The 72,089-nt window shown below is 39.2% G+C and overlaps 2 protein-coding genes and 1 long non-coding RNA gene across 4 annotated transcripts; all 3 read left to right on the forward strand.

The window, feature by feature from the left end:
* Positions 1-23,178: 23,178 nt before the first annotated feature.
* LOC120436754 (nuclear factor 7, brain-like) lies at positions 23,179-25,835 on the forward strand. Of its 2 annotated transcripts, XM_039607628.1 has the most exons (2): positions 23,179-23,695; positions 23,873-25,835. In XM_039607628.1, the coding sequence occupies exons 1-2, from the start codon at positions 23,553-23,555 to the stop codon at positions 24,972-24,974; spliced, it is 1,245 nt and encodes a 414-aa protein (XP_039463562.1). In that variant the 5' UTR covers positions 23,179-23,552; the 3' UTR covers positions 24,975-25,835. The 2 variants fall into 2 exon arrangements, with proteins under 2 accessions (XP_039463562.1, XP_039463561.1); XM_039607627.1 differs by having other exon boundaries at positions 23,179-25,835.
* A 6,888-nt stretch (positions 25,836-32,723) lies between these two features.
* On the forward strand, positions 32,724-34,888 carry LOC116323431 (nuclear factor 7, brain-like). Its single transcript, XM_039607625.1, has one exon. The coding sequence runs from the start codon at positions 32,858-32,860 to the stop codon at positions 34,280-34,282; it is 1,425 nt and encodes a 474-aa protein (XP_039463559.1). The 5' UTR covers positions 32,724-32,857; the 3' UTR covers positions 34,283-34,888.
* A 19,109-nt stretch (positions 34,889-53,997) lies between these two features.
* On the forward strand, positions 53,998-60,672 carry LOC120436755. The gene is made up of 4 exons (XR_005610584.1): positions 53,998-54,678; positions 54,961-55,049; positions 58,473-58,682; positions 60,498-60,672. It is a non-coding gene; the product is annotated as an uncharacterized LOC120436755 (long non-coding RNA).
* Positions 60,673-72,089: the final 11,417 nt, after the last annotated feature.

Raw genomic sequence — 72,089 nt, forward strand, 5'->3', positions numbered from 1 at the left:
CATTGAGCTCTCCATCCTGACGCTCTGCAGGATGTAGTGATCTATTGATCATTAATAATCTGGGCAATGTTTGCATGTGGTTTTTAATGGCTTTGTATATCAAAGCCATTAAAACCACACATGCAAACATTGCCCAGATTATTTTCATGGCTGAAAAATGTCAAATGCTTTGCCAAAAATAGCAACAAGGTGATGATAAGATCTCTCCAACAGCTTTGTGACACAGCACATTCTTTGGCCTCAGGAACGAGCGTGCACTGAGCGCATGCTGTAAAAAACACTTTAAGAATAAAACCGGTGGTACAGCTTTAATTTTTATGTCAGCAAGAAGCAGAAGCAACGGCCAGTTTGTTGTCCAAAACAAACATTACCATTTCAGTTGCATCACCAGTAAGTGTGAACTGCTGCATCTGCCATGTGAAGAAACAGGATATGACTGGATACTGATATGTAAATCACAGAATAAATGCTCACTCTCATAGTTTTGCTTTCAGGAAATATGCAACATGGTGGTAAAGGCTGCGAGATGTGGTTAAAAGCACAAAGTGCATGCAACAACTCGTGTTTAACACGAACCACAAACAAATGAGGTCAAAAAGTGTTTGCATGTGAGCACCACAGAGCGTGTTGGAAACGAGCTGCAGAGAGATCTTCAGCTTTTAAAATCTCGCTCTAATTTTAGCTGAGAGCAAACTTCACTTTGTGCATACAATATCCTGCATTTTCAGCACCGATGCGTTTTAATATCGCACCACAATGAATTTTTTTTTTAACTTCAGATATTGAACTTAAAGTTTTTGTTTCCATGTGCACAAAGATTTTTGCATTCCTACAATATTTTCTTTGAAGTGAGCTCAGAAGACCCAAGGACTCTTTTTCATGAACAAAAACCCTCCAAGCTCTCTCCACATGTACTCTTTAAACAAGCCCTTTTCTGTATCGGCTTCTCCCATGAGGGAATGCAGCCTCTCCACAACCCAAACTTGACTGAAAGATGAGCCTCAGATTCGCATCCACCACAGATGTTCGGTATTTTGAAAGAAAACAGTTAAGTTCAATCGATACTTGTGAACAAGATTCAGTCAGTCCTCAAGCTCGAGATGAGACAGATGAGAGGATGCTCTGTGACATCCTTGAGGGATAAAATCTGGAGCTGATCCACTGGCAGTCGACCAGATTGGCTAAGTTTAAGGACTGAACAGCTGTTTGCAGCTTCTTTTTCACAGCAAGGCTCCTCTTTACCTGCATTTAATCAATACTGCAGGCCTGTGTGACTGCACTACTGAGGTTAATGAGCAAACTGCTTCTTCCAGCCCTATTTTTTAAACATTTTTCTTCTAATGCATGTATCTGAATTTTATTTTGATTAGATTTTATTTCATTAGAAGTTAACACTGAAGAAATGCAGGAAAGGTCCAAAGTCAGACTCATTGCTGGTAATGATCAGCATCCAAAACTACTCAAAACTATTTTTCACATTCGCATTTTTCTGATTTTCATATCATAAGCACAGAAAAACAAGTTCTTACATATAATTAAATGTCTGAACATTTTATTTACACATGTATTTACCAATTAAAAATATTCCAATTTGTTAGTTTGCAGAGATTTTATGACTTTCTTTGCAAACTGCTGTGCTTATCCCCAGAAGTTTGTGCATCTTTATCACAGATTGCAGTGAAATGATGGATGTAGCCACATTAAGTCGTCCATTACTTTGTTTGCCATCATTTTGAAACCCCTCGGCTTTTTGGCAAGCACCATCTTTGTCTTCAAAGTGATTATAATTAGTCAAGAGGATCATGCTAATCAGCTAATTTAGCTCTAGCTACTTAGCAGGACTTGCCAAACCAAGGGGTGACATCACTGCGGCTGTGAGCTCTTACACGCAGTGCATGCATGCTTACTGACACTGGCAATAGCTACGATGTTATTTTAGGCTGGATAAATATCCAGCATTTAAACAATTGAATGCTCAGCAAATGAGGACATCTTAAAATCTGAGTTTTACTTTAAATCAAGTAATAATTGACAAAATAAAGCCTGAAAGTAATACTAAGGTAAACTAAGCAGTTGGGACAGCACAGGACAACATTTCCTTAACTTTCTAAATCACAAGGCTTCATATATCTTTTTAGCCTTTAAAGTCTATCCTCCTCTTATGAATCTCATATGAGACACACTTTTAGCCACTATATGTAAAACAAATTCATCATTTCTGACTTCAGTGCCTTCAATTCATTAAAAAAAATCTTCTTACAAAATAATTATATTTACTGTAATTTACAGACATAGGATTTAAAGCTCTTTAGAGCTCTTGAAAACAACCACAGCTCCTCTTAGAGAATACATGAAGAAACTCTGTGATGTGTTCTGCTCTTATTAATGTTGTTCAATGTTAATTCTCTTTGTCTGACTCGCTCCCTCTGTCCCAGCAGAGAGCATTGGGTGTGTTGTGTCTGGAGCCCTGAGCTTGGAGATGCTCCACAATGACGCTCCTCTGAGCCTTTGGTGGCTGAGTGAGAAAGGTGGAAAAAGGAAAGGAAAAAAGGAGAGGAAGGGGGAAATGGGGACAGAAGAGAGGAAATGAAAAGACTGGAAAGGATTTTAGTAGAAGAGAAGGAAGGAAATTACATATGAGGATAGGTAAAATTATAAAGATGAGCATAAATAGTAAAGGAAAAGAAATGAAATATACACAGAGGAGGAAACTAAAGCAGAAGATAAGGCAAGAAAGGGAAATCAAGGACATAAGACAAGTGAAGAAGCAATTAAGAGAGGAAATAAAGAGTGGACAGAAAAATAAAATGCAACAAAAAGAGGATAGAAGTGAAAATGAAGAATGGCGTGGAGATGAGGCTTTTACTTTGACCTGACATCATCTGTGAATTTATATGAGTCACACTGGAACAGATACAGCACCTTAGCCTTGGCTTTGAGTGCGTGACCCACAAATCAACTGTCAACTTGTTGCTCCACGCAGAACAAATTGTTCAACTTATTTATTGAGCTAAACCCAGGTGAAGGCTGCAGCTGGACAGGCCTCAGTCATTTGGAAACTTTGCTCCACGGTCACAGATAAGGCAGGTTTCACAGAGGTGAGATAGTCCAGCTAGTTTGGGACTTCTGTGGATTTGTGTTTCCTGTCATTAGAGGATGAACCCCAGACATTTTGAGTGTTTTCCTTGATATGTGCATCTGATAATTCAGCACTAATGAAATAAAGACAAAGTGTTAAGTATTTCCATAAGACTTAGAGTGAAATTGACATTTGATATTGTTACAAGGCCGTGATCTTCACCGAGGCTTTAAAATATGCAAATTCAGAGGAGTACAGTGATGCTGTATGTGGCTCCCTATGGGCACATGCCAAGAATCATTGGTTTATGCACGTCAAAGCATGGTAAACACTCATTAGCAACTTTGACTTTTAAACAAGTCTGAAGTGTTCATAATAGTTCCCAACTCTTACTAAATGTTATTTAGGAACCACCAATTAGTAAAGGTTCAGTTGCGCGTCAGATAATGGTTTTCAAATGCGGTTAGGTATGTGAAGAACAACGTTAGTGTGCTGACTCCCTCATGTTGCTTGATGCTGCATCTCCTACAGCACCTTGGCTCCTACCTCAGCCAGCGATTCCCACGCTCTTCCCGCCATCTCCGGAGCCGCCGGAGAGGCTGTTGCCTACACCCAAGGTCTCCTTCGGTGAGTTGGACAAATGTGCAGGTTTTTTAACTCAGTGTCTGCTTATTATTATTTTTTTTTACCTGTGCTTCAGATGCTTCTAAGATCATTTTTATGCTGGCACTACTGTGCACCTGACACACCCCTTGTTTTAGGGCAGCTTGAGTAAACACAATCCACACATTGACTGGACCCAGAATACCATTGCAGGATGGAGCCTCTCCTCCCATCAGGACTGCCTATGACCAGCTTCGCCAACGGGGCCAGTCCTTCACCAGATCACCCATCTGTCCTCCATATCATCCATCTATCTATCATGACCTAGCCAACATTTTCCATAAGAGTCTTGATCCTTCTCCCTCCTCACTGTGCATAGACTGTGAAGTTTGTCCAAGCCAGAACGGGAGGTCATGGAGAAGTACATCACAGACTCCTTGGCTATTGGTATCTTTTGCCCATTCTCATCTCTGCTTTGTGCAGTGCAATCCTGAGGACACTCCTTCAGTCAGTGCTTGTCTGTTAAACCAGTCACTCTAGGTGTTCACCTCTGTCCAGGAATCTGCCCTGTTTTCCTCAAGGGGGATTTATGCATATGAATTGGAGAGGGAAGTCTCTTTAACTGCAGAGTCTAAAGACAGAGTGAAATCTATTGGACCACTGGCCTGGATACTAAACATAGAGACTGTGGATATTTTCGTTTTCCCTTTTTGAAATAGACTGTAAATAGTTTTTTCATATCACTGTAAATTCATTGAACTGCATTCTGTGTCTGTGTTTGAGTCCTTCCGGCTCTTGGAGTATGATAGTACCATACTGTACCTCTGTCTCACCTCATCTAAAATAAAAACCAATGCCTAAAATGAGATTAGAAGGTTTATAAAGCTTTGGGGGAAATTATTGTTAAATGAGTGAAGGCTTTAAAATAGAATAGAACAGAACAATCTGTCATCTTTTTAGCATTTAGTAAACACTAAAATATGTACACAAATGGGAGATGTTTCAACCCCTCAAACATCTACTTTCCTGTTTGCTGGAGTTTTGGGGTTCTTTGGATTCCTCCCACACTACAAAGTCGTGTTTTTTAGGTTAACTAGTGATTCTAAAATAGCGCTGGTTAGCATCGCTCAGGGTCTCATGACCCTGGATAAGTGGTTAATTAATGAATGGATAGATACCCACATTGTCTTTGTAGAATGTAACAGATAATTTCTCTGCACCCACTTTGAGGTCAGCTTCCAGTGAATCTATTTGAACTCACGGATCTTCAGTTGCTTTGAGCTATTTTCACACATTATTACAGTTGACCTTTCTCAAATGTGGCAATCAGCTGGATTTTCACATGCTTCAGACACATTCTCACTACTGGAAATTCTGTTTGGTTTAGGCGTGGGAGCTGCTTGGGAAGGACGTGCAGGATGCATGACACCCACTGACTGTCTGTGGATTCATTGAACCTGCAATATTCCCACATCACATAAACTTTGTACTTGAGAGTAAAAACTTGGCGGATTAAAGATCATTTAGTATATAATCCAACTGCACTGCACATTTGTGTTGTTCCATGTAATGAAAACTTCAGTGCTGAAGTGCACACATGGGCTAACAGCTTTAAAGTCTCCTAAGTCTCGCTTGTGTTTGTAAGTATATACTTGCAGACATGCATTTGCCCCATAAGTGTTTTTATTCAGTCTGAGCCCAAAGAGGATTTGGTACGAGCAAGTATATCCCCCTATGTCAATTAGCTAACATGTTGATGTCAGCATGGTCAGTATAATCCCCCTCTTAATGTACTGTAATGACACCCCTCCTCCTTTCCCAGCTCCCCTTTAGTGAGATACTCAGCACACACACAACAATTTCTAAGGGACAACAACATGACAGGATGCTGCATTAGCTCAGCGGTCATAACAACATTAACAGGGGCTCAATGAAACCCTCCAGGGCTTTGACAGAGACAACTTTCTGACCCTGCAAACAGCTCTGACATGCAAGCATTAAATTTAAAGTTCATCTTGATCTCTCTCATACCGCATTCATACAATGCTTCCTCTTAGTGTTGCATTTTAATTTGATTTAACTTTATGAGCAGGATCAGATGCTGGGATCCATAAACTTTTAGTTTTTCTTTTTTCTTCAGGAAAAATATCACCATTTAGGAAAATCTAAAGTTGCATGAAATCTAATAAAAGAGCAAAGGGAGGCTTTCTAAAACGATCTAATAGAATCAAATTCTACAGTCAGGCTTGTGTCTTGGAAATTGAACAAAGCTGATGCGAGCTGAAGGCTACCGTGCAAATATTCAACAGGTATAATGTTTGCCATTGTAATGCACACCATGTTTGCTGAAATATATGAAAGTGATGACTGATGTGGCTTATGTTCATCATCCTTTGAAGCAAATAAAATATACCCCTATCAGGTTTCAGTTTCTCTAACATCTGCATCAAATAAGCAATCGCGTGCCACTTTATTAGGTAAAGCCTGCTAGTACCAGGTTGGACACATTTTTTCTTCACAAGTAACTTAATTCTTAGTGGCAATAAGACTTAACAAAATGCTGGAAAAAAAAATCCTGTTTAAATGATGCTTAACTGGAACAAAGGGACTCAAAGTGAGCCAAGAAAATATTCCCTACACCATGACATGAGCACCTAAAGCCATGACCCGTCAACATAAGGCCAGCTATTTGCATCTGGCATCAAGAAGGCATTTTTGCCCAGAGAACTCCCGCTCACTGGATATTTTCTCTTTTTTGGATAATTCTTCATAAAGTCTAGATTGTTGTGTGGGGAAATTCCAGGAGATCAGCAGTTTCTTATATACTCAGTCCAGCCTGTCTGTACCAACAACCATGCCAGGCATATTAGTATCATTAACTAGTCATTAAGGCATGTGTAGGTCTGATTATAATGGCACCTATGTACTAAATTAAGTTAATGACTTGCAAGATGTATTATTATGGTATTTAAGACCGTTTGAACCCTTTGGTTTCAGATACAAAGTGGGCCCACTTGCAGGTTTCCAGTAAAAAAGGAAAAAAGAATTTGTGTTTGAGAATGTCGAGCAGGACGAAATGAAGCAGGATTCAAATTTGCTGTGCTGATAATCTGTATCTCATTGAGGTTCATCAGGGAGAACAGACGATTTAGATGCCCTCTAAAAATGATTCTCTCTACACAAGTCCATCAGATCTTCAAGAAATGGGAAGGAATTGTCCAAGGAATTAACTGGTCACCTTCTATGGCATGATGGCGACAAATAGACTTTTTGGTGATTATGCTGTCCCTTAAATTTGTATTTTTTTTATGTATGTATGCATTTATTTATTTATTTAATGACACAAAATGTATCATTGTTCAGTGAAATGAGGAGTTTAGAGATGGGTTTGACGTTTGAGCTATCCTTTCTGGACACAGTGCCAGCTACTGCTAAGACTAATGCCTTTTTTAAACATGTTTAAATTTAAATATCTATACTAAAAAAGGGGACATTTTTTGGTTCATTGTCAAAGAGAATCATGGTAAAGCAGTGCGTCTCAATTGTGGTCAAGTTATCAGGCAGTTGCAACTCATAATACCCTGTTGGTCATTTGAATTGAGTGGGTTAGAGCAGGGATTGGGATCAGCTATTGAGAGCATTGAGTGATGATATGTGTAAGCAACCTGCAATGTGAAAGCAATGTGTAACCATGCACTAATATTAATCTGCAGGAAATGAGCATGAGGGCTTTTCATGGGAGGAAAGAATGTGATTGGACAGTTAGGGTCATAGTGTCACTCCACTGGTGAGGGCAGTGAACTTAACGAGAGTGACAGCGAGTAAGAGCCGACCCCAGAATCAGGTCAGAGGAAGCGTCAGGAGATCAGGGGTCACTTAAGCAATAGTGTGCGCATGTAAATGGTGATGTGTGTACACGTGTGTGTAGATGTTGGAAGCTTGGACAGCATGTGATGAAGGGTGCCAGAATGTAATAGTGCTCCAAAACTCAAATGACAGAAATGGGATATCCACGTCTGATTCATTAGTTCAATGCAGAGTAGATCATCTCAGACACATACAGACACAGAAACACACACAGTCACACATACAGTGTAACCCATACCAGACAGAAACACACACACTTATTTGTTATTTGTTACTTGGGGGTGGCTGTGGTTCAGGAGGTCAAATCATCAACTGATTGTAAGGTTGGTGGTTTGATTCATGGCTGCTCCAGTCTGCATTCCAAAGATCCTGAACCTCAAGTTGCTCCCGCTGTGTTCACTGGAGTTTGAAAGTGTGTGTGATACAATTACTATGAGTATATACAGAAACCTGTGATATTTTGGTACCCTATAGTACATTGTTGCTCAGTGAACGAACCAGTAGAAAGGTTTTATGTGTTTATCACTTATCTTGGAGTGTGACAGGTCATTAGCAGGTGTCACCATGGCGATATACCCTAGTAACATGTGAACCACTATCAATCATCCAGTGCAGACTTCAGTTCTGCTTCTGTTTATTCCAAACTACCAGTCGTCTTGAACTTAAAACACAGTGAAAGACTTTGCTTGCTTCTTGTGTTTACTGATAAACATTCATCAGGTTTGTAGGATTACTGTATTTCATTTCATTTTGACCTTCACAGCTAAACCAACAATAATGATGTCCAGCAACACAACCACAATGAAACGTTATCCCCTCACGTCAACATTAATTGGCCTCCTTCTCGCTCTACAGGACTCAGCAAGCGTCTGGGCCAAGATGGCGGCTAATGATGCCTAGCTTGCCAAGGGACTCAGACAAGGCTGCCATTTCAGCCAGGGTAACGGTCCAGTCAGAGTTGCACACGCATCCAAGACAGCTGGTCGCACAAACCCAGCTGTCCAGAGGATCTGATAGTCCAGACATCCCGCTGGACAATCAGCAATGACAGTCAAAGCTGGTCCTGAAGTACATGTGTGGCTATGTTTTTGTTTATGAGCCACATACAGCTCTATTTGATCTCATGTGACTCAGATCAGTAAAACTAGTATGTCTCTAAATGTTTCCATTCCTTTTCAGTCTAAAGAAGAAAAAGCACACTCTGAAAATGTTCACATTTAATGACGATGACGTAGAATACAGATAAAGATCAGCCTGCAATAGTTTTAACAACAACAAGTGCAGTAAGCAACAATATGTCTCTTCTTCCACATTCACTCTCCTGTCAAGAAAAGAAATGCTACAGCCATAAATCAAAGAAGGAAAGCAAGAAATAGACATGGCTCATTAGCTTAACCACCTAAGTTCTATTCTATTGCAGGAATAATGTCTTTGCCAGTTAGGAGGCAATAATGATTAACACATTTAATAATAAATAACTAGTGGTGCAAAACACAGCATAAAACCTTCCTTCTGTACAAGATATCTTTATCTATAGCGACGGTTTCAGAAGTTATTAGGAAGTCCTGCTATGCTTACTTTTTGCCAAGCACTTTTTTCTGGCTTTATATAAAAAGAAGCTTGAAGGACGTACAGTAAATGGACTTGTTCTTATATAGCTCTTATACAACATGCCTCATTCACCTATATTCATACAAGCTCTATTTATTTAATATTCACTCTGATTAAAGCACTGGAGAGCAATGTGGTATTCAGTACCTTGCACAAGGATACTTTGGGATACAGACAGGAATCAAACCCTCAACCTTTCTATTACTAGATGCCTTGCTCCTCTTTAGCTTTATCTACCCTGGTTTTTCATGGGAGAATCTAAGCAGATATTCTGTCACAGCCCATTACTGTAAATAATTTGGTTAATACTTACAACTTGCATAGATGTTTGTTTACTATGGTATTTGCATCTGTGTACATCTTTGCTGCAGTCATGTTTGCCTCTTAAATGTATGATTCTCCAAAGAGGAAAGAGAGAGTGTGGATTTGTGAAATCTGAGCTATCAGCTCATACAGTGAAGGGGTCGTGTGTATGCATGACAAAAAAAGGTGGGCAGTTGGTGACTTTGAGGTAGGCTATAGGTTGCCTAGTGTACGATGTAATGCAAGCATATTCTGTGTTTTGTTTTTTACATTTGCTGAACTCAAATATTTTTTTTCTTTACTTTTTACTGCATGAACAAGACACATGTTTGGGCGGGCTCAGACCACCCCTGCTCACAGCTATCTCCGGCCCGGGTCTCCAGTGAGCTCCATGGTGAGGGCAGCATATGAATATTAACATCAAGCCCTGAGGAGGCTTTCCACACGTGTGCAAGTAGGAGAATGCAAGTTGTGCAAAACGGTGCCCAATACACAGCACGTATTAGTTGACAGTTGGTACTGTAAGTGATTAATAAAGCAAAAACTTCAAGCAAACAACAGGATGAATTAAGTGTCTCACCTGGCCTCAATGACAATCGTGTGTGTGTGTGTGTGTGTAAGATAGGTTGCTTTGTTTCATACACATGAGAGTCCTCCAAGGGTTGAAGTATCTTTTCCACCTCATGTCTCCATGGTGAAACACATTAGCTTCCTTCCCTGAGAGATCATTGAGGAGCTGTATGTGTGTGTGTGTGTGTGTGTGTGTGTGTGTGTGTGTGTGAGAGAGAGAGAGAGAGAGACAGGTGGTTCCAGGTGTCTTTTGCAGATCGCAGTGGTCGGGTAGCGACGCCCGTCTCATCCCTGCTGTCTGAACGCGCACTTGTTTGTTATTACACATCTGTCTGCTGAGCTGCACGCCTGCTGCAACTGAATAATGATCATAAACATACACACCCACACAAACAGACACACACACACAAATTATCTTTAATTGGGAGAACAAACTCTGCTCATTTGTTCAGATGAAAGTATGCATTTTGTTATTAGATGTTGTTATTAGATACTCCTCGGGGTGGTCTGTTTGATAAGCTTAGTATGTTTATGTGATCCTTCTCCTGGCTTATTTGTGGGCCAGCGTGTGTGTGTGTGTGTGTGTGCATGTGTGTGTGTGTGTGTGTGCGTGTGTGTGTGAAGGCATTGTTTGCATGAGTGTGTTTATGTCTGCACTAACTAAACTAAACCTGTGAGAGTTTCACTTGTGGCCTTGATTTACGTCTCCCAGCGCTACTCTGAGAAAAAGAAAAAACTGTTGAATAATTCAGCTGTGTTTAAAAAGAATAAACCGCGATCCTCCATGAATATGACCTGCTACTCCCTAAAGATGCCTCGTCTTTCTCGTTCTCTAGTTTTGTTTTCATCTTCTCTTTTCCTTGACTTCAGCCCACTCCACTGTCAGTGATTGAAAGCTCTTCTCTTGGCTCTTTTCTCAGTCACCACCGATGTTTTCACTTTAAAAAAAAGGAACAAAATCACGTCATTTGCTGGTTTCAACCTTTTTCTTACATGATTTCTCAACATTATAATAAATATACTATCCTGTAGTCACTGATTATTTTTTTTAGTCAGCAATACATCTATAATTTTAAATACCTTGTGTTTGTACTCACCCATATCCACCACCATGTGACTTATTAGCAACTGAAGTCTGATGATGAAGCCTAAACGGGAGTATTTTGCCAAGTTCTAAGGTATGATCCACTTTAATGTCCTTTTTGATTCTAATAGAGACCTGATTTAAAAACCCAACATCATGTTGTGTCAAATAAAAATTAAAAATAGAGACTGAGACCATAACCATGTTAGGAAAGTGTTTAATGATGTCATAATTTAAGTGAGAAGGAGATTTTGGGTTTTTTTTTCCTAATAGGCTTCTGTGTAAGCAGACTTTGTTTTAATATCAGAGGAGTCGCCCCCTGCTGGGCATTGGAAAGACTGCAGTTGCTAAACACTTGTTGGTTTCCCTCTTCAGACCAAGAGCCATTGTTTCTAATATTGTGGCAGTATTTTAGTCATCTTTCCTGATTGGTCAAAGTTAATATCCTGTTTCTATACTGGCTTCACTCGTCTGTTTTGTTTTTCTTTTTTCTGTATCAAAAACATGTCTTATCTACAGCATATTTTACTTTTCTATGTAAAAGTGATTCATAGCAGAGAACATTTTCACTTTTGATTTCAGGCAACAGTGAAAGGTATTTTCACATAGGACTGCCACAAACGATTATTTTGATAGTCGACTAGTCACCGATTATTTTTGCGATTAGTCGACTAATCAGATCATGCATCCATGATCTGATTAGTCGACGTACAGCTTATTGCACCAGCCTGCGTCTGCTCTTATATAACTTACATTAGCTTCCAGCTTTAAGTGTTTAAGGTGCTAACTAAAAATAAAGACAAGATGATAGTTTATTAAATTTTAATGACATTTGCAGATTGTTTCGGTGGAGTTTAATAAACTCAGCCGTCTGCTCCTTGCTATCTAAAATATAACGGGACACCGGAGTATATTCTCGAGCATCTCACACTTCTGATAATCAGCTGTCTGCTTGACGTTTATTCAGCTGTGTAAAAACTTTAACTTTATTTCTCAGCCAAACCGATTTACTCAGGAACAAATAAAATACTAAAGAAAGCCAAACGATAACATTTTTAAATTATCTAAGTAACTTATATTACATGTTTAACCTGAGTAGCGAAAGACAGCGGTGGGTTTGAAAACGATTTACCGGGAGTCCGGTGTTCTCACCGGCTCTACTGAGCCTTGAACCCCGGCTCGCTATCGAGCTGGTGGGTAACAGACGTCTCCGAAAACGTCGGAGCGCTTTTGAAAGTATGTGGTGTCTTGATAAACTGAGCAGATATTTGAGGTTTACACAGCTACATTCTCGCCTGAAAATATGTTAAACTTTATTTTGTGACCCAAAAAGAATAATAAGAGTAATATTAAAACTAACTAGCTGCCGCCATTGTTGACAACTGTGCTGGGCCGCGCTATGAATTATGGGACACAGCTTCTTCTTCTTCGGGGTTTAACGGCAGCTGGCATCCTTGTACATGCAGTGCTGCCATCTTCTGTTTCAGTCCGTTATTACACTCTTAAATCCTACTACTTATTCCTGCGTCTTTTGGGATCTTACAAAGCTTCAAACGACGCGTTGACTATTAAATTAGTCGTCGACGATTTTAATAGTCGACGTAATCGTGACTAGTCGACTAATCGTGGCAGCCCTATTTTCACATAATTCAATTCAAAGGTAAAAGTGAAATGAGTCTTAATGTGAGTATTGCTTTCAGATAATATGGTCACTGTTGGTCTTTACCCCTGATTAATGAGAGCTTTTAGCTTATTTCTACCTCAGAGAGTTTACAACCCTCAGACTGAGCCTTCTCTCTATGTCTACTCATTAAAGTGACATTAAGAGAGGAATACGTTGAACTTAAAATTGCGAGACTGCTTCATCTTAGAAATCATACTTACTCCAAAGAGAAATATCAGCTAAAGGCTATAAACTATCATGTCACGTCCAAGGTGCAGATAGGATGGTGAGTGGTTAAGTGGAAACTAATTTTCTCTCAATAGTTATTATCATTATTATTGTTTTTAATGAGCACAGGCACAAACTTCTCTGCTCAGAGCTGATGACAGAGGAGTCGCTTCCTGCAGGTCAGCCAGTGTGACAGAAATGTGACCTCCAACTCACAACACAGCCATCAACAACACCACTCAACACATACGTCAATAGTAAAATGCATTAACTCCTCTTTAAACGTTTGACCCCTGCTGATGAGCTCTGTGAAGGTCTTTACATCAAACATTAATGCTGATGGTAAGATGATTTATACTTTAATATCATAATGCAGCAGAGCCTTAATATAACAGAGTGGAATGAAATGTAATGCAAAGCTGAACAAGACTGAGCAGTAGGATATTTTGCAGCAGCAGAGAAATAAAAGGCTTCCCCCTGCTGGCAGTTCACTTCAATCACAAGTAAATGGAAAAAGTCTGCAGTTCAACTCAGAAATAATGTGTGATCTTTAAGTCAAACTTTGCAGCCTAACTTTGCTGAATAGTGACAATTATAGGACAATGATAGTGTCCTGAGGCAACTGTTGTTGTGATTTGGCATTATATAAATAAAAGTGAATTAAACTGAATAGAAATAATAGAATTTAAAGAACAGTTTTTAAAGTGTCACTTAGTCGAGACAAACTTCTGTATTACAGATGAAGCTACTGAGAAATATATAAGTAATTAAAATAATCAATATCTGCAAAATTAAAGAGATATACAGCTGAAAAAAATCTATAATTGTTTTCCAATAATATGAAGTAAAAAGTGGTATTCATATCAGATTTATGTTAGTACTTGTGCATCACAGTGTTTCATAAAAAACATGTTTTCCACACTCATCATCCACTGCAGTAACAAATCTCTCAACTCTTGTTGTTAATTGTTACTTTTCATTGGTAATCATATGATTTGATTTACTACTCCTACATTATATCTTTTCTTGCTCTAAAATACAAGTGCAAATGATTTTGTACCTCCCCAAAAGACAAAGAGCACGAAGACGATATCATGGATTTTTGGATTAAAGAGTTTTAAATTGTGTGTTTTTCCAGGTGTGGGCAGAAGAATCAGTGTTCAAGGTTTTCAGTTAACTCTAGATGGTAATGAGACCTGGTGGGATCACAGTGGTGGTAATAAATCATGAACACTGGAGCTGAAAGACGAGCCTTCCTTGGTTTTCACTTCCATTTCACTGCAGAAACAGGCAGTACTCATTTTGATATCATCGTCCCCTCTCACTCTACATGAACAAACACTTGTAGTAACTATCACTGTCGTGGTCCCAGGGTTTGGTACTTTTGCGCTTTGGGGTTTTGTGGATTGATTTAGAGCTTTTTTTATCATTTTTTTTTTTTTTATTATTGTCATGCTTTTAGATTTGCAGTTCACAGTCTTCAGCAGTGTTTCCTTTTCTGTAAAGTTGCTTCGTGTTGTGTCTTCCAACTCTGCTTTTTGTTACTTCCTGTTTTAATTTGACACAGTTTTTTTTGGTCTGGTGTCTAGATCTACTTCCCTCTCCTATCATTAGGTTAATTGTCTTCAGTCGTGTTTTCACCTGTTCCACATTTCCCTCATTATCTGGTGTTTATACTGTCTGAGTCATCCTCTGTTCATTGTTACATCATTGCTGTAGGCTGTGTGCACCCTTGTTCAGTGTTCTAGTTTTGGCTGTCTTGCGCAGACTCTCCCTTTTTTCTTTGTATTATTTAAAGGTATTCAGTGATACCTATCAAAATAACACGAAGCTTTCCGAGTTTAAGAACTGAATTTGGGTCCATAACCTGTCTGCCACACAGCCAAACCATCCAAATCACAATTACAAAAGGCATACGAGGTGCTTTTTTTCCCCCAGCGTCAGATTTACTGCAAATTGCTGTAAATTACAGATTTTAGCCACTGCACAGAGATCTAACATTTTCAGAGTTTTTCTGATGACTCTGTGCTGGTTGGATGCATCATTGTGGGTGATGAGACAGAGTACCTGGCTGTGGTGGACTCCTTTGTCGTGTTGTGTGAGCAGAATCATCTGCAGCTCAACGTGACCAAGACCAAGAAAATTATTGTTGACTTTAATAGGACCAGAAAACCTGACTCCTGTTTCAATCCAGGGTCGACGACGACTATAAATAACTCGGCGTACAGACTGACCGTAAACTGGATTGGGTTAAAGACACCACTGCACTCGACAGGAAAGGCCAGAGTTGTCTCCATTTTCTGATGCGGCTAGGTCTTTTTGTCACAGTCTGGTTGTGGCAGACTGTATGGAGTGACGAGGTGGGCCCAAACGCAGACATGCAAAGAGATAAAGCTTGACGTAACAGCCGGTGAGCTGTTTATTTAAGGCTGGTAAAAAACTACAAAGGGCAAAACTGAAACCAAAACCATGTGAACTAAAGTACAACATGAACACAGAAACTCCTGGGCATGAACACCTGAGACATGGAAAATGGTAGTGATGGCCCGCTTGAAGCTGACGCTCCGGAGCGTGCGTCGAAAAAAACAACACACTGGTTCAGAAGCACTGTGTCGAGGCTTGCTTGGTTTGGCAAAAGTCACGTGACCAGTGACGTCCGAAGGAGGCAGGACCTCACAGCAGAAGCATACTCCATAATGTGCATTATTATATGTATGTTATATGTAACGTGGTATTTTTCAGTTATTGTATTTACCAACATCAAGAAGTCACAAGCAAAGAAAGACCAAACCATGGTGCATGTTCAAACAAGGAAAGTTTACTGGGCAAAATTATTTATTAAAAAAATAAACTACATTTTTTTAACACCAAAAAATACGCGTTCAAAGCAACACAACAGCAGCCCATTATCAGACAGAATTCCACTCTGTAGAGTGAGCTATCATTGTGCAGCAGTTGGTTTTATTTTGTGGATTCAAGCTGCTCTTCATATTTTTGGCCACAGATGTCACCAGAGAGGACTGTGTTGAAAAGCTTCGAGTAATGAACCGTTTTTCAATACAAGCTTCAATGCTTCAGAAAGCTTCATTTGGTCATCACTAGAAAATGGACAACGACAGACAACCTGACATCAGATGATTGGAAACAGACTAAATGCATACAGGAGGTGATCTGGGGAAGTGGAAACACGTGGGGAAACAGCTGACACAAATGCACATAACGACATCACAGGGGAAGAGTAAAACTAAACACACTGACCATAGAACACAAGACCTCTTCAAATTAAAACAGGAAACATAATGACATGACAACATACGCTTGAAAACATAAGACAGACATGAAACTAGGGCTGCCACAAACGATTATTTTGATAGTCGACTAGTCACCGATTATTTTTGCGATTAGTCGACTAATCAGATTATGCATCCATTGGACGTAAAACGTACAGCTTATTGCACCAGCAGCATCTGCTCTTATATAACTATCATTAGCTTATAGCTTGAAGTGTTTAAGGTCTGTGCTAACTAAAAATAAAGACAAGATAATAGTATGTTTAGGTGAAGTTTAATAAACTCCTTGCTATCTAAAATATAACAGGACACCGGAGTATATTCTCGAGCATCTCACATTTCTGATAATCAGTTTTCTGCTTGACGTTTATTCAGCTGTGTAAAAACTATAATTTTAATCTCAACCAAACCGATTTACTCAGGAACAAATAAAATACTAAAAAAGCCAAACAATAACATTTTTAAGTTCTCTAAGTGACTTATATATCATGTTTAACCTGAGTAGCGAAAAACGGCGGTGGGTTTGAAAACGATTTGCCGGGAGTCCGGCAGGGCTGGACTGGGACAAAAAATCGGCCCAGGCATTTTGATTAGAGACCGGCCCACCAGGATAGAGATTGAAAATGTGACGTCATTCAGGGGTAAAACCGCAAAGGATTCTGGGAACTTGAGGCAAGAGGTACTAGCGCACGCAGGCTTTCAATTGAACTCAGTTACACAGCGATAAAAAGAGACCCAAAAAATGGCAAGAAGCTGTTGTATTATTAACTGCAATAGCCGGTCGCATGACAGCCACGGGAAGCCGACGGGTAAAGAGATCGTTTTTTTTTATCGGATTATGTCGTTGAAGAGAAATTTTTTAAGCCATGTTTCCGAAGTAAGAGCCGACGGATGGTCTGGATATACCAAATATAGCGTCTCAGAACACTCCAGCTCACATGTTAGTCTGCTCCAAGCATTCCCACAAAGGTCAGTGTTTTGTGGTAGTTAATACGTCATTTTTCATAACATAATTGGTGATATAGGTTACAAGCAAGTCTGGCGCTGAACAGAAATTGTCGCGCTATGCTCCTTTATTTACTGTGCATAAATAGTGAATTGTCCTGACACAATATTGCGTTTCGCTTCTGTTATTACCATGGTACATTGACCAAAACATATACTTTTATTCACAGGATAAAACAGTTGTTTTGTATCACTAATTTTCCAGTGCGATTACAACATACAATATTATTGTCACTGCTACATTTCTGTAATCGTACCAGAAATTATTCCACTACTAATTAATTACCGTTGAGCTCAAAGGTTATATTAATAAACGGTTAACGAATGTGAATTTATGACGACAATTTGTGAGACTGGTAAACTTACCTTTGTTTGTACCATGGTCTTTCGTTCTACACGGTGCATTTCAAGGTCCTGTACCCATCCGTCGGTAAACTGTACCTGGGCTTGTTGCAGTGACCTGAAGTTACTAAAAACTTCATGAGTGTATGCACTCACTCCAAGAACCATATAATTATAAATATGAGCGTGGTGAAAGTTGGGCAGCACGCTAAGGTCTTTTGTCCACTCTGTGTGCTCCTGTCTGACCCTTTCACTCCTTTGATTTTTTTCCTCGTATCTTTTCTTTGCCTTTTCGTCGAGTCTGTCTTTGTACAGACCGGCATTGTTCTCCTTAGTTTTGTACATTCCTTTTTTGTGCGGCAAAGAAAAACCAAGAAGGTATTGGAACTGGAGAATGAACGTTTTGCGGTGCTGCAAATGCTTGCATTTGATGCTTGGATTGTTTTGCCACGAGTTCCCGGCATGCAATGCGCGAAAGTCACGTGATCTGTCAATCGCTATAGGAAAAACCATAAAGCCTTTGCATGAAAACCACTGCTTTGATGTACACTGCCTTGTTGGTATATATGTATCAATCTACTAAACTTAAACCTACACCATCCTCCCTATTCTGGATTTTAAACAGTACATAGCGGAAACAAAAAGACTGTTGGTCGAGTTAACCTCCTGAACTACCTACAACACATGGTAGAAACCTTAAATTAAGACCAAGAACACTAGAGGTGAGACATGATCATTAATTAATATAAAAATTAATAAATGACAGATTTAGTGATATTTTCATAAACACCTCCTTTCCTTTTATTGTTCTCCATTTTCTTTAGTTCGTCTATAAGATTGCTAAACAAGGGGGAGGGTGCATCCGGCCTCCTCGGCTGTAATTGGTCCAGCCCAGAGTCGATCATGACCAATTGGCCAATCCAACACCTTTCATTATATATACCCTCCCCCCCCAAAAAATAAAATAAAAATAAAAAAATTCCATCGGCCCATAAAAACAAAAAATCGCCAGCGGCCCACCGGGCAAATGCCCGGTATGCCCGATGGCCAGTCCAGCTATGGAGTCCGGTGTTCTCACGCCTTGAACCCCGGCTAGCTATCGAGCTGGTGGGTAACAGACGTCTCCGAAAACGTCGGGGCGCTTTTGAAAATATGTGGTGTCTTGATAAACTGAGCATATATTTGAGGTTTACACAGCTACATTCTTGCCTGAAAATATGTTAAACGTTTATTTTGCGACCCAGAAAGAATAATAACAGTAATATTAAAACTAACTAGCTGCCGCCATTGTTGAAAACTCAGCTGGGCTGCGCTATGAATTCTGGGACAGAGCTTCTTCTTCTTCTTCGGGGTTTAACGGCAGCTGGCATTCTTGTACATGCAGTGCTGCCATCTTCTGTTTCAGTCCGTTATTACACTCTTAAATCCTACTACTTATTCCTGCGTCTTTTGTGATCTTACAAAGCTTCAAACGACTCGTCGACTATTAAATCAGTTGTCGACGATTTTGATAGTCGACGTAATCGTGACTAGTCGACTAATCGTGGCAGCCCTACATGAAACACATAAAAAGCAAGGGAGACTTAAACAGAGGAGAAGACACGAGGGAAGTCTAAGAAACAATGAACTATAGCAACAACCCTGGCATGACAGGAAAGAACTTAGATAACTTAAAGAACTTAAATTTAAGCCATAAACATCAAACTATACTAACACTCAAAACGCTGGGCCAAATGACCCAGAATCGTGACACTTTTACAGTAAAGCTGATGCTATACAGTGGAACCCCGGCTTATGAAGACCCTATTTAACGAAAAATTCAAGTTGCGAAGACACTTAACAGCAATATTTCTGCCCGTGGTACGGCAAAATGCCCACGTAACGAAATAGATCAAACAGAAAATTTTACAAAATTAAATTAATTCCATAATGTTATGTACATGTACACATACGTATGTATGCATGCATATGCATGCTTTCTTCAACCTCCGCCACCTCCTCCTTGCAAAATCCAGAATTTATTTGAAGCAACTACATTTTAAAATCTTTTTAAAGCAACATTCAGGTTTAACCTTAGTGCTGATGAACTGTGTTTTTAGAGAAAACGTGTGGAGTTTGTTTTAAATGAATCACAGGTTCTCACAGTGATTTGCTCCTCAGGTGTATAACAGAAATTGTAACCCAGACTTTATGTTTGTGCAGTCTAGGTTGTTAGACTGAAATTAAAAATAAAATAAAGCTGAAGATAGTTTGTATGAACTAAATGGAAACAAAATTGGAGACAAAATTATGCGAGTATCAGAAATAATATTTGCTTTTTTAAAAAGCTCCTAGTTGCTCAGCAGAACGGCAAAATGCCTTTAAAAAAATTCATATTATAACATTTATACCAAAAAGAATCTAAACAAATGGTGTCTAAGCTAAAACCAAAACAACACTGACAAGTCGCCAAATACAAACATATAAAAATTAGTTGACATTTGAACAGTCTGTCCAAGACACTGAGATTTCCTGGCTCATCACCATCCAAGAGTGGAAAAGGAATTTCAGCCTTTTTGAAAAAAGAAATCGTGTTGCAATCATAAAGAGTTGTGATATTCATGTGAGATGGAGTCAATAAGAATTCATGTTGAAGTAGAACAACATATAAAATGAATGAGGCATGAAGAAAAGTATATTCATACATGATGGAGTAAATGATAGATCCTAAAGTATAAAATAGAAAAGAAGAAAATGAACTTATAGGTGGAATTAGTTGTCATTCCTCTAGTTTCCTGAGATGGGTAGAGACCATCATCAGATCCGGGACTGGGAATACACAATTGGAAATTACTGCAAGTAAAGCCAGAGGATTTGGCTCCCTTCCTATTGGATTATATTGACAAGGATCAGATATAAGTGTGTCTTCAGGCTTGGATGTTCACACCCTCCTCTTAAGTTCAGTATTAGGAATCAGCCTTAGCTCAGAGTTAATTAGATAAGCATAATTAAAGTGATTGCATTATGTGATTATTATTTGATGCAGGTTTTGGTTACTTTTAAAATGTATTCCACTACAGATTACAGAATACATGCCCCAAAATATATTTTGTAACGTATTTCGTTAAGTTACCCAATGAGAGTAAAGTATTCTGAATACTTTGGATTACTTAATATATTATCAAGCTTTTTAAAACTACATGAATGTCCTATTGCTGTGTGGTTTTTTACTATTACTGAAGGATACTCGCCATACCAATAATAATTGATTACACAGCAGTGGGGAGTAGACTTTATCAGAGTAGATGTCTTTCTGAAAGTGCTGTAACTAAGTTTAAAAGTTAATATAATCCACCCACTGTTATCATCTTCAATGCCCCGTACCAACACAGAGCAGAGCAACTACCTGAACGCTACTCCAACAGAGGTCGATCATCTTGTTAAAAATTTTACCTCTCACTACGTACGACTCTGGATACTGTAGCTCCTGTGAAAACTAAGGTCTCAAATCAGAAGTACCTGACTCCGTGGCATAATTCTCAAACATGTAGCCTAAAGCAGATAACTCGTAAGCTGGAGAGGAAATGTTGTGTCACAAATTTAGAGGATCATCATTTAGCGTGGAGAAATAGTTTGCTGCTTTATAAGAAAGCCCTCCGCAAAGCCAGAACATCTTACTATTCGTCACTGATTGAAGAAAATAAGAACAACCCCAGGTTTCTCTTCAGCACTGTAGCCAGGCTGACAAAAAGTCAGAGCTCTACTGAGCCAACCATCCCTTTAACGTTAACTAGTAATGACTTCATGAACTTCTTCAGAAATAAAATTTTTATCATTAGAGAAAAAATTACCAATAATCATCCCACAGATGTAATATTATCTACAGCTACTTTTAGTACCATCAATGTTAAGTTAGACTCTTTTTCTCCAATTGATCTTTCTGAGTTAACTTCAATAGTTACTTCCTCCAAACCATCAACGTGTCTTTTAGACCCCATTCCTACAAAACTGCTCAAAGAAGTCCTGCCACTAATTAATTCTTCAATCTTAAATATGATCACCCTATCTCTAATAATGGGCTATGTACCACAGGCCTTCAAGCTGGCAGTAGTTAAACCTTTACTCAAAAAGCATCTCTAGACCCAACAGTCTTAGCTAATTATAGGCCAATCTCCAACCTTCCTTTCATATCAAAAATCCTTGAAAGAGTAGTTGTCAAACAGCTAACAGATCATCTGCAGAGGATCTGTTACCTATTAGAGCACTTCACTCTCACACTGCAGGCCCATTTGTTGTTCCTAGAGTATTTAAAAGTAGAATGAGAGGGAGAGCCTTCAGTTTTCAGGCCCCTCTTCTGTGGAACCAGCTTCCAGTTTGGATTCGGGAGACAGACACTATCTCTACTTTTAAGTTTAGGCTTAAACCTTTCCTTTTTGCTAAAGCATATAGTTAGGGCTGGACAAGGTGACCCTGAATTCTCTCTTAGTTATGCTGCAATAGATGTAGGCTGCCGGGGGATTCCCATGATGCATTGGGTTTTTCCTTTCCAGTCACCTTTCTCCCTCACTATGTGTTAATAGACCTCTCTGCATTGAATGATACCTGTTATTAACCTCTGTCTCTCTTCCTGGTCCTGTCTTCTTTCTCTCACCCCAACCGGTTGCAGCAGATGGCCCCGCCATGATTGTTGGGTTTTTCTCTGTTGTTGGGTTTTTCTCTGTATCTATTATTGTACGATCTGTCCAATATAAAGCTCCTTGAGGCGACTGTTGTTGTGATTTGGCGCTATATTAATAAAATTGAATTTAATTTAATTGTCTTTTTTTTCTTTTCTTTTTTTTTTAGCCTTAAGAGATGTATCTGGTTTCAATCCTGACAGTTGTTTTTTAAGCCTTTCTGTGATATCCTGAGCAATAAACCCCCGGAGACGACCTCACAGTCATCTCTTTATTTACAGATCTGGAGCATGCACAACCAACCCAGACAATGCTCTTCACAACTGTTTTCCCTGGTGGACAAAACCCTGCTCAAGCCCTGCTACAGCATAGCACTTTCTTTTCTGGCAGCTTTTCCCATTAGAATTATGATCTGAATGCACTGTTGTGCCAAGTATATTTGCTTTCCAGGATGAGCTCTATAAGCTCTCTATGACCTCCTCTTTTTCATCTTTTTTGTTTCTTTTCTCTTATTTTATCAATTTAATTATTAATTTCAAAATAGTTTTTATTTCTATTACTATTCACAGTACATGTGTAATATACCAATCCCACAGCTGAGAGGCAGGGGGAAAAAGAAAAGAAAGATGGGGAACATAGAGTAAAATATAACAAAAGAAACATACTTGAAACAAGATCCCCCAGAAGATATGACCTATCCACAGCCCCCAAACCCAAGGCCACACATCTCGATGGAAGCTGCCTGTCCATCCCAGTCGAAGAAGGAGGGAGGCCCCACACAGAACGAGCAGATTATCTCCAGAGGTCAGCCATACTGACACGAGCCGAAAACAGAGCCCAGGCACCCCAAGAACTTCCCAACACCTGGCAGGTATCCATTTTTTAAAAAAGGTATTTATTTATTTATTTTTGTTTGAGGGTGGCGGGAGGGATTTATTTATTTTAGAAACCACATCTGACATATCACAGTAACTTTATGAATTAAATAACTACTTTTATGAATATTATTTATTTGCTTCTCTATTCTTCTAAAAACTAAATTTGAAAACCTGAATTGTGACTAAACAGCGATATCTAGTGGAGACAACTAATATTTCCATAAATAATCACATGACCGTGATACATGAAAATGAAACTAAATTTGACGGTGTTGGACGGAGCACAGACGCCATTACAGGCTGACAGATCTCTGCTGAAAAAAACTATTCAGAGTCACAGTAATTTGGTGAGTTAAAAAGATTTTAAGGATCAAATGGCTGAGAAACTTGCAATCGTTGAAAAATTCCTGAGCTGCCACGTGTGTTCAGAGACTTTCAGAGATCCTGTGTCTCTGAGCTGCAACCACAGCTTCTGTTCAAGCTGCCTGCAGAAATTCTGGGAACAAACTAAAAACAAAAACTGTCCCATTTGTAAAAGAAAATCTTCAAAGGACTATCCAAGTGTGAACTTTGCTCTGAAAGAACTTGCTGATTCATTTACTGAGGGAAATAAATCTGGATCATCTGAGACAGAAAAGGCAGAGAAGAAATTAACAGTGGTGTGCAGTAAACACGAGACAAAGTCTAAACTGTTCTGTGTGGACGAGCAGAGAGCTGTGTGTCCTGGCTGTGAGTTTTCTCTCCACCAGAGTCACAAAGTGGTTCCTGTAGAAGAAGCAGTCAGTGACCTGAAGAAGCAGCTGAAATCTGACTTAAAGTCCCTGAAGGACAAGAGGAACAAATACAAACAAGTGGAGGAAACTTACAATGAAATGATTCAACACTCTAAGAAGCAGCTGTTGTCCACAGAGAGGCAGATCAGAGCAGAGTTCAACAAGCTCCAGCAGTTCCTGAAAGAGGAAGAGGAGTCCAGACTGGCAGCTCTGAAGGAGGAAGAGGAGCAAAAGGGGAGGACTATCAGCAGAGAGATGAAGATGATTGAGGAGCAGATCTCCTCTCTGTCAGACAGCATCTGTGCTGTTGAAGAAGAGCTGCAGAAACACAGCGTGCCATTCCTCAGCAGTTATAAAGACACTCAGAGCAGAGCCAGAGCCCAGAGCTCAGTGTCAGATCCACAGCTGGTCTCAGGAGCACTGATAGATGTGGCCAAACACCTGGGCAACCTGTCCTTCAGAGTGTGGGAGAAGATGAAGGAGAAGGTCCACTTCAGTCCTGTCATTCTGGACCCAAACACTGCAAAAGCCTCTCTCTATCTGTCTGATGATCTGACCAGTGTGAGACTTGGAGACACAAAGCAGCAGCTCCCTGATAATCCAGAGAGAAACACTTATTATCCCATTGTTTTTGGCTCTGAGGGTTTCAGCTCAGGGAAACACAGCTGGGAGGTGGAGGTGGGAGACCATCCTGACTGGAATGTGGGTTTAGCTAAAGAGTCAGTTGACAGGAAGGGAGAGCTTTTTACTTCACCAAAATATGGAATCTGGTGTTTAAGGCATAAAAGTGGAGAATACACTAATGGTGTTGGTCAGACTGTAACAGTGGAGAAGAGTCTCCAGAGGATCAGAGTCCAGCTGGACTATGACAGGGGGGAGGTGTCCTTCTATGACCCTGAAGACATGACTCACATCTACACTCACAGAGACACTTTCACTGAGAAACTCTTCCCATATTTCAGCATTAGAGAGGCAGAAAATGCCGAAACCTCTGATATCAAAATCTGTCAGACTGAGATTTGATTGTAAAGTGATTCTTTATTTTAACAGTTTTTTCAGTACAGCAGCAGGTTAATTTTAGGGAAATTATTAATCATACTGTCTAACTTCATTATCAGGTTTTATTACATTTTGTTGATCTAGTGGAACTATTAGCAATTTAATGAAACCAAAGCAACTTTTTCATGTGAAAATCTTGTGACCCACTCGAGTTTGTGTAAGAAACTTTTACATTTTTTTCTTGTTTCTTTTAAATTAATATTTTCAGAATATTTCTCATGTTGTTCATGTAAATATTTTTGATAGTGTTAAAATCTGAATGATGATGATTTCTTTGCTTTTCAAAGTTGTTGAGTGTGAACAGCAAACTGTGACACTTCTTAAAAGAAGGATTACTGATTAAACATCAGCGAGAGTCAACTTTACAACTACAAGATTTAAATTTCCTGATTATCAGCATCTTGTTTTCAGTTAAATAACATTTGAAAGTAACACTTCTTCTTTAAAGTTTTCCAAATTCAATGAAATGACTTCTAAGTTCTGATGCTGTCTCATCACTAGGGCTGCCACAAACGATTATTTTGATAGTCGACTAGTCACCGATTATTTTTGCGATTAGTCGACTAATCAGATCATGCATCCATTGGACGTAAAACGTACAGCTTATTTCACCAGCAGCATCTGCTCTTATATAACTATCATTAGCTTATAGCTTGAAGTGTTTAAGGTCTGTGCTAACTAAAAATAAAGACAAGATAATAGTTTGTTTAGGTGAAGATTAATAAACTCCTTGCTATCTAAAATATAACAGGACACCGGAGTATATTCTCGAGCATCTCACATTTCTGATAATCAGTTTTCTGCTTGACGTTTATTCAGCTGTGTAAAAACTATAATTTTAATCTCAGGCAAACCGATTTACTCAGGAACAAATAAAATACTAAAAAAGCCAAACAATAACATTTTTAAGTTCTCTAAGTGACTTATATATCATGTTTAACCTGAGTAGCGAAAAACGGCGGTGGGCTTGAAAACGATTTGCCAGGAGTCCGGTGTTCTCACGCCTTGAATCCCGGCTAGCTATCGAGCTGGTGGGTAACAGACGTCTCCGAAAACGTCGGGGCGCTTTTGAAAATATGTGGTGTCTTGATAAACTGAGCATATATTTGAGGTTTACACAGCTACGTTCTCGCCTGAAAATATGTTAAACGTTTATTTTGCGACCCAGAAAGAATAATAACAGTAATATTAAAACTAACTAGCTGCCGCCATTGTTGAAAACTGAGCTGGGCCGCGCTATGAATTCTGGGACAGAGCTTCTTCTTCTTCGGGGTTTAACGGCAGCTGGCATTCTTGTACATGCAGTGCTGCCATCTTCTGTTTCAGTCCGTTATTACACTCTTAAATCCTACTACATATTCCTGCGTCTTTTGGGATCTTACAAAGCTTCAAACGACACGTCGACTATTAAATCAGTTGTCGACGATTTTGATAGTCGACGTAATCGTGACTAGTCGACTAATCGTGCCAGCCCTAATCCTCATATGTGGCTCTTGTTTTTCTTAGGAGCAAAAATCAGTTAAAAAAAGAAAAATTTGGTAGTTCTTTGTTTTTACATTCATTGGGTCCCAATATGCCCAAATATCAAATAGAAATTAAAAATGCATGACATGGAAGAGTTCAGGTCTCAGGAGGTTAAAGAAGGATTAATGATTAAACTTGTGTCACTTCAGCAAGAGTCAACTTTACAACTAAAAGATCTTAATTTTCCTGATTATCAGCATCGTGTTTTCAGTTAAATAATATTTTAAAGTAACATGTCTACTTTAAAGTTTTTCATATTCAAAGAAATGACTTCCAAGTTCTGAAACTGTGTCTCATCAGCAGGTTAAAAATGTTTAAACAGATAAAATTACAATATGTTTACTTCAGCAGCATCTTAATTTCAGTCATTTCAGTTGATTATTGAGAATCACAAAATGTTTCTGTGAAGTGAAATAAATCAAATTCGGTGATTCTGTTGTTGTTATGTTTGACTGTAAATCAGCTTTCAGACACATTCAGTCATTGGTTCAGATTTATTTAACATGAAACTTCACTTTGATTGTTGTGTAAACATTTACTGATTCCTTAGCATAAATGATAATTTACTTCTGTTGGTTTGTAAATACAAACATTCACATTTAACCTCAGCTCTCTTAAACTGCATATCAGAGAAGACTTGTGCAGTTTGTTTTGATGGAGTCACTGATTCTCACTTTGGTCTGATCCTCACAGAAATCAAATGCAAATGTTGATAAAGTTCACATTCTCACACCTGTATGTTTATAAACTCTAACATAGGTTGTTTAAGAGTAAAAATATAATTCAGACGTATCCTACAGAAACATTTATACACTGACAGAGCTGAAAATAGTTTGTATGAACAAAACTGCAGAGATGTCAGCTGAAGGTCAGCTTTTATAATATTTCTTTAAAAACATTTAACACCTAAACAGGACTGCAAAACACATTTTCCTGACATGCTGCCATGAATGTTACTGTGAGACTTTCAGAGATCCTGTGTCTCTGAGATGCCATCATAGCTTCTGTTTAAGCTGCCTGCGAAGATTCAGGGAACAAGCTAAAAACAAATTCTGCCCCACTAGCAGCAGGCAGCCATCTCTGATAGTTTGATCTTCTGATGTTTTATAATAAGGTTTTAATTTTTACACTTCACTCTGAGTTTCAGTGAATCAAAGGGTATTATAACTCTCATTTCTATTTTATATTTTTTAACTGACATGTTAGAATATTGATCAGAAAATTGTTTGGCAAGTTGCCTCTGTAACATGAAACAAAGATCAATTTAGGTGATTTTTTGTTGTTGTGGTCCACACTGCACAGAGACAAGCATAAAACACGAGTAGTTTATGGAACAACTTTAGTATTTGACAGGAGATGTTCACCTTTTGGTCCACCATTCATTCCTACTGCACACAGTACATGCCAAACAAAACTTATTAGAGCAACTTAGAGGTTCCTGTTTGCCTCATCCGGTGTCACAGAGATCCACTAGCAGACACATTTGAAAGGAATAGAAAATAGGATAAATAAATAAAAACAGTAAGACCAGGGTAAATGACACAGAGGCTTCAATAAGAATCCAAAACAGTAAGTGCAGATTAAGTGCCGTAACTGGCTATTTATTAAAAACATTACTAAAACTGTATGAAAAATGGGAAAGACATGAGAAGACATATCTGACAACTGCAGGAAGCCGACCAACCCCACTAAACAAACATGTAAACACATTCTATCACCAGAAAAAGTGAGTGAATTCCCAGCATGCCAATAGAATCAAAACATTTCAGAGAATAAAACTATGAATCACTAAGTAAAACAATATATCAGTACAGAAACAATAAAACATTACAATATCTAAAACAACTAATAATAGGTCCAACATTTTGTTGGTCAATTCAAACTACATGGGGAACCCAGCACAATCAAAGGAAATGGCTACAACTAGTTTTCACCTATTTATTCACTTGTGCTCTGCTTGGCTATTCTTCTGTCTGGAGTGGTTATGATACAATCTGGCCCATGACTTCCCAGACACTATGAAACACTGGGAGGGAGTATGACTTGATTTATGCAGGGGACAGAGGATCTGAAGTGGTGATTTTCTGTTTTCCTTTAATAACATTGTCTACCCTGCTAGGCCTTTCCCAGCATGTTGTGAGGTGATTCCAAAATTCCAAAAATAAAAAAGACATTTAAAAAAAATGTGAAACTGAGATTTCTCTTTAATGTTCAGAAAAAAAAATATGTTAATAGTGCCCAGCCATAAACTCTTCAGACTACTTCCATCAGGAAGGAGGTTCTGCAGCATCCGGTCCCGTACCAGCAGACTGAGAGACAGCTTTTTCCACCAGGCCATCAGACTGCTGAACACGTCATAGACACCTCACCCTCACTACTGGAACTTCAACATTATGCACTCCATACTGTACATTAATGCCACTGTTTTGCACATACCTACCTCTGTATATTTTATATTTTATATATCTTATTTTATTGTTTACTCTATTTCATTTGTAAAACATGTATATACACACACACACACACACACACACACACACACGTAGAAAACATATTTAGTACACACATTCAGTAATGTATATACCTTTATATATGGTACATATATTTATTACTTTTAGATTAACCATTTTTATATTTTGCTTGTTGCACGTTATTGTATTTTGCACAACTCTGTTGCTTGTGAAGCTTGCACACAAGAATTTCACTCGCATGTACTGTACCAGTGTACCTGCACATGTGACGTGACAATAAAGGTGATTTGAATTTGATTTAATTATCTCATCCTGCCAATGGACAGCACAACCTTCATGCACACTACTTATAATTTCACCAAACACTGACTCCTGGTGTATTGCAATAAAACCTGATCATGTGGACGAAATTGTGAACAGTTTTGTTCCTGAAAACGCCACAAGATGGAAACAAAGTTGATATTTTCTCAACAGAATAAGAATTGCGTTTATTGGCCAAGCATATGCTCAAACACATAAAAGGAATTTGGTTCCAGTAGATGTTCATAGGGGGTCATATGATTGTCATATGATCTATTATTATAGGATATACTGTACAATATAAAGTGCCTTGAGGCGACTGTTGTTGAGATTTGGCACTATATGAATCAAATTGAATTGAATTGAAATTGAATTGAAAACAGTCATCTGTCTCCCTGTGTTGGCACTGCGGCAGACTAGCATGTCTGGATATGACAGCTGGGATAGGCATTTTTTATCAATGTGTCTGTTTCTGAATTTTGTATCATCTTGATTAAAACAGGTCTGCTCTTTTTTGTTTTAGCATTTTACACTTTCTCTTTTGATTCAGTCTTGATTTGGATTTGATAAAAAAAAACATAAAAAGAATTGTTTATTGTCTATGCATGTTGATGTTGTTGTTAAGGTCTTGCTGGGAAAGTGTTTCCTGTGGCAGCTGATGAAAAACAAAAATGTTGTAAAACTGGTTTAGTATCTGTCAGTTGAAATCCTCCAGCAGACTAAAACAACTCAGATTTCTCCTTGTTTCTGTAATTTTTATACTTTATTTAAGTAAAAGCAAATCCTGAGACCTCAACATATAATTTTCTTCTTTCATTTTCTTTCTGTCTGGAAACAAAACTGCCAAGATCTTCTAAGATTGTATTACGACAACACCATCGCCTGGTTGACTTGTTTTTAACAGTCATGAATGAAAACATTTCCACACTGTCAAACAGACTTGAAATTCCACTGCAAGGTGTGAGATCTCCTGTTGAAGAATACGACTACAAAAAATAGACAATTCGACAAGAATTTGTTGAGTAAGAAGGAAGATCAAATGGATGAAAAAGTTCTTGACAATTACCTGAGCTGCCATGTGTGTTCAGAGACTTTCAGAGATCCTGTGTCTCTGAGCTGCGGCCACAGCTTCTGTTCAAGCTGCCTGCAGAAATTCTGGGAACAAACTAAAAACAAAAACTGTCCCATTTGTAAAGGAAAATCTTCAAAAAATGTTCTATTTGTCAACTTTGCACTGAAACAACTGGCTGACTCCTTTACAGGGAGACGGAAATCTGAATCATATCTGACAGAAAAAGAGGTGGCGGTGGTTTGCAACATACCTAAACTGTTCTGTGTGGACGAGCAGAGAGCTGTGTGTCCTGTGTGTGACTTTCCTCACCACCAGAATCACAAAGTGGTTCCTGTAGAAGAAGCAGTCAGTGACCTGCAGGAGCAGCTGAAATTTCACGTAATAGTGTAACAACATATTTCTTTGTGTCATTTTGTACTGTACTAGCATCAGCCTAGTGAAAGGTCTAATCAAGCACACATTCCTGTCATTTACTGATCACTCCAAAAAAATAAATAATCATGTTTTTAAATGTGTTTTTATTAATCATACCGTAGTGCAGTGTTTCATAAATTAATTTATATGAAGAGTATTAAAATATTGTCTTTGGCCTAACTCTGTTATATGTGACTCTGTGCATCTACTGTGCAAACTAATATTGATACTGTGGTTTCTTACACATACTTTGTCAGTGCATTGATCACATTATGGGTTAATGTTTCTCCCACATTTTTAATTCCTTTAACTGTATTTATCTTGAAAACAGTAATTATATGTTCATAATTTTTGCACAGGGAGTGTTGCAGGTGCCTTGATGACAGAATTCATCATTGCTGTTTGAATCTAGTTTGAGTCACAACCTGACTGGATCCCTCCATCCTAATGACTGCTGCTGTGGTGAACTGCTGTGGATAATGGACCCAGACCATCCTCTGCATCTCCTACTGGACCTGCAGATAAACACTTCCTTCAACAACTGTTTCAGCTTCACTGACACAAAGATACAGAAAATCTACACCTCACACCACAATCCCTGTACTCAGTTTAGACATAAGATCCTTATTGTGTCACATTATGTATTGATTTATTGAACACTTCACTTTTTTGTATTTTTTGTTTCATTGGCTGCTGTAACACAGTAATGTCACAACTTCCTGGATAAATAAAGTATTTGTGTCTTGTCATTGATTTATTTAATGCATTTATAAGAGCTCTTTGTCTTTTCAGTTATTTTTCATATAAAAAAAAGTGGATGTGATTGACAAATTCAAGGCAGTAATACCTTAAACATGACTTAACTAGAATCTGATTTGTGACATGTGACAGTAAATTCTTCTGTGTTGTCACAGTTCAATGTCATATTATGTCATATCAACAAGTTTATATCAGTTTGTTTATTTTTTCATTATAAGCATTTCTGGTTTCTCATTGTCCACTGTGATTCTTCTCTTTATTTTCTCTTTATTATTTTGGTGACATCTCCAGCTCATCACATTTCAGTTCATGACAAACTTGAAAGTTGGAGTCTGCAGGTCTAAAATCTTATGCAAGTTTGAGGCCACAGCCCAGGTAGTAAAAGCAGATATTGTGTTTGGTGGTTATTAATTAACTAGAACACCATTACAACAGGTGAGCTCTCTAAAAGAACTTTGCTTCCTTGAAGGACTGTAAGGTTCAAGCTGTAAAGATGTGACATTTGATGAGTGTAGAAACTTTGCTGAACTGTAATGTCTTCAGAGACATTCAGAGATCCTGTGTGCCTGAACTCGAACTACTTACAGGATGTAGTCAGTTTACAGTAATACAGTCATCTTTAATTGAATCTGGTCAAAGGAAATTTGCTTCACTGATATACATTTGGTTTATAACAAACATATTTTAATGAAGTATTTTTTGAAAAAAATAAACCTTTGATTTTATATATTTCAGCCTCATTTTACTCAAAATTATTGCTTCATGTTCAAGAAGAGGGTCAAGAAATTTTCTTCTTCTTTTTTTTGAGCTTGAGAGCAGGGCTCTGACAGGTTGACAGTCTAAACCCTGTGATGAATCCAAATTTATGTCTTTGACTGCAATGACAACTTTAGTTCAAACTGCAGATAAAAACTCTGAGAACACGCTGACTTGTGCTACTTGAACTTCTGAAACACCACAGCTTCGCCTTCTTTGTGTCATTTTCATGTTCTGTTTAGGTTTCTTTTAAAAAAAAATGGAGAGGTCAGGATTTTCTACATTTTTGCTTTTGTGTCATTTTAAGGAGCACAAACTGAAAAGATATCTGAATGACTCTGACAGCGCCCTCTAACGGACACAAACGTTAAGAGCGTGTTTCAGTTTAACACGTGATTCATGAAAATGAAAGTAAATTCCGACACTTTTGAACTGAGCTGAGACGCCATTACAGGGAGTCAGATCTCTGCTGAAAAACACACGTTTGGAGGATTTTTATCAGAAAGTTCAAGAGACACTAACTTGGTGAGTTAAAAATACTTAAACATCAAATGGCTGAGAGAGCTCTTTTAGAAAATTACCTGAGCTGCCACGTGTGTTCAGAGACTTTCAGTGATCCTGTGTCTCTGAGCTGCAGCCACAGCTTCTGTTCAAGCTGCCTGCAGAAATTCTGGGAACAAGCTAAAAACAAAAACTGTCCCATTTGTAAAAGAAAGTCTTCAAAGGATTTTCTCATTGTGAGCTTTACACTGAAAGAACTTGCTGACTCCTTTTCTGGAAGAAAGAAATCTGGATCATCTGAGACAGAAAAGGGAGAGAAGATATTAACAGTGGTGTGCAGTAAACATGAGGAAGTGCCTAAACTGTTCTGTGTGGACGAGCAGAGAGCTGTGTGTACTGTCTGTGACTTTCCTCACCCTCACTGCCAGAGTCACAAAGTGGTTCCTGTAGAAGATGCAGTCAGTGACCTGAAGAAGCAGCTGAAATCTGACTTAAAGTCCCTGAAGGACAAGAGGAACAAATACAAACAAGTGGAGGAAACATACAATGAAATGATTCAACACTCCAAGAAGCAGCTGTTGTCCACAGAGAGGCAGATCAGAGCAGAGTTCAACAAACTCCAGCAGTTCCTGAAAGAGGAAGAGGAGTCCAGACTGGCAGCTCTGAGGGAGGAAGAGGAGCAGAAGTGGAAGACTATCAGCAGAGAGATGAAGATGATTGAGGAGCAGATCTCCTCTCTGTCAGACAGCATCTGTGCTGTTGAAGAAGAGCTGCAGAAACACAGCGTGCCATTCCTCAGCAGTTATAAAGACACTCAGAGCAGAGCCAGAGCCCAGAGCTCACTGTCAGATCCACAGCTGGTCTCAGGAGCACTGATAGATGTGGCCAAACACCTGGGCAACCTGTCCTTCAGAGTGTGGGAGAAGATGAAGGAGAAGGTCCACTTCAGTCCTGTCATTCTGGACCCAAACACTGCAAGTGGCTGGCTCTATCTGTCTGATGATCTGACCAGTGTGAGATGTGGAGACACAAAGCAGCAGCTTCCTGATAATCCAGAGAGAAACACAAATCATCCCACTGTTTTTGGCTCTGAGGGCTTCAGCTCAGGCAAACACAGCTGGGAGGTGGAGGTGGGAGATCATCCTGATTGGAATGTGGGTTTAGTTAAAGAGTCAGTTGACAGGAAGGGAAAGCTTTTTGCTTCACCAAAATATGGAATCTGGTGTTTATGGCATAAAAATGGAAAATACACTAATGGTGATGGTCGGACTCTGACAGTGAAGAAGAGTCTCCAGAGGATCAGCGTCCAGCTGGACTATGACAGGGGGGAGGTGTCCTTCTATGACCCTGAAGACATGACTCACATCTACACTCACAGAGACACTTTCACTGAGAAACTCTTCCCATATTTTGAAGTTGTAGATACAGGAGATGCAGAAATCACTGATATCAAAATCTATCAGACTGAGATTTGATTGTAAAGTGATTCTTTATTTTAACTGTTTTTTTTTTCTTTGTTATTTTCTTCAGTCCAGCAGCAGGAGGCTATATTTTAAGAAATTATTAATCAAAATGTCTAACTTCATTATCAGGTTTTACTTTATTGTGTTGATTTAATGAAACTATTAGCAATTCAATGAAACCAAAGCAACTTTTTCATGTGAAAAATCTTGAGACCCACTCGAGTTTCTGTCAGAAACCTTGGCTTTTTATATTCTTGTTTCTTTTAAAATAATATTTTTAGAATTTTTCTCATGTTGTTAATGTACATATTTTGATAATTTTCAAATCTGAATGATGATGATTTCTTTGCTTTTCAAAGTTGTTGAGTGTGAATAGTAAACTGTGACACTTCTTAAAAGAATTATTAATGATTAAACTTGTGTCACATCAGCAAGAGTCAACTTTAAAACTACAAGATCTAAATTATCCTGATTATCATCATCTTGTTTCCAGTTAAATAACATTTTATAGTAACATGTTTACTTTAAAGTTTTCCAAATTCAAAGAAATGACTTCTAAGTACTGAAACTGTGTCTCATCAGTGTACCTGCATTTGATTGATTGGATTGAAAATGTTCTTTCTTGTTTCATTGTTTTTTATCTTTAATCAGCAGCAGATTATTATGGGCAGAAATCTGTGCCATCAGAAACTGAATTTGAATAAGTTAAATTTGAATTTGAATTGCTCGCATTGAATCTGAATTGTAACTTGAATAAAAGCAAAATGATCATCACTAAATTGAAATTGAATTTTATATCTTGAAAATGAATTCGTTTGCTTTGAAACTGCATTTTATCCTTTAAAAATGCAGCTCTCCAATAATTTCAGTTTCACTTCTCACCATTCAATTTCAGTCCCAAAATTCAGTTTTTTGGGACTTACATCCGGTTCCGGTTCAAGCGCAGATTAATAGAACTACATTTTGCCAGCGGACTGAAAGTGTTACTGACGGGAATCTACAGCGTCTTGAGCTGAATTAAGACTTCAGAAGTCATTCGTCATGTCGAATGACCAGCGGATAAACTCTCAGGTTGGTAATAAATGTATTACATGTATAAGAACAAGCGTCATGTTAACAAATGATAGCTGTACAGTAACTTTTATGCTTATTGTAGCTGCTAGCTAAAAACGCTAATTTAGCTAGTTTGCCTTTGACAAACAAATATGATCGACTGTTTCTAGTAGAAATCCAAAGTTGTCATCTTGTACCCTCTCAGAGCCCTGTATGCTTGCAGAGACCCCTACAGTAGGGAAACATGCAAAACGGTGTCCAAACCTTTGTATTTTAGCTTTATTTATGTCTTACACAGCATCCCAACTCTTTAGCTAACTTAATAACTTTAGCTAAAGTGAATAGTTATTCTAATTCATTAGTGCAGCATTACTGGATCACCTCCGTTTGAAGTGATATAATATGATATACAACTATCACTGAAACAGCAAACTTTGTAAATACACAACACTGCAACAACACATTCTCTAAACGTTTGGCCACAGCTGTAGATTACACTATCAGTGCTTGTTCACTCTTGACAATAATTACATTTCTAAATTCTCTTTGTGCATTTACAGGTAAACCATATCTAATATTTTATCTAAATGACTGCTTTGTCTTTGAAAAGGTAAAGAGCCTGAGGCCGGTGACAGTCCAGTTCTACTCTAAGTACATCCTTACGGTGGCTCACAGGATAAGGCCACATTCCTGTCCTGCTAGGAGAGAAGAGCAACTTCAGAGTCTTCATGCAGTTCAACCACACCTGTCATATGGAATATGACAGGGGTCTCCAACTCCAGTGGACTGGAGTTGGAGACCCCTGCCGTATGGTGTTCATGCAGTTTTCTACCCCACAGTTACAGCATGTCTGACTGCCTGTTCAGCATATGCAAAAATATGTGTTTAAGCATGTGATGACTAAGGCCTTCCATTATTGTGTTTGTCATCACATGTCACAGACATCTGGATGATCATTTGGAATAAACAAAAAACTAAAAACTTGTTACTTCATCTTTTATCTTTATTATTATTATTATTGTTCTTATTTTACATTTTTCATTGTTAAGCATTAGGTTTATTTATAGTAGTCCTTTCCAACTTCTTTCCCTCTTCCATGTTACTGTGTCAGCTTGTCAGCATCTATTTGAGGTTGGGAGTGGAACAGGAAGTAAGGAACAGAAAGTGCCAATAAAACCAGGAGAGGTTCTTATATTTCAGAAGAAGGGATTAATTCAAAAGAAATGACCTAAATGCCATATTTTATTTAGGAACCCTAGAGAGCACTTTGCAAAATAACACAATCTTATAATTTCACCCTCAGATGAGCCGAGCTACGACTGTCAGGGAAGGTGCTGTAGGTACAGAGCATGTAAGAGTGGTTAAGTTGATGTCTCTTGTCTAGATGAAGGCACAAGAGGGATCAATGGCACAGCGTAGAGATTCAGTATCTTCAGTCTTCAGTGGACACTCCATTTCTGGCACAAAACACCTGTAAAAGATGGTCGATTTAGGAGGTGACATGACAACTTCAGCCTGTCAAACATAGCAATGGAGCAGTATGTTTAAAAAAAAAAAAAAAAAAATCTAATTAAGCATGCACTCAGTACCCTAAGAATTATTATGATAGTTAAACACAGTGATAGTCACATATCATATCACTTCAAACGGAGGTGATCCAGTAATGCTGCACTAATGAATTAGACTAACTATTCACTTTAGCTAAAGTTATTAAGTTAGCTAAAGAGTTGGGATGCTATGTAAGACATAAATAAAGCTAAAATACAAAGGTTTGAACGCCGTTTTGCATGTTTCCCTACTGTAGGAGTCTCTGCAAGCATACAGGGCTCTGAGAGGGTACAAGATGACAACTTTGGATTTCTACTAGACACAGTCGATCATATTTGTTTGTCAAAGCCGAATCCAGGGCAAACTAGCTAAATTAGCGTTTTTAGCTAGCAGCTACAATGAGCATAAAAGTTACTGTACAGCTATCATTTGTTAACATGACGCTTGTTCTTATACATGTAATACATTTATTACCAACCTGAGAGTTTATCCGCTGGTCATTCGACATGACGAATGACTTCTGAAGTCTTAATTCAGCTCAAGACGCTGTAGATTCCCATCAGTAACACTTTCAGTCCGCTGGCAAAATGTAGTTCTATTAATCTGCGCTTGAACCGGAACCGGATGTAAGTCCCAAAAAACTGAATTTTGGAACTGAAATTGAATTGTAGAACTGAAACTGAATGGTGAGAAGTGAAACTGAAATTATTGGAGAGCTGCATTTTTAAAGGATAAAATGCAGTTTCAAAGCAAATCAATTCATTTTCAAGATATAAAATTCAATTTCAATTTAGTGATGATCATTTTCAAACCATAAATTCAATTTCAAATTAGACTAATTCAAATTCAGTTTTCAAAAGCTTTTATTCAAGTTACAATTCAGATTCAAATTTAACTTATTCAAATTCAGTTTCTGATGGCACAGATTTCTGCCCATAGGGGGCAGATGTCTCACAGTTTGAAAGATTTCTGGATCTTCTGATGTTTTATAATCAGTTTTTAAATTTGAGTTTTAAACTTCACTCTCACTTCACGTTTTTGTGAAGTGAAATAAAAATCAAATTGTGATTCTGTTGTTGTTGTTGTTTTTGACTGAAAATCAGCTTTTCAAACAAATTCAGTCGTTAGTTCAGATTTATTTAGCATGAAAATTCACTTTCATTGTCCTTTTTATATTTAACTGAGTCCTTAGAACAAAAGATTATTTGCTTCTGTTAGTTTGTAAATATTCTTGTTGTGCTGAAGCTGTTTTATTAAAACAATCATAATCAGATTTTATCAAATCCAGCATTTATTTTAAGCAACTACATTTTAAATTTTTATTTTCAGACCAACATTCACATTTAACCTCAGCTCTCATAAACTGAATATCAGAGACGACTTGTACAGTTTGCTCAGATGGAGTCACTGATTTTCACTTTGGTCTGATCCTCAGTGTGAAACATTAGCAGGCAGAAATCAAACGTAATCATGGATAAAGTTTGCACTCTCACACCTGATCTGCATCTTTATAAACTCTAACTGACAGAGCAGAGCTGGAAATAGTTTGTATGAACAAAGCTGCAGAGATGTCAGATGAAGGTCCAACTCCACAGCCATCGCTTCTGTGGTTCACACCACCCTCCACCACCCTTCTTATGTCCGTATGCTCGTCGTGGACTTCACATCTGCTTTCAACACAATGATCCCGCAGACCCTAGTTGATAAATTATTGACTCTTGGACTGAGCTCTTGTCTTTGTAACTGGGTTCTGGACTTCCTGACCAACAGACCGCAGTCTGTGAGGATCCACAATGTCTCCCCATCTTCCATAGTTCTCAGCACTGGCTGTCCTTAGGGCTGTGTGCTAAGTACCCTTCTGTTTACACTGCTTACATATGACTGCTCACCTAACCTTCCAGGCTGTCACATTGTAAAGTTTGCAAATGACACAGCTGTGGTTGGATGCACCACAAACAATGATGAGACCGGCTATAGGAAGGAGGTGGAACACTGGGAGATCTGGTGCAGGAAAAAAAACTAATCCCATACGGCTTGTGTCAAAAATTTGATTGATGATCCCCCTCGCCCCCCTCCTCCTCCCCCCCCCAACCCCCCTTTTCCCCTCCCCCACTACTCCGGAAGTGTGTAATTTGATCCATAATCGCGTCACGTGTTGCGGCACCTGTTGTTTTTGAAAAAATAAAAATAAAAAAAAGTTTTTAGAGGGAGGGGGGTCTGTGGAGGAAAGAGAATAAAAACAGAGAGGAGGGGCGGCGCACTATACTACCCTATGCACAGACACAAGATGGAACCTTTCATTCTGCAGCCTTGTGTTCCTCTGTACTTGGACGGGGAAGAGATCTGCTCTCCCGAGGCCGTAAGCATGGGTGGCAGCTGCGGCGAGTGGTCTTCGTCGATTATCAGCGACACCCCCGTCACCGTCTACAGTAACAGATCTGAAGCGACCGCTGCTCCGCGGAAAGAAGGGAGAAATAAGAGCGTCTTTATGTTCCGCAGCCAGATACCGGCACCGAGGAAGTTGCGGGGAGAATGGACTCTGCCTTTTGAGGGCTGTGGAAAGTGGGGCTACTTCTTCAAATACAGCATATTTACTATTGAAGGCCTCAATCCAGACCTTTTGACCCTACCAGAAATACTCCGGAAGTGTCTAGTCATTTTCACACCTGTGCATCATGTTCCATAAGCATGAGGGGAGGGGTATGGTTCCTGAGGAGGGATCAGAGAGGGAGGAGGGATCCTGAAGCATAGGGGGGTGACGCAGCTGTTGAGTCAGTGCTGTATAGAGAGACAGAGCGGCAGTTAGTTTTCCACAGTAAAGAACTGTTTCTTTTTACAATAGCGGATGTATTTTACTTTCTTATATGACAGGCACAATAAAATAAAAAAACTTTGAGATTATCTGACTAGTAACGGATTACATATATATACATATATATATATATATATATATTTACACATATATAGTGCCGGGTAGAGGTAAGCTACACCAGCGCTTGTAATGGGAAAAGAAAATAGTGACTTCCTATTGGCTGTAGAGAACCATTTCTTTCAATAGTATTTTATTTTCTTATATTACAGATGCAATAAAAAACCTTTAAGATTACCTGCCTAGCAACAAATTGCATTATTATAGAGTGGGGTGGAGGCAGGTGCTTGTAATGAAAAGAAGAACTTTCTATCTGCTTGTAACCTACAGACCGCCCACCTCGTATGTGTAAGCCTTAGAGGAAAAAATGTGCAGCGCACATCTTCAGAAATCGGCCTTACTTAAACAATTAAAACACCAGGTATTTTGGTTTTGTGCAGCCACTCCTTCTCAGACCAAAGTAAAAAGTTTTTCTTCATTTTTTGAGCTACTTTTACAATGGGTTTTCTCAATAGACAGAAACCCTAAAAGAAAATGGCCTTGTTTTACGCACACCATGAAGGAGTCAACAACCCCTCTAATTGTTATTAGTATTAGTTAATGCCTCCAGCCAAGCAAATAATTTAATATTGGCCTCAACTCAATGTACGTGTAAAATAACCCTTAGTGGAAAAAAAAGCACAGCGCACATATTGAGAACTTGAATAAGTTCCGTCGGTTCATTACCTCCGAGAGGTCGGGATGCTTCCTCTGTCTCGTACCATAAACGTATGAGAAAAAACCCCCCAGAGAATTTATTATTTTGGTAAGAGAGAGAGAGAGAGAGAGAGAGCGAATCGAACAAACTTTTCTACAACACGTTATATCACTCCGGGTCAGGAGGGGCGATATAGCACGGACCGGTCAGACAACTACGCCGGATGGAAGCATAACCGGAAGCGTGGCAGGGACTTTCCCTTTGACCTTCATCCTGCTCCATGATCAGCCGTTAAAACTTTCCCCAATATTGCTGTAACGTAACAACAAAGTTAGTTTTTTAAGATCAGACAGGTCCCAAAACAATCCTCACACGCAGTCACTGAATTAGCAACTGTGGCACAAATAAGCTTCAGGGACTGACTTGTTTTTTAGAACCGACCTTTGACACTTGGCCTAATTTTTTACACAAAGAGAAATTTTACCCTAATAATAAACAACACGATACTGTGGTGAATACTTACCTCAACTTTGATGGGTTTTTTCACAGCTATTTATTTAGAAAAAAGTAAAACAAGGACACAATGCACATTGCAGAGTACATGAATGGGAATTCCTCCTCTCTATACTTACACTCCTCCCTAACAAAATGGCGAGTCATCATCTCCATATTGTGTGTCCCACTTTTCGAGTTTCATTGAACTGTGTACAAGATGTAAAAACAATATATTAGTTTTTTAAGCCCCCAGTCTAACAAGATGCCATTCATTTAAGAGACTAATAATCTTTTGATTTTAAATTGTGCTAACGCAGTAACATTAAAAATAAAACATAGCAGAACTCATTTTTGTTGGACACAAGAACAACTCAAGCATATTTTTCGGGAGCCGGAACTAGGGCTTACAAGTTTGCCGTGCCCCTGGGGACCAGTGCGAGGTTGTGTGGCGTGGAGGGTCCAGACACTCCCACAGCGCAGACTTTGCTATCCACACAGAGCGTTTCTGGTGTGTCTCATGCAAAAGAGACAATACAGCGTGTTTCTCTGCTCCCGGTAAGCCTGCCCTTTATAAATATCTCTTTGATTATTCAAACAGTGTTTAAATTGTGACTCGTTTGTTATCCAAAAACATTTTATCTATGTTACTGATTTAAAATATACATACATATATTTCAAGTTTTTTAGCTTAAACAGACTCTTGAGCAAATCCGTAATAGCATAACCAGTGTGCAGCCTAATGTACATCTTTTAAGTGCATGTTTATAGGTACATGAAGCGTACCTCTGAAAAGAGTCCATCATTTGTGAATTTGCAGATTTTTTTTTTTTTTTAAACGCAGTTTTCACAAACTGTGGATGATTGTAGAAAATGTCTGTAAACTATCGCTGTTCCTACTTACTGAGCTTTACTATGTGCATAAACAATTTGAACGAGAAAGGATTTAAAGACACATTGAAGCAAAGGTAAAAACTTTGTAATGAAATTTATGTGACCGCTGTTCTGAAATCCGAGAGTGAAAATCCAAGAGCTGCTGCAATCCTCTGCATTAATGATCTTTCTGTTTCTCTAATTCTGCGTGTGTGTGTGTGTGTGTGTGTGCGTGCGTGTGTGTGTGTGGTGTGTGTGCTCACAGAGGAGAGGTCACGGCAGGAGTTCCCTGAGTTGACACGTATGAACCATAAAGTCAGTTTGGACCGAGGCATTCGGTAAACTACATTCAGTGTAGACAAAATTACTTTTTATCCGATGCATGCACAAGAAATCAAATCTCTGTATCACATTTTCATTAAAGCCTTAGTATTTTATGGGGACAAATTAACGTAGATCATTAATAGGGAACAAAAAGGAGGATCACATCAGCAATGGGAGACAGTAGTCTTGATACGTGCTTATAACTTAAAACACACACAAAAACCCAGTTACAGCCAGTAAGATTTATGGTATAAACCAGACTTTCACAGTCTGCATCTTTACAGGGTTTTTCTGCTTTTGTTCCTCCTAGTGTGATTAAAAACATCAAACCACAGAGCCCACTAACTATTAGCCGCGTTTTTTCCCCTAAACAGTCAGTTGACTGAGAGAAATGCAGTCCATTATTGTGAGCGCTGAAGGAGATGTGCTCCATAGTCAAACTTATATTTCCTTAACTTACATCCTATGTTCTGTTTATTCCTTTGACGGAAAATTGGTTAAACCATTGCTCAACGTATGTCCCAATGACGGCAGATAATTCTGATGAAACTGACCCGTAAGCACTTTGCAGCTGAGTCGAGGGCTCGTGGAAATAAGGTCAAAGAGGTGTCCGGCGTGAGTGCGGCCTGACATTCCATTTGGGGACAGCTGGCAGACACATTAGTGCAACTGTAGCAGCAACTCCTGTATACTGAACATAAGAAAAGTAATGTGTAATGCTTCTTCTTCTTCTTTTTTTTTTATAAAAAAAGCCGAGATTTCAGGACTCATGCTTATATGGTTTCTTTTGTCCAAAAACAGGTTAGTTTATCCGGTTTGAGGAGTTGGTTCCCTGGTTCAGATATTTGTGACGGTTCAAATGCGAGTCTCCAAATGCAAACAGAAGGATATTTTCCACGTTATTTCTTAAATGTGCATAAATGGGATGTCCGATAAAAGTAATAAGCGATAAATGTAAATCAGTTTTTTTTAACTGTGCAGACCCACTCCAGTGAAAGCGATAAAAAAATGTTCATGACTTTAAAGAGATTATGAACAAAATGCAATACATTTTGGGTTTTGCTACAATAACAACTTTTCCAACTCTGATTTCCTGCAGGACCCACACGGACATCACTCCAGACTGAAATCCGGTTCAGGCGACACACATAACATGTCCAAGCATGCACTGAGGCCTTTCAGTCAATGTAAGAAGATGGTTAAGGCAGAGATTGCTCTTCTGTCTTTTACATCGCTACAAAGGAGGACTAAATGCCAAAAAAAGAAAGGTTTTTAAAAATGATGCTTTAAAACAGTTCGAGTATCTATGTGTTTACGGGGAGAAGGGGAATAACTGCGGCGAGGCTCTGAAAAGAGGCGGTCGCTTCGTCGATGACCTGGGCTACTTTGAGCTGGTTAACATCGACGACGAGCGTAAGACTGAGTGCACAGACATAATTGATTGTCTGGACAATAAGAAATTCAGATATGTTTTCCGCAGGGAGCAGATACAGATGTAGCCATCCCAGGGCAGCAGAAACCTCCATACGCATCAAATAATGCAAAGCGCAGCGGCGGAATGACATCGGTCTTAGATGTAGCACGGCAGAGCAGATTGAGTCTAACAACGGCAATCAAAGCTGACCGTAAGGAGGTTTCGATCTACTTTTTGTCAGCAGTACCCGCGTCTGAAGCGATGGATGGAGAGTAGATTCCTAAAAATTCTTTTCAGGAAGCACTGAAGTACAGGAAGGAGAGCTTTGGAAGAGCCGGCAGCCTTTTACTGAAATTCGCAGCGTTATGTTGCTGCTCGAATTGAGCGAGTCAGTTTGTCTCATAACGGTTCCTTCATAAAGCAAGGCACAGGCTTTGTGCTATTTGACAACCGTCTTGACCAACGCCCGCTTATTCGACTACTGGGTTAAATCAAACACACCTAACTGGCGTGAATTTGTAAGCGTTACCGTGGTCTTTAACTTTGAAGACCAAGAATCAGACAGGAACAACCTCGCGCTAAGGTGTTCGTCGGTGACGAAAAGTTAGATTATGTCATACTTAAGCTGGAAACAGAGAAAGTGCCGCGGGGCTCCTTAAGAGAAGGCCTGTACCTTCAGGCGGCGAGGCCTGTGTGGGTCGGACAACCGGGAGGAGGTTAAAAAAATGAGTCCTACGTGGGTCGTGGAGAAAGAGGCGAGAGAATAATGACAATTTAGAAGACTGCGAGAATTTTGCAGTCTTTGTGAAATCAATCAAGCAGATCAAAAACAACCCGTATGAAAATATCTCGTCACCTACAACACTCTCATGTACCACGGCTCTTCCGGCTCCCTGGTTTTGATGCCGATGGACGAGTGTTTGGTCTGCACAGTGGAGGGTTTTTCTACGGGTTTCGAACCTCTAGCGAGTGTGATTGAGTGCGCCTTTCCTCTGCTCACTATATTTGAAAGCTTTGTGGATAATCTGAAGAAAGATGGGTATGGGGAGGTGTTGGAAAGAGTTGAGGAGGAAGCGAAGGGAAATCCTCACCTAGAAAACATTATAGCCTCTGTTGTGGGGTCAAAGCAAAGGCGTACCTGCCAGCGTTGTTGCATGAAGTTGAGTAAAACAGATTCTGAGCAGATGGCTGTGTAGAGACAGAATGATCGCAGTAGTTTGTTTGCCTGTTTTGCACAGATGAACTCTTATTTGACAAATTTTCACTCGTTATCATTACGACAAAGTGCGGGGCTCTTGACAACCATTTTCACAGTTCTTGGAAAAAGCGAGGACAATTTGTGTTTCCTTTTTATTTTATCGTAGTTTTGTTTTAGTTTTGACAGACATTTAACTTTGTCATAATTTTTCTTTTCTGAGCCTTTAAGATTAGTTGAGTGGTCGCATGATTTTTATTGCTCAACTAGTGTAATGAAATCAGTTTTTCTACTTTTTGTGTGTGTGTGTGTGTATGTGACCTCACCGTAGATGCTGAAGACGTTGTAATTCTTAACGCTTGTTACATATGTATTCAAGTAAAGTTTGGGATTTATTAAAGGCTGTTTGGATTCAGCTTCTGTTTTGAGGCTGTGAGCTTTTTATTTATTTCACATCCCCAAAAACACAATTTTTAAAGATATGTTCTTGCGATGTATTTTTATGTTCTGAAGTAATATATCCAGTCTCATTTCTTCAAGCCACACCCTCTAATGCTCATGTTGTCTCTGTGTATCTACCTCTTCACGAGATCACAACCTTGGCCCTTTGTCAGTTTTGACCGGTGGTCATAGGTTCCTTCAATAATATGACTAGCATAAAATAAATCCATGGACCGGCACTTTATTAAAGAAGGCGCGTATTAACAGCACAACCCACTAAAAAAACCAAAATGGCTTCCTTTTATACTCTACCTATTCGGGTGAGCATCCGGACTAGCCCGGTATGGGTGTTATCAATCAAAATGAAAGCATTAACGTACAATAACATTAGAGCATGTAACAAACATATACATATTTCCAAAATACATTACTATAAACAAATCAATAACATATGCTTCAACCGTTACTATCTAACCATACTCCCCTAACCCGGCACACTGGTCTGCTCCAGGAGCTCTTAAGCAGGTGATTGAGCCGCTTCCACATCCTGCAAGAAGCAACCGGGACAGGTGACTACTTTACAAATTCTCTTTTCACATAGGTTACCGACAAATGATTAAATGTAAGCAGCTCTAACTTTGGCTCTTTTCTGACACAGGTAGGATGGACCTTGTCGCTTCACCTTTACAAGCTGTCAATTTAATCCTACATGAAAAAACCTAATAAAGAATTCATGAGAACTAGTGTGTTGTCTTTATTGTATTATTTTAATTCCCAATCAATCAATTAATTAATAAAAATGCAAACTAGGTAATTCTTAACGCTTATTACGTATGTATTCAAGTGAGGCTTGGGATTTAAAAAGGCTTTTCACTGCTATGCAAACGATACCCACTTTTATTGGTTAAACTGAGGTTATTGTAATGGGTCATAAAAATCTTAGAAACACTGTCTAACAAGATCCTTACTCTGGACGGTATTGTCTTGAGCCGTCTGTTGTAGTGATTTGGCACATTATAACTAAAATTGAGGCACACAATCCCATCGCACAACATCAACATTTATTTATTTACAAAAATAAAAAAAAAACTTTTTTACACGGAGAGATGCCGTGGCCAACTCTACGGTTTTTGAAAAATCGCTGCCACTCCCACCCGCTCTCTAAGATCAACACACTTCCAGATCACGCCCCCTTCTGTTATTTTAAAAAGGAAGCCCGCGGTAGTTCAAAAAGCCTTTTTTAGCTCAGAGAGAATGGACTCTGCACCCCTGCGCCACACCGAGGAGGGGGGAAGTTCTGCGGCCGAGGGCACAATAGTACCCGACGACCCGACTACTACAGACCCCCGGAGGAGCAGCGACATGCCGACGAGCTGGACGGCTGGGCGTCTTCTTTATTCATCGACGCCGTGAAAACTGCAGTGTATCATCTGGTCAACTTGGTGATCAACAAGTACCTCACTGATGAATGCAATGGCTGTAAGTCCAATCACCCCAGCCAGAAACAGCACGAGTGTCTGCAAGTCTTGGAGGATGATTTTTACTCCGACAACTATTACACCATCAGAAAAAGACTCCTCTCCCCTCGTTTCATTCCATCCATTCAACGTCTGCTGATTGCTCGCAACATCAAAATGGACGACGTCAAAGTCCGCATGGTGGCGGAAACTCTCTTGCACGAGCTGAAATCGGAGAGGAAAGTCTTTGACGCCATCGCTGAGGCATACACCAATCTGGTAGGGTTGGACATGGTGAAAATCGGACAGCTGCGGTTGGTCGCAGAGTGTTACAGAGGTGGCTGCTAATGTTTTCTCTGAAAGAGAAAAAACATGTATCCTGACATGGCCACCCTTCCAAGGCCCTGAGAAATTACCCGAATCACTATGGGATGAGGACTTACCCTATGTACCCACCTAATCGGTGATAAAATGCGAAGTTACAATTCTTTTCTGTAAAAAAGTTTTTTTTTATTTTTGTAAATAAATAAATGTTGATGTTGTGCGATGGGATTGTGTGCCTCAATTTTAGTTATAATGTGCCAAATCACTACAACAGACGGCTCAAGACAATACCGTCCAGAGTAAGGATCTTGTTAGACAGTGTTTCTAAGATTTTTATGACCCATTACAATAACCTCAGTTTAACCAATAAAAGTGGGTATCGTTTGCATAGCAGTGAAAAGCCTTTTTTAAATCCCAAGCCTCACTTGAATACATACGTAACAAGCGTTAAGAATTACCTAGTTTGCATTTTTATTAATTAATTGATTGATTGGGAATTAAAAATAATACAATAAAGACAACACACTAGTTCTCATGAATTCTTTATTAGGTTTTTTTCATGTAGGATTAAATTGACAGCTTGTAAAGGTGAAGCGACAAGGTCCATCCTACCTGTGTCAGAAAAGAGCCAAAGTTAGAGCTGCTTACATTTAATCATTTGTCGGTAACCTATGTGAAAAGAGAATTTGTAAAAGTAGTCACCTGTCCCGGTTGCTTCTTGCAGGATGTGGAAGCGGCTCAATCACCTGCTTAAGAGCTCCTGGAGCAGACCAGTGTGCCGGGTTAGGGGAGTATGGTTAGATAGTAACGGTTGAAGCATATGTTATTGATTTGTTTATAGTACGTATTTTGGAAATATGTATATGTTTGTTACATGCTCTAATGTTATTGTACGTTAATGCTTTCATTTTGATTGGATAACACCCATACTCGGGCTAGTCCGGATGCTCACCCGAATAGGTAGAGTATAAAAGGAAGCCATTTTGGTTTTTTTAGTGGGTTGTGCTGTTAATACGTGCCTTCTTTAATAAAGTGCCGGTCCATGGATTTATTTTATGCTAGTCATATTATTGGAAGGAACCTATGACCACCGGTCAAAACTGACAAAGGGCCAAGGTTGTGATCTCGGTGAAGAGGTAGATACACAGAGACAACATGAGCATTAGAGGGTGTGGCTTGAAGAAATGAGACTGGATATATTACTTCAGAACATAAAAATACATCGCAAGAACATATCTTTAAAAATTGTGTTTTTGGGGGATGTGAAATAAATAAAAAAGCTCACAGCCTCAAAACAGAAGCTGAATCCAAACAGCCTTTAATAAATCCCAAACTTTACTTGAATACATATGTAACAAGCGTTAAGAATTACAACGTCTTCAGCATCTACGGTGAGGTCACATACACACACACACACACAAAAAGTAGAAAAAACTGATTTCATTACACTAGTTGAGCAATAAAAAATCATGCGACCACTCAACTAATCTTAAAGGCTCAGAAAAGAAAAAATTATGACAAAGTTAAATGTCTGTCAAAACTAAAAACAAAACTACGATAAAATAAAAAAGGAAACACAAATTGTCCTCGCTTTTTCCAAGAACTGTGAAAATGGTTGTCAAGAGCCCCGTACCCTTTGTCGTAATGATAACGAGTGAAAATTTGTCAAATAAGAGTTCATCTGTGCAAAACAGGCAAACAAACTACTGCGATCATTCTGTCTCTACACAGCCATCTGCTCAGAATCTGTTTTACTCAACTTCATGCAACAACGCGTCAGGTACGCCTTGCTTTGACCCCACAACAGAGGCTATAATGTTTTCTAGGTGAGGATTTCCCTTCGCTTCCTCCTCAACTCTTTCCAACACCTCCCCATACCCATCTTTCTTCAGATTATCCACAAAGCTTTCAAATATAGTGAGCAGAGGAAAGGCGTACTCAATCACACTCTCGCTAAGGTTCGGAAACCCGTAGAAAAACCCTCCACTGTGCAGACCAAACACTCGTCCATCGGCATCAAAAACCAGGGAGCCGGAAGAGCCGTGGTACATGAGAGTGTTGTAGGTGACGTAGATATTTTCATACGGGTTGTTTTTGATCTGCTGATTGATTTCACAAAGACTGCAAAATTCCTCGCAGTCTTCTAAATTGTCATTATTCTCTCGCCTCTCTTTCTCCACGACCCACGTAGGACTCATTTTTTTAACTCCTCCTCCCGGTTGTCCGACGACACAGGCCTCGCCGTCTGAAGGTACAGGCCTTCTCTTAAGGAGCCCCGGCGGCACTTTCTCTGTTTCCAGCTTAAGTATGACATAATCTAACTTTTCGTCGCCGACGAACACCTTAGCGTCGAGGTTGTTCCTGTCTGATTCTTGGTCTTCAAAGTTAAAGACCACGGTAACGTTTACAAATTCACGCCAGTTAGGTGTGTTTGATTTAACCCAGTAGTCGAATAAGCGGGCGTTGGTCAAGACGAAGTTGTCAAATAGCACAAAGCCTGTGCCTTGCTTTATGAAGGAACCGGTTATGAGACAAACTGACTCGCTCAATTCGAGCAGCAACATAACGCTGCGAATTTCAGTAAAAGGCTGCCGGCTCTTTCCAAAGCTCTCCTTCCTGTACTTCAGTGCTTCCTGAAAAGAATTTTTAGGGAATCTACTCTCCATCCATCGTTTCAGACGCGGGTACTGCTGACAAAGTAGATCGTAAACCTCCTTACGGTCAGCTTTGATTGCCGTTGTTAGACTCAATCCGTTCTGCCGTGCTACATCTAAGACCGATGTCATTCCGCCGCTGCGCTTTGCATTATTTGATGCGTGCGGAGGTTTCTGCTGCCCTGGGATGGCTACATCTGTATCTGCTCCCTGCGGAAAACATATCTGGAATTTCTTATTGTCCAGACAATCAATTATGTCTGTGCACTCAGTCTTACGTTCGTCGTCGATGTTAACCAGCTCAAAGTAGCCCAGGTCATCGACGAAGCGACCGTCTCTTTTCAGAGCCTCGGCCGCAGTTATTCCCTTCTCCCCGTAAACACATAGATACTCGAACTGTTTTAAAGCATCATTTTTTAAAAAACCTTTCTCTTTTTTGGCATTTAGTCCTCCCTTTGTAGCGATGTAAAAGACAGAAGAGCAATCTCTCGTCTTAACCATCTTCTTACATTGACTGAAAGGCCTCAGTGCATGCTTGGACATGTTGCGTGTGTCGTCTGAACCGGATTTCAGTCTGGAGTGATGTCCGTGTGGGTCCTGCAGGAAATCAGAGTTGGAAAAGTTGTTATTGTAGCAAAAACCCAAAATGTATTGCATTTTGTTCATAATCTCTTTAAAGTCATGAACATTTTTTTATCGCTTTCACTGGAGTGGGTCTGCACAGTTAAAAAAAAACTGATTTACATTTATCGTTTATTACTTTTATCGGACATCCCATTTATGCACATTTAAGAAATAACGTGGAAAATATCCTTCTGTTTGCATTTGGAGACTCGGCATTTGAACCGTCACAAATATCTGAACCAGGGAACCAACTCCTCAAACCGGATAAACTAACCTGTTTTTGGATAAAAGAAAACCATATAAGCATGAGTCCTGAAATCTCGGCTTTTTTTTTATAAAAAAAAAAAAAGAAGAAGAAGAAGCATTACACATTACTTTTCTTATGTTCAGTATACAGGAGTTGCTGCTTACAGTTGCACTAATGTGTCTGCCAGCTGTCCCCAAATGGAATGTCAGGCCGCACTCACGCCGGACACCTCCTTGACCTTATTTCCACGAGCCCTCGACTCAGCTGCAAAGTGCTTACGGGTCAGTTTCATCAGAATTATCTGCCGTCGTTGGGACATAAGTTGAGCAATGGTTTAACCAATTTTCCGTCAAAGGGAATAAACAGAACATAGGATGTAAGTTAAGGAAATATAAGTTTGACTATGGAGCACATCTCCTTCAGCGTTCACAATAATGGACTGCATTTCTCTCAGTCAACTGACTGTTTAGGGGGAAAAAACGGCTAATAGTTAGTGGGCTCTGTGGTTTGATGTTTTTTAATCACACTAGGAGTGAACAAAAGCAGAAAAAACCCTGTAAAGATGCAGACTGTGAAAGTCTGGTTTATACCATAAATCTTACTGGCTGTAACTGGGTTTTTTGTGTGTGTTTTAAGTTATAAGCACGTATCAAGACTACTGTCTCCCATTGCTGATGTGATCCTCCTTTTTTGTTCCCTATTAATGATCTACGTTAATTTGTCCCCATAAAATACTAAGGCTTTAATGAAAATGTGATACAGAGATTTGATTTCTTGTGCATGCATCGGATAAAAAAGTAATTTTGTCTACACTGAATGTAGTTTACCGAATGCTCCTCGGTCCAAACTGACTTTATGGTTCATACGTGTCAACTCAGGGAACTCCTGCCGTGACCTCTCCTCTGTGAGCACACACACACCACACACACACACGCACGCACACACACACACACACACACGCAGAATTAGAGAAACAGAAAGATCATTAATGCAGAGGATTGCAGCAGCTCTTGGATTTTCACTCTCTCGGATTTCAGAACAGCGGTCACATAAATTTCATTACAAAGTTTTTACCTTTGCTTCAATGTGTCTTTAAATCCTTTCTCGTTCAAATTGTTTATGCACATAGTAAAGCTCAGTAAGTAGGAACAGCGATAGTTTACAGACATTTTCTACAATCATCCACAGTTTGGATGATTGTAGAAATCGGTTATGCTTCCATCCGGCGTAGTTTCTGACCGGTCCGTGCTATATCGCCCCTCCTGACCCGGAGTGATATAACGTGTTGTAGAAAAGTTTGTTCGATTCGCTCTCTCTCTCTCTCTCTCTCTCTCTTACCAAAATAATAAATTCTCCTTCATGGTGTGCGTAAAACAAGGCCATTTTCTTTTAGAGTTTCTGTCTATTGAGAAAACCCATTGTAAAAGTAGCTCAAAAAATGAAGAAAAACTTTTACTTTGGTCTGAGAAGGAGTGGCTGCACAAAACCAAAATACCTGGTGTTTTAATTGTTTAAGTAAGGCCGATTTCTGAAGATGTCGCTGCACATTTTTTTCCTCTAAAAGGCTTACACATACGAGGTGGGCGGTCTGTAGGTTACAAGCAGATAGAAAGTTCTTCTTTTCATTACAAGCACCTGCCTCACCCCACTCTATAATAATGCAATTTGTTGCTAGGCAGGTAATCTTAAAGGTTTTTATTGCATCTGTAATATAAGAAAATAAAATACTATTGAAAGAAATGGTTCTCTACAGCCAATAGGAAGTCACTATTTTCTTTTCCCATTACAAGCGCTGGTGTAGCTTACCTCTACCCGGCACTATATATGTGTAAATATATATATATGTATATATATGTAATCCGTTACTAGTCAGATAATCTCAAAGTTTTTTTTATTTTATTGTGCCTGTCATATAAGGAAGTAAAATACATCCGCTATTGTAAAAAGAAACAGTTCTTTACTGTGGAAAACTAACTGCCGCTCTGTCTCTCTATACAGCACTGACTCAACAGCTGCGTCACCCCTATGCTTCAGGATCCCTCCTCCCTCTGATCCCTCCTCAGGAACCATACCCCTCCCTCATGCTTATGGAACATGATGCACAGGTCTGAAAATGACTAGACACTTCCGGAGTATTTCTGGTAGGGTCAAAAGGTCTGGATTGAGGCCTTCAATAGCAAATATGCTGTATTTGAAGAAGTAGCCCCACTTTCCACAGCCCTCAAAAGGCAGAGTCCATTCTCCCGCAACTTCCTCGGTGCCGGTATCTGGCCGCGGAACATAAAGACGCTCTTATTTCTCCCTTCTTTCCGCGGAGCAGCGGTCGCTTCAGATCTGTTACTGTAGACGGTGACGGGGTGTCGCTGATAATCGACGAAGACCACTCGCCGCAGCTGCCACCCATGCTTACGGCCTCGGGAGAGCAGATCTCTTCCCCGTCCAAGTACAGAGGAACACAGGGCTGCAGAATGAAAGGTTCCATCTTGTGTCTGTGCATAGGGTAGTATAGTGCGCCGCCCCTCCTCTCTGTTTTATTCTCTTTCCTCCACAGACCCCCCCTCCTCTAAAAACTTTTTTTATTTTTTCAAAACAACAGGTGCCGCAACACGTGACGCGATTATGGATCAAATTACACACTTCCGGAGTAGTGGGGGAGGAAAAAGGGGGTTGGGGGAGAGGAGGAGGAGGGGCGAGGGGGTCATCAATCAAATTTTTTTTTTCTTCTATGGCTAACCAGGACTGTGTGCAAGTAATTTCCTTTCACCTCATGTAAACATGTGTTGCAGATGACAACAAAGCTTCTTTGAACTTTATAATATTGGTGTGTTATTCGTATATTATATTTCCTCAAATGTTGAAGGTGGAGTTCATATTTTCTTCTGTAGTAAAAATGTTTTTCCAACATTATATTTCCAATTTCTCACATTTGTATTAAATATGAATGTAAAAATGTTAATAATGCCTTTACTCAATGACTAAAATGAAACTGCTGTTCTTGGTTTGTCTGTAAATATTGCAAACAAGCAGATAAACTATTTAACTATTACTATTTTCTTTCCATAAACTCTGGATCTAAATACATCATTTATCAGGAGTTTGGGAATTTTAAGTCAGTAAGATTATTACGAGAGCAAGAAGGTAGATGATTAATTAAAAACTAATAAAACTTTATTTTCTTCTCTTTGCAAATTGAATCTTGTTTTTTAGTCCTGAGCACAGACCTGCTGACATGTTGGAGCAAATGAAGTATTTGTTTAGTGTCAATCTGCTCCTCGGTAGATTAAAACAGTTCAAGCTTAAACCTCTTTGTGACACTTTGTTTATACTTTTAAAAAATGTATTTATGTACTCAGGTAAAGGGAAGAAAAGTGATGATGTTACTAAGGGTCTGTGACTGACATGAGCAATATACTAATTATCTATATTCTCAAGGTCATTAAAATGTTCAGGCACAAAATCACACAGTTCATTGACTAGAGGTTACAAATAAATCCAGATACCTGTGTCTCATCAGAACTCAGGTTCTTAAAGGAGGTTGGCAGCACCTGCTCCACACAAGAGCATCAGACCCCCCAGCTCACAATTAACATCACACCCGCTTAAGAACAGAAAACACATGTATTAGAAAAAATAAAGAATTACAGCTCAACAACAAATAATTACACAACATATGAGACATTACACAAGTACTGTCACGGTCCTGGGTCGGTGACCCAGTGTTTTGAGTTTCTTGTGTCTCTGAGTTATGTATTGTGATCTTAGTTCCCTTTGTTCCCCCAGTTTATTCTTTAGTCTAGTGTCTTAGTTTGGTTTTCTTGTATTCTCTTTAGTTCTGAGTATTTAATAGCTGCCCTCTGTGTCTCTTTGTTGTTGTTCTGTGTTTCTTAGTTGCTCTGTCTCCCCTAGTCTAGTTTGCGTCTGTGCCACTTCCTGTTTTACTTTGAAGGTCCATGTCTCTTGCGAGTGTATTCTACTTTGCTCCCTCGTCTCGTCAGTTCTGATTTCTCCCAGCTGTGTCTCATTCCCCTCGTTACTTCCCAGTGTATTTTAGCCCTCTGTTTCCCTGTGTCAGTGTCGCGTTCTCCCCCATGGCTGTGTTTTCCTATGTGTCAGTTTATCTATGTCCCAGTTTAGTTTTGTTATATTTTTTGTGCTAGCCTGCAATAAAGCAGTGTTTTGAGTTCACTTTTGTCTTGGTGAGTTTTGCGTTTGGGTCCTTCTCCTGCCTGCACACAGCCGGTTCATGACAAGTACAATGAATTCAACCCTAAAACTCCTTAATCAGTTTCATTGTTACTTTTCTGTCTGACTTATAAATTGTCATTTAAGCAGTTTGGAGAACTACAGTGTTTACATGCATAACTCTTTCTGCAGTGTGTCCTTTTACTCCACAAAAGACCTTTGAAGACTTGTTTAGTCAAAGAGAAAAGTTTATGTGCAACGCTGGGGCCCTTAATTTAGTTCCTACTGCTCCCCAGGAACAGTGCAGCATCCAGCAAGTAGGAGCGTCACCTGGAGCGATGAACCTTCACCATGAGGAAAAACGCCGCCAAGTCACCAGACCACAGTAACTCTGAACTTCTGGCTTTAAAACCTTCGCTATCTTAGGTGGTAGTTAGTTTAAGAGCTAATTTGTTAGCAAAGATCATCAACCTACTAATAATCTCACTCATGTACTATATACATGTAGCTTCTTCCTTTAACTATAAACATCACAGCAGTTATTCTAACATTTTGCTCAGTATAACAAGGTACAGCACTAAAATGAATGTGCATCAATACGAACTCACCCAAGCAGTTTGGTTAATGCTGAATGTGTTCTGAACTGAACTCTGCTTCAAAGTTAGTGATTTCTCACTCTAACAACACATTAGACTCATCAGTTTCAATCATGTACATTTTTAACAACTTATCTAGCATGACTCATTTCATCACAGCAGCACACAGAGGACAAAAGACACCTGCCCTGGTTTCTATCACAGCTGGGATTTTATCCTGCTGTGACGGGCCATCGCAGTCTAAACACAAAATAGCATAAATGAATTCTTATATCAATAAATCATTTTCAGTTCCTTCCAATCATCTCTCCTTATTGAAATATCTGCATTAACACTTAAATAAACAGAAACACTGCAGCTGTAAATGAGCACTCTGACAGAGAAGAGAAGTTTGTACAGAGAAAGTTGCAGAGATGTCAGGTGAGTGTCAAAATGTATAATATTTGATTCTTTAAACACATTTAGTCACTCTGCAGAATTTAAAAACACATTTTACTAAAGACAGAAAATACTAAACTTTTCCCAAGAGGAAAAATCTCAGCAAAGTCTTTACAGAACAGGAATTTAGAATCCTTTTACATGTTTGTTCACTGAGTCATCTTTAGTCACAGGCACAATCCTGCTGACATGTTGGCAGAAAATGTTTCCTGTTGCAGCTGAAAAAGAAATCTTGTAAAACTGATTTAGTGGCAATCAGCTGATGTTAATGCTGTGCGAGACTGCAGATGTTGATATCGATCTGATACCAAGTAAATACAGGGCCAGTATTGCCTATGCTAATACCGATACTTTTAACTAGTGGTGCAACGGATCACGGTTGATCCGAAATCCGAACCGATCCCACTCCACGGTTCGGTACACACGTGATCCGAAGATTCGAAAAAGAAAAAAAAAAGTAGTGCGCGTGGTCAGTCTGTCAAGCGGTAGTTGTGGTCAGCGCTAGCGGTCCAAGTAGCAGAGCAGAGGAGTTTGCGGCATTTAAGCAGCCCTTTGCTGCCCAGTCCGACCGGGCTAAAGCTAAAAGCTAATGGGGTGTTTAGCTGCAGACGGGAGGCCGTCGTCTGTTGTGCAAAACAAGGTTTAAACTGTGATGAACGTGCTTGAGCCACGCTATGATATCTCGTTGCACGTCCACTTCAGTGACAAGATCGTTCCAAGCATGTATGAGCAGGAGAAGTTTAAAGTTATGGCTGAACTGTCCCAGGCATCTTCTGTTGCTCTAACTACAAATGGGTGGAGCTCCAGGGCAACGGAAAGCCACGTGACCGTGACCGCTCGTCATATCACAGCGGAGCGGTAGATACAAAGCCCTGCACTGCCCTATAGATTACATTAGATTGGATGAAACTTTATTTATCACTCGGGTGGGTTCAAACTGAAATTCAGTTTCCAGTAGCACAGCACCGACAGAAGTTGCAGAATGTGAGCAGAAATATACCATATATACACATATATAAATACAGAGAATACAAAAGGGATAAATAGAATAAATAGGAATAAGAATACAAGGGAACGGCACATTTTAAGTATTGTGAGTCTATTACACCGTTGGATATTAACAAAAACTATTGCACAGTGAAAAGGCACTACAGCTACTTGTTCCCCCTCCTCTGTCCCCCGCTTCCCCTCCAGCGAGGAGTTAAACAGTTTGATGGCGTGTGGGACAAAGGACTTTTTAAGTCTGCTGGTCCTTGACTTTGGGAGAAGCAACCTGTCACTGAACAGACTCCTCTGGTTGTTTATGGCCGTATGCAGAGGATGCCCAGCATGGTCCATAATGTCCATATGCACCTTAATTTGTTTTTATATAAGTGCGTGGAATGAGTCTTCAGTTGAATGTTTTTTAATAGGCAAAAAATACTTAAATAAGTAAACAGCGTAGTAGAATTTTGTCTTTTTTTCTATTTTTGCTGATCCGAAAATTGATCCGATCCGTGACTTTAAAACCGTGATCCGATCCGAACCGTGAGATTTTTGATCCGTTGCACCACTACTTTTAACCTATATAGGCAGCTTATTTTGGGGAGAGCAGTGACTGGGTCATTCATCAATTTGCAAATAGTGATCACTAACTCACTCTGACTTTGGTTAACACAACAGAACATACCTCCTAGCTTTTCATGTATTTTGAAACTGGGTTTTTGGAGACCTGGAATGTAAATGTGCCTGTCTCTAAAGGTCAGCTGCTGTTGTTTGACATTTTTCATTGTGGGGGTTTGAGGTATAATTTTAATTTCAAAAAAATGTATGAATTTAATACAAAAACGTGGGGATAGAAACAAAGCATGGATCCGATCATGGTAGTATCAATCCCATACCAATACCAGAGTTGGTGTCGATATGATCAATACTTGGATCGATCTGCCTACCTCTGCTGATTGCAGTGTTCCTCAATAAGTAAGATACCAAACACTTCACATTCTTGGTCTCATTTTAATGCTATATTAAGATAAAGTCACAATATTTTACTTGTTTTCCTTTTTTGTTTTTGCATTCACACAGAAAATATCAGTATCTGAATGTCAGCCTAGCAGCGCCATCTGGTGGAGATAAATAAGATATTGTAGATGCAAAGTGGAGGCAGGAAAGAAGGCCGGATTGAATCCACACAAACATGAAAACTCCACACAGAAAGGCCCCGGCCAGGTCGTGGAGACAAACTCAGGGCCTTCTTGCTGGGAGGCAACACTGCTAACCACCACTCCACCGTGCTGCCTCTTTACTATAATGAATGAAACTTAAACTAAATTTCTACACTGTTGATCTGAGCTGAGACACATTGATTGTGTCAGATTTGTGCTGAAAAACACACATTTAGAGAATTTGTTATGTTTTTTAAATCCATTGATTGTCCAACATTTAACTGTTTGCCATATCTTCACATAAAAGAAGGTTGTGGTCAGGAACATTTGTTAATCCTCACTAAATACAGACTCTCACTCGTGTATACTATTAATATTAATATGATAAGAGGGACTTCACCAGGAATGACAGTGCAGAGGAAGAGAACAATGTTTGTTTTTGTACTATTAAATATACTTTTACTGTTGTTTTAATAGTAAAGGTTAATTGAATGGATACCTGCTTTTTAGGTGGTCAGATACACTCTGTATGGAAACACTGAGGAGTCTGAGGCTATCATGTGGGTAATCTGTTGGTGTCTGGCTCACTAACTTTGTCATGTATGTCTTTTTATTGTCTTTTAACATGAGAGTGGAGAGCAGGAGGCAGCAGCTCCAGAGAAAGCAGGATGTGCAGCCTCAGAGAGGAGGAGGCTGCAGCTGCAATTGTCATGGCTGTGTGCAGGCAGGCAGGAAAAGGATCCAAACGCAGACTCCAAAACACAGAAGAAAAACTCAAAACACTTTATTGCTGGCAACAACAAAACAGAGACCTAAACCTAAAACAGGACAGAAAACACAGTGAGTATGAGGGTACTACACCATTACAAGTGGAATCATGGATAAAGTTTACATTCTCACACCTGATCTGTATCTTTATAAACTCTAACTTATGTTGCTTAACAGTAAATTTGATATTCACACTGACAGAGCAGAGCTGGAAATAGTTTGTATGAACAAAGCTGCAGAAATATCAAATGAAGGTTCAACTTTAAGATAAGAGATAAGATAAGACTTTATTGATCCCACGACGGGGAAATTTTTGCATCACCTCAGCTCAGGTACAGATATTGGAAGGAAATACAAAAAGACAAATAAGTACAATCAATGAAAAAAAGTAAGATAATACACTATATACAATGGTAGCACACACAGTATAATACACTATATACAATGGTAGCATACACAGTATGTGATTATGGATATGGTTGGAAATATGGAAGACATAAACTATATCGCTTGATATAGCTATTGTACCACTACTATTCCTATTTATAGACATGTACACACACACATGTACACACTAAATATACATATGTGTACATATGCATACATATATACATGCACATGTCCATACACATGGAAGGTCCATTATGCATGAAGTGGTGACCGTGGATGTTCACAGTGTCCAGTGACTTATGACATCGTGATTGAGGAGTTATAGAGTCTAACTGCTGTTGGGATGAATGATCTGCGAAAGCGTTCCTTCCTGCAGCGAGGGTGTTTCAGTCTCTGACTAAAGGACTGACTAAAGGACTAAAGGACTTTATAATATTGGTGTTTTATTCGTATATTATTTTTACTCACAACATGGACACAAAGTTCATATTTTCATTTACGGAAAAACGTTTTTTAAACATTTTAATTCCACTTTCTCACATTTTTAAATGTAAATCATTAAATGTTAGGAATGACTTAACAGGTAAAACAGAACATTAAGACTGAGCCGAGTTCATCTTTAAATATTTTTAAATAGACAAATAAAACATCTTTGTCTTGTATTTCCATAAACAGTGGGTCTAAATAAATAATTTGTCAGGAGTTATTAAGAAATGTTGAGTTACTATAATTATCAGAGAAAGATGAATGATTAATTAAAAGTCAGTAAAACTTCATTTATTTTTTTTCCAGTTGAATCTTTTTTTACCCTGCAGACATGCAAAAACCTGTGATATCAAGTCAGACTGAGATTTCATTATAAAGTAAACTTTTTCTTATGGGGGAAAAGTTACAGTGGCAAAGTTTTATCGTAAAAATTTGGTTGTTGTTTTTTTAAATTTCTTCTTATTAGCAAACATATTGTCTATTGTTGATTAATATTTTACTCATCAGCACCAGCAGTGATTTTTTTGTTGTTATAGTTGTTTTTTCCTGAAAATCCTCTTTCAGACATTTAACCAAGCATTTAGTTTTATTTATTTCAAACTAGTGATGTCAAACAATTCACAGTTTTAATCAGATTAATCACAGGATTGCTGTGGATTAATTTTGATTAATCACAATTAAATATCATTCATTTTTTTTGTTATGGTCCTTGTGCCTGCCCGGCCAGCACAACGCGGCCACAAGTATTTTTGTCTCTCTCTCTCTCTTCTCTCCGAATCTCTGGCTCCTGTCACTCTGTTTGGGCGGAGCCCAAATTGAGCTCCCGCCCTTGGCCCACACACCTGCAGCTGATTACCGATGATTCCTCACAATTGTTTGCTGACTCTTCATAAGGCAGGGGCGCTGAGCTACTTGTCGCTGGAATATTGAGTAACTCTAGTATTGACTGGCTCTGTAGAAAGCAATCATTTCTTCTGTGTACCTACGAGTACCTTTCGTGTTTGTGTGTAGATTTCCCGGAGCTGTGACCCTGGACCCCTGAGTGCGAGTGGAGCTGTTCAGCGTGAAGTTGTGTGTGCGAGGAGCGTGGAGAGTGTGTGAGGACCTTGTGTTTCCCTACCCTGTGGACCATATTCCCCCCCACGTGTATATAGAGCACCTGGTGTGGTTAATAAAGCTAAGTTAATCTGTGTTTCTTAGTCTGCGCCCGAGTCCGTTCCATTCATCCTGACATTTTTAGTCGGTATTAATCGCATTTCATTTTACATGAGCAAACAGACTCAAGAAAAAAGGGAACACATATGCACTTAGAATGCTTATTGAACATTCATGTTAACAAATAACTCTGTAAACATTTATCTACATCAATGTGGTCCTGTTACTGAGACTAACTTGTTGACAACGTTCGAGAGGAGAGCTAACCGCTTCTTATTTACAACGTTGCCTGCAACTGAGAACAGTCTACAGTTGTGATTTTTCCTTCAATTTCCCATCATGTGCCACTGTTAACAAATGTTCAGCACATGCCTCTGCGAAGTGACGCTCCTCTGTCTTCATTATTCTCAATGCGAACGACTTTAATTCCTATGCAGTAGTAAGTAGATATGCAGTAACACCAAGATTACTGTTACTCACAGAAGTCCAGTAGTCACCTGTCAGGGCGACATGTTTGGCTACAGCTAAATCCTCACACTTTTTTTCCTTTTCAGTTTCATAGAGCCCATGAATTTTTGACATTATTGTGCTTCTTGTTGGAGCCTTGTAGAATGCAACTTGCAAAACCTTTGTAAAGCCCGTGTCCTCAACGATATTAATAGGTCTGCAATTTGTTGCAATCCACTTGGCAATTGTGTCAGGCAATTTGTCCAAGGTAGGTTCACTGAGTCCCCGATGCTTCGTGAGTGGTTTGTTGCAAGCTGGGCGACAAAGTGCTAGCAGCGTCCCCGACTAACGTATGCTTCGCGTTAATGTGATATTTTGAGCTGGAAGTGCTTTGGTGAAAAGAAAATTCTTACCTGCACAAAGCGCATAATACTTTATGTCGCTCGACTCTTCTCTCTTGTTTTTTATACTCAGATTTCCTATGGAGAGGGCCAATGTGCTGTTTGTCATCTTCCATATTGAGTTGGTTGGTTCCGCTGCCCGTCACCAGATCAACTGCTCATTTGATTCTACTTGGACAAACTGTCAGAAATGTGTTGACAGAGACATTCCAGGGATTTTGAGTCATTCTGCTCTTCAGATGGGTTAACTGTGTTAAAAATGTTAATCAAATTAATTATGATGATGGATTAATCTGCGTTAATGAGTTAATTTAGACAGCCCTAGTTCAAATGCATTCATCACAGAAGTTTCTACTTTTATTGTTGTTTTTACATTTAATTGATTCCTTAGAAGAAAAGAACATTTGATTCTGATGGTTTTTAAATACTCCTGTTGTGCTGAGACTGTTTTCTTGAACCAGTTGTAGCACCGATGTCGCTGTAAAATAGATATATAAGCTGCTGGACTAGTTCTAGGTTCAGAGGAGTGATGGAGCAAAGCACAGTGAAGAGACCAGAGCCAGAAACGTTTCAAATGAAAAGCAGCCATCTTTAATAAAACAGAAAAACATCAACACAATCAGTTGATGTTAAGTAGCTCACACTTATCCTTACATTTGTTCCAAATCCCACAGCTAGGTTGTTTCTTTAAGATGTAGTTTTTTATTTAAGAATCAGAAATCTTCAGTTTCATAATTTACTTCTCCTCTTAAGCCCCAAGGGGGTTTCTGAGCTTCCTGCTCGAAAATGTAATGCCCAAATTAAATTGATTATTTCTCTGCAATTACAAACTCTGTCCTTACAATCTTGGTATCAAAATAAAGCTAACACTTGGGAACTTTAATCAGAGGTGTAAATATTAAAGCAGATATTACTGTGTCAAAGTTACTGAGACTGGAACAGAGAAAAAGTAACTAGATTTTATTCTCGCCTAATTTTTTTTTTGTAATTTGTAGCATATAACCCTTTAAAAAAAATGCCTCAGATCAGATTTGGTTCCAGAAATCCAGTAACCAACATATAAGCATCATCTGTGCAAAGATTTATGTTTCTAAAGTGAAACAGTGAAAAACTACAGCCCTGTCAATATATGAATATCCAGACGTTGTACAAAAATGTCCAATTCTGGCACACAATTGGACACCATGCCAGTTGATTTTTTTTAGGTATTAAAGAGCAGAAAGTAATAAATTTTATTAACAGGCCTAAAAATGGTTTTTAAAAACATATATTTTGGTAGAATTAACCACACATTTACATGGTAATGGCCCTTTAATGCCGTGCGCATAGAGCGCTTCATTGGCCTCTGGCCCTTTAAACTCCGAGGGGCTGTAACTTTGGTTTCTTTTGGTCAATTTGCATGATTGACACCTCTTTTTAATCGTTTTATCCAATAGATTCAAAGTAACGATGTCACGTTCACGTCACTTCAACCAATCAGACGTTGTAATGCCAAAACCCACGTGTGTCCAAATTTATTGCATGTGGCGTCTATCCAGTCACGTGTCTGTAGGTGGGTCTAAAATGGAGGCTGTTGACGGAAAACGGCTGTGATGCTTTTAGGTTGGCAAGGTAACTACCGGCTATCACATGGCTACCGGCTACCGGCGAAAATAACGGAGGAAATCGGGACGGTAAGCCAATTTCTGTCTTAGCGCATTTGCGCCGCTGTGTGTTTCCGTGGTCTTCTTTTGCGGCTAATTCAGTGAATTCTGATCGTGGTGAAACTTGGTGTGTGGAGTCAGTGATAGCCCTGGAAGCTAACCAGCCTATTTTTAACCGGTTACATGAAGTCTGACGAATTTCTGGTTCGGTTTTGTGTGTTTAGCGGACTTCTGTGCATTTACGTAACTGCTCGTTTAATCGGGGCTTGTTTTCGGTGTGTTTGGTGGTTGTAGAAATGGTTTATATGCCATTTTAGCTGAGATTGTGAGGTTTCTGTGGATATCACACATGTCTGGATTTATATTTCTCAACTGGCGTTATAACCGATTAAACGTGATCTCCTCCTTTTTGCCCCCAATGCCGGGGGCGCGGGGCCAGGGCTGGACTGGGACAAAAAATCGGCCCGGGCATTTTGACTACAGACCGGCCCATAGGATAGAGATTGAAAATGTGACGTCATTCAGGGGTAAAACCGCAAAGGATTCTGGGAACTTGAGGCAAGAGGTACTAGCGCACGCAGGCTTTCAATTGAACTCAGTTACAGAGCGATAAAAAGAAACACAAAAAATGGCAAGAAGCTGTTGTATTATTAACTGCAATAGCCGGTCGCATGACAGCCACGGGAAGCCGACCGGTAAAGAGATCGTTTTTTTATCGGATTATGTCGTTGAAGAGAAATTTTTAAGCCATGTTTCCGAAGTAAGAGCCGAGGGACTGCCTGGATATACCAAATATAACGTCTCAGAACACTCCAGCTCACATGTTAGTCTGCTCCAAGCATTCCCACAAAGGTCAGTGTTTTGTAGTAGTTAATACGTCATTTTTCTTAACATAATCCTGATATAGGTTACAAGCAAGTCTGGCGCTGAACAGAAATTGTCGCGCTATGCTCCTTTATTTGTCCTGACACAATATTGCGTTTCGCCTCTGTTATTACCATGGTACACAAATTTATTCACAGGATAAAACAGTTATTTTGTATCACTAAATGCCCAGTACAATTACAACATACAATATTATTGTCACTGCTACATTTCTGTAATGCGTATCAGAAATTATTTCCACTACTAATTAATTACCGTTGAGCTCAAAGGTTATATTAATAAACGGTAAACGAATGTGTATTTATGACGACGATTTGTGAGACTGGTAAACTTACCTTTGTTTGTACGATGGTCTTTCGTTCTACACAGTGCATTTCAAGGTCCTGTACCCATCCGTCAGTAAACTGTACCTGGGCTTGTGGATGTGTGTGTACTCACTCCAAGAACCGTATAATTATAAATCTGAGCGTGGTAAAAGTTGGGCAGCACGCTAACGTCTTTTGTCCACTCTGTGTGCTCGTAAGGGTCTGACCCTTTCACTCCTTTGATTTTTTTCTCGTGTCTTTTCTTTGCCTTTTCGTTGAGTCTGTCTCTGTACGGACCGGCATTGTTCTCCTTAGTTTTGTACATTCCTTTTTTTGTGCGGCAAAGAAAAACCAAGAAGGTATTGGAACCGAGAATGAACGTTTTGCGGTGCTGCAAATGCTTGCATTTGATGCGGTACTTGGGTTGTTTTGCCTCGAGTTCCCAGCATGCAATGAGCAAAAGTCACGTGATCTGTCAATCGCTATAGGAAAAACCTTAAATTAAGACCAAGAACACTAGAGGTGAGACATGATCATTAATTAATATTAAAATTACTAAATGACAGATTTAATGATATTTTCATAAACACCTCCTTTCCTTTTTTTGTTCTCCATTTTCTTTAGTTCGTCTATAAGATTGCTAAACAAGGGGGAGGGTGCATCCGGCCTCCTCGGCTGTAATTGGTCCAGCCCAGAGTCGATCATGACCAATTGGCCAATCCAAAACCTTTCATTATATATACCCTTCCTAAAAAAATTAAAACAAAATTAAAAATCCATCGGCCCATAAAAACAAAAAATCCCCAACGGCCCACCGGGCAAATGCCCGGTATGCCCGATGGCCAGTCCAGCTATGCGTGGGGCTGAAGAGGTTAAGAGACTTTAAGAGAATTCAAGATGAGTCTATTTCTGTGCAGGACTAATGAAGCTAATTTAGTGTTATAAGCTCATTTAACTTGTGCTCATTATTAATCATCCTGACTAGTTTCTGTCTTGTGTTGACCCTTTAACACAAAGTTCCTGTAGAAAAATAAAAATACATTTACTCGCGTGAGCAGGATTTCTCTCCGAGCACAGAGAGCTACCTGCGAGAGCGTGAAACTGTCACAGCGTGTGTAAAGCAGACTCTGCTCTACAAAAAGGTCAAAACCACACAAAAATGGCATCAACACATAACCCAGTGTTTTTAACAATTGTAGCTCTGTTGTCCAGCCTGCCACCACAAATACTCTGTTCACACTAGGGCAGGGTATCGATTTCTATTTCTATAACTGATTCAATTCCGATTCACAAGGTCCCGATTCGAGTCGATTCAAGCTCGACTCAAGCTCAATTCAATTTTGACTCCAACTGTCAGAAATATTATAATTATGATCATTTATCAGTACATTTATCCATATTTTTATATCTGTGTATCAAAACAAATGTCAGGATCTGGAGACTCGACTGGAAAATTCTATCAGGCACCTGAGTTCCTTGGCCTCCACCCCTGGGCGGAGCCATCATCCCTGCTGCAGTCATGCACACCTGAGACTGATTCAGGGCAATCAGCTTGAGGATTTAAGGCCTCCTCAGGCTGTGTCCCAATTCAGGGTATGCACGCTGCAAATCGCGCACTCACGCGTGCACTACGGACGATGCGTACTACAAGCACGGGTAGTGCGGAAGTGAGAGGGTTGTGAAATGGGACGGTCTAGCCCTTGTCACGCTGTTCAGGTTGCCTAGCAACCATGATACCAACTGCGAGAAACGTGTCATACAGCAGAAATGAAGGAGTAAAAATGTTTTGTTGGTCCTTCATTTTTGTCATGACATCACTTTGATTAGTTGAGTATCTGAGGCTGAGACCACAGGACTGTAAAACATGATAGTTGGTCTTCATTTCTGTACTGAACAGTCATAGTGGAAAAGTGAGAATTTTTTTTCTTTTATAGCCATACACCTATTCTCCATGCCTGTCATGTCAGTGATGATAGATCGAGGTCTATGATATGTATTATTATTATTTTTATTTTTATCATCAGCTAACAATTAGCTGATGTTGTTCATGAGACTGAAATCATCTCACTTTGGTAATGTTAATATAATATGGCCAATATTATATGTATTGTCAGATTGTTATGGTACACACACACACACACACACACACACACATATATATATATATATATATATATATATATATATATATATATATATTACAGGATATATTACAGCACTGAGCTTGAACTCTGGGTCAAAGATTAAAGTTGCACTTATTTATATTTCCTATCACCTTAAATCTTCACTCAAAGACAAGTATCTTTGACAGCGTATATATAGATGTATTATATATAAGAGACAAATATTGTTCTTTTAATATGTTGGCATTACTAACTTTGTTTCAATGCTTACATATATGTGTAAAAAGAAAAATGTACGAGCTGTGAAAACTGTTTCTGATAGAAGGAAGAGTAGACTGATATATGAAATATTCCTTTATTGGGTGAGAAAATCAGACCATGTCATAACTACTTTAAGTCATACAGAATAGATATCAGAGCCTTAAACAGGCTGACTTCTGCTAAATGGGTCAAACTGGGCAGAAAGTAAACAAACACATAACATCCTTATAGAATATGATGTAACACTATAGATCAACTTACCTCAGAATATATAAAGCATATAAACAATTACAGCAATATGATGCAACAAACACAGCAGTGCTACTAAACCAAAATACTCAAAGCTTCATAGAACTGAAACAAACATGGACATTTATTTTTAGCTCCATTCTGCTGCTGATACATACTTTAGGTTTCTGAATATTAAACTTGTTGCTGCCTTTCATAGTGTTTAACTTGAAGGCCCTGAGTACTTTCTCCCACACTGAAAACACTGGAATGATAACATTATTTGAACATTACTTAATAAGACTGATTCAGACAATTCGTTATTTTAAACTTTTCTAGCAGTCCTTCACAAACAGGGAACAGTCTGTCTATTCTCTCCATCTGCCAGCTGCTGCTGCTGGCTCTTCCTCCTCCTCTTCCTCACACACTGCTGAGTTTGTCCTGGTGGATCATCAGGGGTGCAAAGCCTCACAGATGATGTCCCTCAGTCTGTCCTCACTCTGGACACTTGCAGTCGTCACACATGGAAATCAAATGTGTGATAAGCTGCAGGATTCAAACACAAGTGTAACTTATAAATACATGTTCATACTTTTATTCCACAATCAGAGAGAAAGAAACAGAGAGAGAGTGCAGGACAGACAGACAGGTGACAGTCTCAGGTGTACACACTGCTACAAAACAGCACAGAGACGGAGGATTTAGTGTTTGTGTTATTACGAGTGCTAAACAAGAAGAGTTCCAGATGGTACAGTGGACACATGTGTGACTCCTGTGATTAAAGCATCTTTCTTTCAGCTTAACGAGTGAACCGTCAGCTCGTTCAAACACACATTAAAGTCCGTTTGGCTCGACACCACCGAACAGAGGCAGCAATATAACATAGCTAACATTAACAGTGCAGTGAATCCTGCTTGTGCCGTGATATTCAGGACTGCAAACCGAGCAGCATCACTGACTTTCAGCTTGTTGTGTTTGTGGATATATGACTGACTTTAATTATCCATAAAATCATCACATTCTCTGTAAGATTTAGGTCAACTATTGTATTATTATATTTTAAATGCTTTAAAACCAAGTAAACGCTGAAAGTACAAATATCACTAATGGCAAATAACTTTGTCGACATGTGGCCAACAGTAATGTTTTAATGTTCCTCATTATTAAACATTTGCACATAAAAAAGTGACATCATGTTCAGTACTTACGTTTAACAGTTTACTCTTCGGCCGCTCTGCTTCTGCCATCTGCGGCAAAATTATCCACAGTGACTGCCGCTCTATGAATTGTGGGATATGTTGGGCCGCGAAGTCTATACCGCCACAGCCTTAAAATTCATGGAAATGAAGGCCGAATTTGAGCAAGAGCAGCCTTTGAAATGGGACAGCCTTCGGCGCGCCGCTGTGACGTAATCGGCCTTAAAATGCAGCCTTTAAGGCTGCAGACCCTGAATTGGGATACAGCCAACATGTTTTGTCCAAGTTGTGGAAAAAAGTTGGTAGAGCAGTCACCAAACTTCCGAACAACAAAAAAAAAACTTCCGAACAGAACAACTTCCAGTTCAAAAAGCTACCGGATCCATCATCCAATCAGTGATGCCTGTTGTTGCAGCATTGGTACCTACCTCTTCCGGTTTGGTTTTTGTTTTTGTGCTTTTCAATTTGTTGTGCGTTTTGTGATTTGTTTTTGCGTTTTTGAATTTGTTTTTGCGTTAAGTGAATTTGTTTTTGCGCTTTTCAATTTGTTTTTGCGCTTTTCAATTTGTTGTGCGTTTTGTGATTTGTTTTTGCGCTTTTCAATTTGTTTTTGCGTTTAGTGAATTTGTTTTTGCGCTTTTCAATTTGTTTTTGCGTTAAGAGATTTGTTTTTGCGTTAAGAGATTTGTTTTTGCGCTTTTCAATTTGTTTTTGCGCTTTTCAATTTGTTTTTGCGCTTTTCAATTTGTTGTGCGTTTTGTGATTTGTTTTTGTGGTTTGCACTTCAGGGCCACCGTAATTTCCACATCAAAGTTACACTGAGAAATATGATCACTTATTTGGATGGTATTTACATGCAAGTCCATTATTCCCTCATTTTAGCTCCGATTTAGGTCCCATCAGATCCTGGAAAAAAAAATTCATTTTTTTAGCTCACTAGTGTTCAGTTTCCACCTCTTGCCTCCTCCACAGTCATTTGTCACGTTTTGCTTCCTATAACGTCTCTGCCCCTGCCTGAGAGTCCGTCTAAGGTTGTGCAGTTTAGTCTGTAGGAATCCACAGTGAGAGACTGGATCATAATAATGCTCCTGAGCAAGAAAGGACATGTCAGTGAACAGCATTTTGCAGTTCTCCTCAGAGGTATATGGGTCACAGGAAAACAGATCACATATTTGAGCAAGTTTAACTGAAACAAACAGATGCTCTGGTTTAAGAATAACAAGACTAGCTCTAAAAAATATTGAGTTCAAAGTTAAAAGATATACAATTCTCAAGTAGGTGAGAGCGAGGTGTAATTATTATGGATCGTGGTGGAATTTACATTTTTAAAATGTTACATTTACTTACAAATCCTTCCCCCTGTCCGAGGATCAAAAGGTGGTGATGATGCTTTTTGCTACAGTCAGCTTCTCTGCCCTGAGAAGGTAACTGGATAACAAAGGTACCCTTTCTTGCTTCAGTGCACTTCAACATTTTAAAAGTGAAATGTTCACTGCAAAATTTTAACAAAGTCTAGTAAGGTGCTATACTTACAAACCACACCTCTCCACCAAATCTAAACAAGTCTTCACAAGGAGATTCCTAAATGGCACTGACAGTGTAATCGTGGTCTCGTACTTCTGAAGGATTTGTGGGGCTTTCTTCTTAAGTGGTGACTTTACATGCTGACTGTGCTGCGTACACTTTACCTTCTGCAGCAATCTTCAAAGTCATAACAGCCAATTTCCACAGAACGCAGAAATATTGGTTTACTCAGGAAACAGCAGCAGCAGCAGAAGGTGTTTCTTAATCGCCATGATTATGATTCAAAAACTGAAAGAAATCCCAAATAACAATGCAACTGATTTCGTCCTTGTAGTTGCGTAACGGAGTTAAAAAGACATCTGAAAAACATGCACTTACCTGGTCTTAATTATTATTTTAAGTGTGAATTTTATCATTTTTTTTGTTGTATTTTATTTTGAAACCGGATCTCACTCTAGCGTTTAGAAGCTGCTAAGGCTTCCGCTCCTTACACTGTGAGGGTAAGTTCTGTAATGAAAGGCTCTGGCATTTTTATGGTTTCTGGTGTGAATGTTGATACGTAAGTTGTACATGTCGATGTATATAGGTTTATATTGATGTTAGGATGTTACTGTGTAACCGAAACAAAGGCTGGTTGCTGTTAAACAGTGTTTCTGCCGTATTTATGCTCTTTGGCAGTAAGCTTCTGTCGGCCCCCTAGTGGTTGCTGCGGATAGCAGGAAATGTGTTTGGATTTACTGTTTTTCTGTGCTTTTTGTAATGTTGTTTTACATTGTAGGAGCTACAATTGCTGTACCACCAGAAGACACCTGTTAAGTGTTTTCTGTCTTGTGCAGGTACGTGAGCTTGTTAGCAGTCATTTTGTCTGCAAAGCACAAGCAAGTGAAAATGTAATGCGCTTCTGTTAATTTGTCCACTAGAGGGAAATGTTTAGCCAGTGATATTTCTGTTATCCTGTATTTTGTTTTATACAGTTGTGAAGTGTATTTTTATAAGTAATAAGATTTCTTTTTGTATACAAGTTCAGTGTGACAGACTGTAAAATTGAAGAAATTATTATTTTCCATCTTTTCTTTATTAAGAAGTAGATTGTAAGTCTGTCGAGACAGCGCGCATTTGCACTGTGAGGGCGCTACAATTGCTGTACCACCAGAAGACACCTGTTAAGTGTTTTCTGTCTTCTGCAGAATAAACCGTGAACAGCAAACCTTTCTGAGCGTCTGTGATTCATGAAGAACGGAAGCGTTACAGTTGCTACTTGGTGAATAACCCTGATCCTGATACACTTTAGTTAATCATACTATATGTGAAAACTCGTTTTACTGCTTAAAATCGCCGTTTCTATCAATGGGAGCTACATTTCATATTAACCGGTAATAAGTAATTATATCAAATATCACAAGACCGCTAACTACAGTCTATTAAGTGTGATAACAGAGGGCAGAAGGGCGACATGGAGCTGAAGTTACTCATTCTTTGTTCCATTTCTGTGCTTGTAAACACAACACATGGTGGCGGTGATAACTGAATGTGCTACATTCACAGCTAACAAGCGCTCTCACCTGTGACGGTCAAGCTCAGCGGCTCGGGGAAGCCCACATAATGCTGCCATTAGTTCCAAAGTTATGTGATATTATCATTATTAAATTAAAGCAGTCTGGCTGCAGGTCTCCAAAACTCAGCAGTACACCTGCAGCAACCTGATGTAACTGCAAACATTAATGGTGCAGTTCATGAAAGGCCGCTCACTTAAACAAACGTTCATTGTTAACCGGGTGTCATGGCGACTTTACTGAACCGACCGACTGTTTGAATTTTCCCTGCTGTTTTTATCAGAAATAAGCTTAATAATCACAAAGGACGTGGGCAATAACAAAACTAGTTCATATGAGAGTGCAATCTGGCTGTCTTTTAGGTGTGGCTCTCAGGTAACGTTTACGTGCTGCGGGAATTTTGGTTATTCGGTTTTGCCAAGAAATAATTGTTGAAATGGAGACTTGAAAAGACCTTTATTAGAGCAAAATACAGAATGTCCTGCCAGTTATCTGTCAGGAACTAACACATATATGTCACATATAACGATAACCATTCAGTTTCACCCTGTGACTATGACATCTGCACGGGAGATTTCATTTTGAATAAATTCTGAATTTAATTTTAAGTGATACATAAAAATGCTGACAAAAACGGATCAACTCTACCCAAGTATGACACCATAGTTATTGCCTTAGTTCATATGTCATGGTCTGAATAAAGCCCGTGTTCTGTGTAGATATTTATACTATAATCATGGCCAATAAACGGTATACCACACACACTGAGGAATAAAAGGTGAATCTTTTTTCAGATTTAATATACCGTACACAAGTTGGTCCACGTTACATTATAAAATATTTTATTTGGTGAAAGCAATGAGGTTAGGATTGTTTAAAAAA

The sequence above is a fragment of the Oreochromis aureus genome, unplaced genomic scaffold (assembly GCF_013358895.1).
Source record: "Oreochromis aureus strain Israel breed Guangdong unplaced genomic scaffold, ZZ_aureus HiC_scaffold_124, whole genome shotgun sequence".
Classification (NCBI taxonomy): Eukaryota; Metazoa; Chordata; class Actinopteri; order Cichliformes; family Cichlidae; genus Oreochromis; species Oreochromis aureus.

Bases quoted from the DNA above. Each gene is read 5' to 3' on its own strand.
- LOC120436754 (XM_039607627.1), top strand. From the start codon at position 23,553: ATGGCTGAGAAACTTGCAATCGTTGAAAAATTCCTGAGCTGCCACGTG.
- LOC116323431 (XM_039607625.1), top strand. From the start codon at position 32,858: ATGGCTGAGAGAGCTCTTTTAGAAAATTACCTGAGCTGCCACGTGTGT.